The sequence below is a fragment of the Pinus tabuliformis genome, chromosome 6, assembly GCF_031772625.1.
Source record: "Pinus tabuliformis cultivar Carrire ecotype Pingquan chromosome 6, CPIR1, whole genome shotgun sequence".
In the NCBI taxonomy this organism is placed as follows: domain Eukaryota; kingdom Viridiplantae; phylum Streptophyta; class Pinopsida; order Pinales; family Pinaceae; genus Pinus; species Pinus tabuliformis.
Window position 1 is genome coordinate 1,659,223,696 of NC_142292.1, and position 72,089 is coordinate 1,659,295,784.

Here is a 72,089-nt window from a genome sequence, read left to right on the forward strand (position 1 = left end):
AGACGATTACAACACCTTACGATTTTGAAACGAATACTTGTTCTCGACACTAGAAAATTACAAATTTAGACCAAAAGCAATAGTAACAGGATAATCGACCATCAACAGCAATCAAACTCTTTCCTAGGATTGAAAACGACACTTGCGACAGTTTCAAATGAAAGGGCGATAGTACAATTATGCTCTTTTGCAAAGGAGAACTGTAAATGACTCAAAAAACACACAAAAACATCTACAGTTCTTTTGTACAAAGGAGGTAGAATAACAGTAAGGAAAATGGATTTCAAGCAGACATATACCGATCACAAGCAGCAAAATTCAAGAATAGAACTGGAAAGAATGAATGACGGAAGCCACAACTGCACAGAGCTAGTTTGATCAGCACACATGTAACATAGAGAATCTGAAATGCAGCGTAGGTTGCCCACTCGGGAAGTGCGCTGAAATTCAAAATCTCTGAACAATACCTGCGCTGGGCCAGAAACGAGACTCCGTTAGGGTTCCGGGTCACAGTTTTCAGTTCAGTTCTTGGGTTTTGGCCGAGTAAAAGGCAATCAGTAATGCAAAAATCAGGGGTAGATCTAAGGAGGATCTAAGAGCTATCACAAGGGCAATTAGATAGTTTGTGAATCAGTTGGTTAAATCATAAACATATCCAGTAGATGGATTGAAGTAGCAGTTGTCTACTTTGCATTTGTTATGGCAAATGCAGTTCAAATGCTACTCGTAAGTTTATGAAACAAACAACAAAGAATGATAAACAAACAAACTAATTAGGTCCCCAGCAGAGTCGCCATTTTGTTACAGGGAAAAGTGTCTATTTAGAACTGCTCTATCCCACTAAGGTGTGACAGCTGCCTTAGAAACAAATAGAGAAAAACTACTTTTGTTTTTCCTTTATGAATTATAGCTAGAGAGGAACAGAAAGACCAACCTCTGTCTTGCGCTAATCCTTCGATTCGACCACTCTCTTCTTTGATAGTCCTCAGCTACCTGCTCCCTTGCACGCCCAGCTTCACAAAGTACCTGTAAGATCACAGAAGCATAACACTATACAAAGACATGGATCTATATTCATAAACAATCTAGGATCAGATGTAAATTGACCATACAAATGCAACAAGCATCAATGATGCAAAAGCATGGAGGAAAACTCAAATAGCTTTTATTGATAAACAAGAAAAGAGCCAGGAGGAGTTACAACCAGTTGTTCCGATCCAGCATCAACCTCCCAGCAAAGAAGCCCCTCTTCACCTCAAACAAAGCTTAGATCACCCAACAATCTGATGTTTGTCTCAAGAAACCAACAACAATTCCTTACAATATGAAAAATTCCAGCCTCTGCATCTCTGGGATGAGGGATCCATATATAGATATTTGTAAGGGGGATGAGTCAGCTTGTGATTTGATTAGTGTCTTCTCTCTGATAATTCTTGCTTCCACTTGGAGACTGAGGGCCTCTTACTCATCCTTGGTCGAATTCAGTGAGGCAAGTGTCACAGGAGAAGATTCTGGAAGCTTCCATTGCCTCTCCACCTTGCGGAATGACACTGCCATTTGTCATTTCTCGCCCATCGCACCCCACAGAAGGGACTTTTGAAATGAAATGCACCCTCAAAGTGTATTTGGGTGAGATGCAACGCACCTAGCCAGTGGAGCAGCTGCAATGATCCTGTTTTGACCAATACTGAGCAGTTTCTCATGGAGAACTTCTGGGAGAAGCTGTAATTTGTTGACCTTTTTCCTTTAGGGGTTAGAACAACACTTTTAGGGACTTAGGAGCCCTTGGTTTATGGACATTTCATGCTTGGGGTTGTAGGGCCCAAAAATGTCTATAACAGTAGGGCATGATGAGCGTAATTGTCAGAGTTATGAATTGATCATGGATAGAACTCTCACCTATCGGATTCAAGTAGAAACGTGGCCCCTTGACCAGAGCACAGGGATGGCAAAAATAGGATTTTAGGGGCACGGACGAGGTTGAGGCAGAGGAGGACCTGGCAGAGGTCAAGGACAGTTGATCTGCTACAATTGCGGAGGACCAGGACACTATGCTTGCAATTGCACTAACCCAACCCGTCCGTCATGAAAGTATTACACGCAGTTTGACCATGAAATGGAAGATTTCCCTACACTGATAGCAGGGATACATGACAGAGGGGCATTACCACCTCCATCGACTAAGAATGTGTAGATGATGATGGCTGAGCTACGCGAAGAGGATCCAAACGTGAATATAGTGCTTCGGAGTGGAATCACAATAGGAGATGACAAAGGGAAATAGCCTTAAGATAGTACATGGGTTCGCAAGGCTCTGGCGAAGGAGTTTGAGTTCGATTTAAGGTGCGCACATGAAACATTCATGGAAGCCAAGAAGAGCTTCACTAAGGCCTCCACCTCAGGAAGTAGGGATAAGCCTGATTAGGAGATGGACCCTTCTATGCTCACAACCTTCTTGGAGACCTGCATGAAGTTACTGCGTAATAATAAGGCTCTGAAGGGGTTACAAGAGCTCATAAATAGATGCAACAAAAACACTCTAGGTGAGCCACGCATAGTACAAAAGATTGGCAAGCATAAAACAAGAACAGGACGGGAGATGAGACTGACCACGTAGATAGGAGAATATGAAATGGATTAGGTTATTTTGGACTTGGGGTTAGATGAAAACGTCCTATCGAAGCAGACTTTGGAACGAATGGGGAGACTCGTGTTGCAATGGTCTCTGATTCAACTAAGGATGGCAAATCAGCAAAGGATCATCCCCATGGGGTGGCTGCAGAGGGTGACTGTGGATATTGAAGGTGTGAGCGCGTTGGCTGACTTTGAAGTAATAGAAATTGTGATTGACAGAAACCCCTATCCTGTCCTCTTGGGAACTGACTAGGCTACTGATATGAATGGGTTAATCAACCTAAAGAAGTGAAAGATGATATTTAAGAAGAAATTTCTATGCGTAATTGTACCTCTAGATCCTGCTGAAGGATTGTGCTATACTGAACCAGTCCGTGATTATGAGAGTGATGACGATCTGGACTATATCTATAAGATAACAGTGCAAGACCAAGATTGGGTGGATCCCACCATGGATAGATGAATTACATGGGATCATGAGATTTCCTGCACCTCGAACTCTGATGAAGAGTTAGAACACTAGTAGAATTGGTTACATGAAGTGACTATGCTGAACTGCAACATGATGACCTGGTCATTGTGTTGTGTGTCCTCAGGGGTAAGAAATATGCCTACTTATGATGGCCTGAATGATGTAGATATATTTTTGGATGCATTTGAAAGGGAGGTACCAGAAAAGAAGCGCTTTAAGGCATTGGACTGGGCACTTCATGCTACACCCTCAAGATGGTGGGGTATACATAAGGCAAGCTTTGATAATTGGCGCGAATGTAGGAGGATGATGAGAACACGATTTGGGAAGCAAAATATGCAAATTACAAACAAGTATGATGGGTAGGATTACCCACACACGCATCTGGCCAATTGGGCCCAGGCTTATGGAGAGAATCCCCAACCTAAATGGGTGTACTTGTTCTGTCATACCTTGGATGCTGTCCTGATGAATTGGTACGTAGAAACAGAACTTCGCCATGGTACAGGTGAATGGGATATTCTATGCAAAGGATTCATAATGACATTTAGTTTTGAAGATAGGTTTGACTATATTGATGAGGCACTACAAGAAGTGAAAGCAACAATCTTTAGGATATCGCAGGATCGTTTAGACCTAGTTCAGCCTGCATGGGCTACTTAAATGAGTCACGCATTGGAATGCTATAATGTAACCATTGAAGAAGAGGATGAGAAGCCACGAAGGATTAATATTCCTGAAACAAAAGGTCACCACGAGGTTGAAGGACCATAGATTGAGAACCCTAATATGACCGCACTGTTGAAATGAAACAAGTCAACATTGGTACTCAGGTAGAACCCAAATTCATGAAGATTGGAGACTACTGGGATGATGCGATGATGGATAAGGTCGTTGAATTACTCTGTGAGTACCAGGATTTATTCCCTACCAATTTTATGGATTTAAAATGGATAATCGAAGACCTAGGAGCTATGAATATCACGTTGAAACCTAATGTGAAGTCGGTTAAGAAAAGACCTTACCATCTCAATTCGTAGTATAAGGAGAAGGTCTGCTTAGAGATAGACAAGATGCTCACGGCAGGCATCATTGAGCCTGTGGAAGAATCTGAATGGGTAAGCCCGATGGTGGTGTAGGAGAAGAAGAAAAAGGATGAAATAAGGATATGCTTGGATCTCAGAAAGTTGAATAATGCTTGTGTACATGATCCTTTCCTGACTTCGTTCACTGATGAAGTGTTGGAAAATGTAGGTGGCTAAGAAGCATACTCCTTCACTGATTGGTTCTCTGGGTACCACCAGATCAAAATTGCGTAGGAGGATAGGAGCAAGACAACCTTCGTGACTGAGTGGGGTTGTTTTCAATACACTGTAATGCCATTTGGATTGAAAAATGTGCCTAAGATCTTCTCGTGCATAGTCATTGTTGCATTTAAGGAATTTATTCATAATTTATTGGAGGTATACTTTTATGACTAGATTGTGTTTGGTTTGGTAAAATGCCATGTAGCAAGCTTGCGCCTGATGCTAGATACCTGTTGAAGATACCAGATCACGCTTAATCTAAAGAAGTGTTTGTTTTGTCTTCCTTTTGGAACCCTGTTGGGTCACGTGGTTTGCACACATGGATTGATGGTAGATCCCACAAATATCACGGTGATACTGAACTTGGAAGAACACGGGATATTACAAAAAGTTTATCAAATGATATGCCCAGATCACCATGCCTATGGAGAAATTGTTGAAGAAAGACATTACATTCTACTGGAACAATGATTGTAAGAAGATCATGGATGTATGGAAGGAAAATATGGTCACTGAGCCAATTCTAGTCTTCCCAGATCGGAGGGAGTTTCATGTACATATTGTTGTGCCATATATAACGCTAGGAGCAGTGATGACACAGGCTAGTAGAGGAGACTTGGACCATCCTATTGCATTTGCAAGCAAAAGGTTATCCAAGGCAAAGAATAACTATTCCACCATCGAGTGCCAAGGGTTAGCCATGGTGAATGAGCTCCAGAAGTTTAGGCACTACTTGTTGGGTAACCATTTTAAAATGTATACAGATCACTCCACAATGAAATATCTAGTTAATAAGTCTATGTTGGGGGGGATAATATACAGGTGGCTCTTATTGTTACAGGAGTATGATTTTGAAGTTATTGTGAAGCCTGGATGACTGAACACAGGACCAGACCATCTGTTGTGCATTGAAACAGGGGAAGAGCCTAATAATTTGGATGAAGGATTACTTGACGTGCAACTATTTCTAGTGCGCATTGTGGATGGTCATTTTGAAGATATAATACACTTCCTAACGACAGGAACTACCCCGGAAGGATACACTGTCCAGCAAAAGAAGGAACTAGTGGTGCGCATGGTAGGTTTCTCTATCATAGCTAGGCATCTGTACAAAATGGGGTCTGATGAGATATTGCGACGATATGTACCTGAGTTTGAAAGAAGTAGCATCCTCACAGATGCTCATTGGGGCACCGCGAGAGGACATTATGCAGGAAGAGAAACTGCGCAAAAGATTCTACATGCAGGGTTGTGGTGGCCCACCCTCCATCAGGACTCAAAAGCATATTGCAAGGTGTGCAATGTGTGTCAAAGGATTGGAAGGCCATCATGAAGGGATGAGACGCCTTTGAATCCACAGATGGTGTTGCAACCCTTTAAGAAATGGGCAATAGATTTTGTGGGACCCATTCAGCCCCAAAGAAAGATAGGGGTGAGGTACATTATCACCACGACAAAGTATTTGGCTAGTTGGGTGGAGGCTCAGCCTGTGAAGGATTGCACAGGTGCCCTACCGTAAAGTTCCTCTTTGATTATGTACTAATGTGATTTGGATGTCCAAGGGTCTTGATGAGTGATTGCGGTATGCAATTTTTGAATGAGATGATTAGCGCGCTAACGAAGTAATTTCAGGTATATCACCAGAAGAGCACACCATATCACCTGCAGGCTAACGAGATGATGGAAGTGTTCAGTAAAGTGCTCAAAAATGTGCTGACCAAGGTTTACAATAATTAGTGAAGTGATTGGGACCTATGCATACTTGCAGTACTATGGGCTTATCGAACGACATGCAAGAAGATGACTAGACAAACCCCCTTTAGGCTTGTCTATAGTGTTGAAGCGGTAATGCCTATGGAATATATTGTGCCTAGTCTATGCATAGCACCGCTCACAAGTATGACGGATCATGGAGCCCTGAAGGAAAGTCTCACACAGTTGGATGAACTTGAGGAAGAGACATTTCTAGCTGGATTTCACTAGCAGGTCCAAAAGCAGCGCAAAAAGGCATGGCATGATTGACATGCTAAGTTGCGCACCTTTAAGGTAAATCACCTATTTTTGTTACATGACAGTAAGTTTGAAAAATTTCCAGGGAAATTCATAATGCATTGGTTAGGGCCCTATGTCATTAAGGAAATTACCGACAGAGGAGTGGTACAGCTGGTCAAATTTAATGGAGAGCCCTCCCCAGGAAAGGTGAATGGCATTCACTTGAAGCCATACAACGGCAGTCCGACCATGTGACTAGATGAAGGTAGCATAGTCTTAGTGCTCCAGGAAACTGAAAGGAGGTGCGGGGCTATAAACTACATTGTCCGGGTTGGGGAGTTGCATGATTGGAGGATGGTGCTAAGCAAGGAAGTGTCACAGGGTCTATGACAACACAGGGAGAGTTGCGCTACCCAGGGAGAAATCACACAGATTGGCTAGAAAGTGACTGTTAAAGTCATTATTCATGATTTGACGGTTGAAATGCAGCCAATGGAGTGGGCGGTCGACATTTAAGACGAAATTTCTAGCTCAAATCCTTGAAATATTTTGCTAATATAGAATTAATGAACTGATTTGGGGGGAATGGTCGGATTTGAATTCAAAAGGCCCTATAAATTACCAGTGGCTATCTAGTGAAAAGCACTTTCCATTTTTAAAATTGAGTTGTTGGGCTCTTAGGCACCCATGAAACAAGAATTCTTCGAGGCTTTCAAAGAGACTCCCGCATTTGCAAACTTGCTAGAGACATCGTGAGCACCGTTAGAAAGCGTTATGTCGGCACCTACATAAATTATAAATACCGAAGAAGTAGTAGAGGAGTCGGCACAAGAAATGGAAATAGAGGCAAAACTAACTGCTCCAGAGGTCGTCAAGGTGCTCGTTAAAGTCCCTAAATCATCAATAACTCTGAGCTCAAAGCCAACCCCAACTAAAGAGACCACGAAGGATAAAAAGGACAAGCAACCTTCCATACTGGTGCATGCATCGCCAAGGAGAAACCCATGAAAACCCACCGCACAAGAGAAAGGCAAGGCCATAAACTTAGAACCAGAGGAGGAAGAAATTGAAGATGTCTTGTTGAGCTCTTATGCTTCGCGACAATTCACCAGGAACACTCCACGAGGGTAGTCTGACTAGTTGAACTAGACTCCTTCAGTTCACTGTGCTGCTAGCACGATGATAGGTGTCGGCACCTCATCAGGGCAACACTTCCTCATCACCTTCCCCGCTAAGATCTATGTGGCTACCTTCACAGTGGGGTCGTAGATGTTGGATATAGAATATTCGCGTGGATTATTCACCAGCTTAAATTTTTCTTTCATCGATTCTACTAGAGCCTAATCACCACCCTTTTTGCCAAAGATCATCGCCAGATTCTCTCCTATATACGGAAGTCGCATTATCCGGTGAATTAACCTATCTGTGATGGGTATTGGATCCTCCAGCCACAGACACCCATCATGCACCAAGCACAGCAGCTGCTTGATGACCAAAACTGTTACCGGGGTGCGGTTGTAGTGTGGCACCTAGAGCAGGTTCAGCAACCTTGCCTTTTCTACTCCCTTGAGCCACCTCTACGGCTCCAATGCGGTCATTCCCGTATTCATATCAATGATGCGGCACATTAGTTACTCAGTTGCTAGGTGTGGTAACTTCTCATGGTTTTCCAAGTCCCAGTCTTCATGTTTCAGCAACAGCACTCATGCCAAGTGTGGACCGTCGAAAACAATTTCGTTTGGCAGTAGAGGTGTTTATAGGGGAGTCTTGCTCTCATCAATGTCCTTTGGTATCCTGGTCTTATGCTTGCATGGAGGGACATACTCTGGCAACCAAGTAATAGTGTATACACCCTGGGTTTCAACCTCCTCCACTTCAGCTCCCACATCCTCATCATCCATCGAGATGTCTTCAATGTCTTCCTCCTCTGGTTCTAAGTTTATGGCCTTGCCTTTCTCCTATTCAGTGGGTTTCTCCTTGGTGATGCATGCACCAGTATGGAAGGCTGCTTGCCCTTTTTATCCTTCATGGTCTCTTTATTTGGGGTCGGCTTTTGTCTCGACATTCTCAATTATTTAGGGACTTTAGCGAGCACCTTGGCAACATCTGGAGCAGCTAGTTCTACCTCTATTTCCATTTCCTGTACTGACTCCTCTACTATTTCTTCGGTATTTATAATTTCTATAGGTGCTGACATAATGATTTCTAACAGTGCTTGCGATGTCTTTGGCAAGTTTGTAAATGCGGGAGTCTCTTTGAAAGCCTCAAAGAATTCTCGGTTTATGGGTGCCTGAGAGCTCAACAACTCAATTCTCAAAATGCCAAGTGTTTTTCGCTAGATAACCACTTGTAATTTATAGGGCATTTGAATTAAAATCTAATTGTTTCCCCCAAATTCAGTTCATTAATGCCAAATTAGCAGCATATTTTCAATGATTTGAGCCATAAATCACATCTTATATGTCAGTCGCTTGCTCCATTTGGCCACATTTCAACCGTCAAATCGTGATCAGTGACTTTAACGGTCACTTTCCGGCTGGCCTGCGCGATTTATCCCTGGGTAGTACAGCTCCCTCCATGCTCTTGTGGACCTTGTGACACTTCCTTGCTTCATACCATCCTCCACTTGTGCAGCTCCCCAACCCGGGCAGTGTAGTTTATAGTTGGTGGGTTTCTCCTTAGCGATGCGCACACCAATATGGTAGACTGCTTGCCCTTTTTATCCTTCACAATCTCTTTAGTTGGGGTCGGCTTTGGTCTCAGCATTCTCAGTGATTTAGGGACTTAAACGAGCACCTCGGCGACCTCTGGAGTAGCTAGTTCTTCCTCTACTTCCATTTCCTGTGCTGACTCCTCTACTATTTCTTTGGTATTTATAATTTCTTCGGTATGGAAGGTTTCTTGCCCTTTTTATTCTTCATAGTCTCTTTAGTTGGGGTCAGCTTCGGTCTTGGCATTCTTGGTGATTTAGGGACTTCAGTGAGCACCTCAGCGACCTCTGAAGCATCTAGTTCTGCCTCTATTTACATTTCCTGTGCCGACTCCTCTACTACCTCCCTATAGCAGTGAAGTATGCTTTGCTATGGGTGACCAAGGATGCTAAGCGAGTCAGGGACAATAAGATCTTTTGGATCTTGATGGATATGAACATCCATATGGTCATCAATCACAAACTACGATTGTCACCAATGGTGTACGCCAACCTGCAGGATTACGCCGAATTCAAAGCCGACTTCCATCAAGTATCCATAAGGGTGCAAAAGGACCCTGCACAGAAATGGTACGAATTTCCTTATTTGGAAACGGATGACGGCATCGATGCGATTCTTGATTAATGGTTGGCAGAGTGGCACACTACCACAAACATGGCAGTGGGCCAGAGCAAGTCCGCCACGAAGAAGAAAAAGGAGGAGGCCAAGCTTAAGATGGCATAGCTGGTCGAAAAGAGAAAAAAGGAGGCTGCTGATAAGGCCTAGGTAGAGCATGAGGTCATGCAGTAGATAGGGAAGTAGATAGGTGGGACAGAGTGGGGCTCTGACAAATGTGTGAGGTCACCTTCACCTTAGACAGAAGAGGAGATTGAATAGCATGGCACAAACCCTCAAGAGACATATGCTTCCATCAAGCATTGAAGAGAGCTGGAGAAGGGAGGATTCAGGAAGAAATCAAAGGCGACCAAGACCTCACTGGACCCCATCACATTAACAGATGGTGACTTGCATGATATCAGTGACAGAGTAAGGGATGTCACTGCGGAGGCCCTGCAACAATTTTAGCAGCAACAAAAAATCATCCTGGGGGCTATCCAGATAGGGTTGCAAGAGATGCAGACCAATGCATCGCAGCCTGGCACGATTTCTACCAAATTGGCTATCAGAACTTCAAAGGCTGCTGACACACTACGCACGAAGGCTTCCAGTGCAATACTGCTGCCAAATGGAGTAGTGGCCACATAGGATGAGGCTGCAGGCCCACTTTTAGTGCCCTAATGGGAGTAAGGTTGAACTTGGAAGTGCTCCTGCATGAAGCACTCCAGCTCTTGCAGGATGGAGTAATTGCAAAACCGAGGGTTCGTGAGCACCACTCCCTCCAGGTGATCAGTGAACAGTGGATCAACAACGAGCATATGGCCCTATAGAGAAATTATTCCATCACCATTGAGAACGAGGTGACCAATGAGAGTAAGCGTATTATGGAGGTCATTGAGGAGGCATGTTGAATGGTCCAGAGTTGGCCGTTCCAAAGGAGGAGCCAGTCGAGGTCTACATCTGTAAGTCAGCCACAAAGGTATGTGACACTCACACTGAGATGGCGTGGGTTCAGTTACAGTAGAACCTGCAAATTACGGAGTTACAGTTGAAGGCCCAGCTTTCAACCCCACCAGAAGTGAAGGAACATTAGGCAACCACTGTCACAGAATAAGTCGTGGCAGTGGATAGTGCAATAGCAGACTACACGAGATTGTTTGAATAGTCATTTGAGGTCCTGACCAGCTTGCAGGATGACCCCAATGTACAGTGGCTAGAGATGGAAGTGTGTAAGCTATAGCAGCGCTACGATGAGGTTAAGGGCACAGCGCGATCCGTCGCACTGACACAAAGACAAGCCAAGCTACAAGAGGCCAAGTAGCTGAAGGAATAGGAGGATGCAGCACTGCACAAGGAAGTAGTGTTGAAGGCAAGATGAAAGCCCTGTCTAGATGAGGCTTACACAGTGACAGGATCTATTGAAGGCAAGCTTGTGATTCTGTAAGTGACACAAAAAAATCTTCATGCCGACAGCGTAGGAACAGTGACTGAGCAGACAGTGGAAGACACGAAGCAGGCAGCCGCATAGTGCACAACTGAAGTTGCGGTCAAATTATTTGAGCTGGAAGGGCTTCACACAAATATCTTTACGCCTATTGAGTGACTTGAGGGCGAGTCACGATATTTTTGTTGGGGGGCCTGTTGGGAAGGGGATCCCTAAGGACAGTTTTGGGGCTAAAAGCCCATGTTTTGGTAAAATTTTGTAACAACTTGTGAAGACTCTGCATTTTTTGGTTACTGAGTGTGAAGGTGTCATGAGTCATAAAGGGTTGTCCTCCCTTAGTTTTGTAAAGTAAAGTTAGCTATAAGAGATCTGCCCATGGTCCGCGGACCATGGGATTGTATAAAAAGAGCTAAGCTCTAAGTAGTTTTAGAGACACAAAAGATAAGAGAGTCATAGCTCTGAAGTAAGAAGTCTGAGTTTCGGGTCATAACATAGGTAGAGGCTCTACAGCTGAGTGCTCAAACCCCTATAGCTGTGTGCGCAGGGTGGATAGAGTCTGTAATTACTTGGAAATATCAATAAAGAAGAATATTCTACAATTCTATGTCTTTGTTTCTGATTAATGTATCTTGTCATTTTATGTATGAATTCCCTTTTTTAATGCTTATATGATGCGCAAATTAATGCAATTACATTGGATAACTTAATGCAATTAAGGATATCTGTTTACATGACACTAACTGTGATTATCTAATGAGATAAGTAAAACACTTAGACTAGTTTAGGAATCTGCACGATACGTTGCCATAGCAGTGTGAAAGTACCTAAGCCGCATGTTATGGTTGTACAAAGAGCAATCATGCTCTTTCGTGGAGGTATTGAAGGGTGGAATAGAGGGTTCATCTGGCAAGCCCTAGAGCAAAGTGACCTATATGAAGGCATAAATATAGGGAATAAACCGACATCACAACCATGTTAGGGTGCAGAGACTTGGTTCTAGCATCCCCCAATACTGCTTTGGGTGATACTTTGGTCCACACTCTTTGGGTTGATACAAAAAGGGCAAGTGGTGTAGGGATTTGATTAGCTAATTAACGTTAAACCTAGGTCAGACCCCCTCAATCCAATAGAAGCCACAGGGATGTTGTGTGGAAGGGATCCCAGAGCAATAGTACTGTTGGAAGGAGCACTAACAACAGAGACTAGACCCACTATCAGAACACTCAAGAGAGTTGGACTCAACCTGGCCACGCTTCCAAATTAGGCGCTTTAACTTTTGCAGGACGGCGTGATTGTAGAACTTCGGGCCCATGAACAGTGTGTGTTATAGGTGATCAGTGAAAAAAATCTCAACAACACCTAGCTAAATGTGCAGAGAGACTCCACCATGAACCTTGTCAAAGACATTACAGATAAGAACCAACACATTACCACTATCATAACTGAAGCGTGTAGGACTGTCCCAGAGTTGGGCATTCTCGCGGCCGAGCCAATTGATGTGAGGGTTTGGAAGCTCGTTACTGGAGTGTGAGATGCATGAACTGAATTGGTGAAGGTTCAGCTGGAGTTTAACCTCAAAATTGAAAAATTGCAGTTGAAGGCCCAACCTTCAACTCTGCCAGAGATCAAAGAGCAGCGCGAGACAACTGTGAAAGATGTGGTAGCAGGGATGGAGAGCGTAGTAAAGTATTGTACCAGGCTCTTCGAGGAGTCACTTGAGGTTTTCACCTACCTGCAAGAAGATCCTATGGTACAGTGGCTAGAAACAGAAGCACGAGAGTTGCAGCAGTGCTACGAAGAAGTCAAAGCAACAACGTGTACTGTCGCCATCACGCAGAGGTTAGCTAAGCTGTAGGAGGCCAAGTCGTTGAAAGAGCAGGTAGATGTAACTTAGCACAAGGAAGTCATGTTGGACGAGGCCTACTTGATCATGACCACTCTTGAAGGCAAGCTGGCCAGTCTACAAGAGACTCAACAAAAGATTAAGTTCGATAACATAGGGCCAACGATGGAGCAGTTGGTCGAGGAGATGAAGCAAGTGGCAACACAGTGTGCCACTGAGGTAGTAGCTACCCAAGTCAAGCTGGGAGGTCTTCCCGACAAGATCCTTGTGCCAGCTAAGTGACTCAAGGGAGAGTCACCATGTTTGTGTTGGGGGCCTGTTGGGAACTGGTCCCCTGGGGGTCATTTTTGGGGTTAAAAACCAAAGTTTGTGGTTAGAAGGCTGAAATTTGTATAGAGAAATGTAAATTATCCACATTTTGTGGTCACAGAGCATGAAGATATCTAAATTCAAAAACAATTTTCCACCCTCAGTCTAGATAGGTTATGTCAGTTTTGGAGATCCGCCCTTAGTCCGTAGACCATGGGATTGTATAAAAGGGAGGTCTTAAGAGGAGTTTAAGTCAGTACTAGGGGAAAAGGGAAGGGAAGGAGGAGTACTAGATGAGTCTGTAAAGAGCTAAGAGCAAGAGCCTTAGCATAGGAAGAGGCTCTGCAGTTGAGTGCACAAAGGCCTAGGGTAGAAGTCCGCAACTGAGTGCATGAACCTCTGCAGCTGTGTGCGAAGGGTAGATAGAGTCTGTATCAAGAATCTGAATCATCAATAAAGAGAAGTATTCTAAAATTACTGTGTACTTTCCATCTATGTGTGTGTGTTATTTTACTCATATTATGAATGTTGCAATTATGCCATATACTGAGGTTACAAATTAATGCTATATTGATGTGTGAATCTATGTATTTCACTTTGCCATATGAACGCAAGTAAGAATATATGTTTACACGAAGATAACAGTAATGCATGTTAATTTTAACCAATACTTAAGCTAATTTGGGTAGACACAGAAGTAAGACTAATTACAAGAGCACGTAAGCACCTGATATATCTATTTAGTGTTTGCAAAGGAAGATTGGAGACTTTCGCAGAGGCCCCAAGGGAAAACAAGAGGAGTACATTGATAAGCCCTATAAGGCTTATCAATTTGTGTGAAGGCAGAGTGAAAATCTAAGAACCGATATCACAACCATCTCAGAGTGCGGAAACTTGGTTCCTGCCCCCCCCCCATATTGCTTCAGGTGAGACTTCAATCCACACTCCGCGGATTGATGCCGAAAGGGCCAGTAGTGTAGGTATTTTCCTGGCTACCTAACATTGAACCTGGGTTAGGGACCTTCAAGCCAACAGATTGTGTAATGCGTAATTCCGGCTGGGAAGGACTACTGGCTGAGGGATAGATTTGCGCAATTTCTTGGGCCAAGTAGCCACTGTACTCCAGAAATGCGCAAAATAGTCCTAGAGTCAACATGCGTGTGGGTGAGGAAGTTTTCCGATTAGGCATGCAAAATTAGTTTCATGCATGCGACAGTAGTGAGATAGAAACAGAAACTAAAACAAAGATAGGACAAGCTAATATATATGTAAATGACAGTAATTGTTCAAAGTGATCAAGCAAATAGTACTCCCACAAGCGAAAACACAAAAAGTGACAGAAATGTAGCACAAGGCATGGGAAGAGGTCTTACCCCAAAACATTTGAGTTGAATGTGCTGACTACTCCTAGATGGGATGTGGGATGTGAGAGCTGCAATTTGAATGTGAGGAATGATCTTTGCAATGACTGGTTGATATTTTTTTTTAACATTGAGGTTGTGATGCGCATGCCACAAATCTAGGGGAAGCGACACTTGGTGGGAGGTTTCGGAATTGCTCCTTCCATGTAACCTCCAACTGCTAAACATAGATTCCTGAAAAAAGGGATGCCTTTGCATGTTGCCTTGGGAAAAATAGCCTATGCATGCAAGAATATTTTTCTCAGTCTCGGAGGGAACCAGTCAACTCGGTTGTACATGCAAGAGACTGCTTAACTACTGGAGAAAAATGTTCCTTTCTGGTTGGGAGCTAGGCTGGATTCCCAGGAGATTTGCACAATTTCTGTGCAGACCAACTATCCTAGGTTGAATAGCTTGCTGCTAGGAAAATTTTCACAAATATTGGTGGGAGGATTGGCTGGCAGGATTGCGCAATCCTGGAGCCCAACAGGCTGTCAAAGAGGATTGCGCAATTTCTCGAGAGAAGGTTGCTTTCCCTCCAAAAATGTGCAATTTTCAAGGGGAAACTACTCAACCTGTAGCTATACCAAGTTCGGGAGAGCAGCCTCTGAGGGGGATGCATCAACTGTGATCAACAGGCTACCTTTGTGTGAGGAAAACACTTGAAGCTTGAGTACTTGACGAAGCAAGACAAAGTGTTGTGTAAGGTTGGTAGGGAGGCTCCAAAACAGGCTAAGGAAATTTTTTGGAGGGTGGTTGTAGGCACTACAACACTTGGTGACACACTGGTAGAAATCCAGCTCTCTGAATGGACCTTGTTCATGAAAAGTAAGTCTAGCACATCTGGAAGTATTGTTCATTTCTCAGCTCCTCTTGGCTACACACTAGCTTGATTGTAAGATGTAGCATCCACCAAAATCTTGGTCAATTGATACACATTCTAAGCCTAAGAAACACAGTTGTTTTGATTGGGGTTGAGGAGTATATAGGTGCACAAGCAGTATAGTCATCAAAGTCTTAGTGTCATCTTTGATGGTGCTCCACTGCCAACAGGCCTAGACAGTACCTTGGTGGAGTCACATAGGAACACAAGAATGCCTCTGCTACGAGAGAGCCTGGTCAGTATCTCGGTGGATTTACTTGCATCACCTCCCTATGCAGGAAGCCTTTCTCTTCTTTCACTTTATTCATTTTTCATTTTTCATTGTGCATAACACTTATTCATTTCAAAGGCGGAAGAGGGATCCTGACTTATTGAGAGCAGAAGAGGTTGTTCGAGAAGAGAAGTAGTTAATTGTATCTCTGACGTGCCTATTAAGGTTTTCCCCCTTACCTTACTCTACTTGACTGAGCTGGCAAGGGTTAACCCAAAACAAATCGACTAGAGAAGGTGACACTAGTTGGTGCGCAAGCATTGTGTTTACACTAAGGTTCACTTCGAACATTACATATTTTCCTTCAACATATCATGGACTAAAAGTAACAAGCTCATCATACATAGGTAGGACGACAAATAACCAAGTAGTGATAGTTGTACAAGCCCTCTTTTACTTTACCCAGCTCACTTCAAGAGTCATACATGGTTTCATGCAAAACTAACCTATGAATGAAACAAGTGAATGATTTAACAAGCAACAAAGCAAAGCAAAAGTAGAAGAAAAAATGAAAGTGAAGCAAGTAAACAAACAAGCAAGCAAAAAAAACACGTAATCAAAAAAGCATTCAAACAAACAACTAAAATAAAACACTACTCTTACTCCTACACTACTGGTACATGGGCCTAATCACATCAAGTGATACTTCCAATGCAGCCATCGGTGCATTGGTAGACCCATGTTGGTGAAGTCTTGGTCGAAGAGCAACCCAGATGTGTGAACCACCAAGCAAGAAAGATATAACAATGAAGATAACCACACTTCGTGATTCAAAGTACCCACGGGACATAAGTGAGTGCATGTGCATGATGGGTAGTCCATGGACTTATCATGGTGTTGTGTGACACTACGTGCAACTCTGAAGCATAAGCACACTCTTGACTGTGACATGCAAGAAAATGAAAGAAATAAAGATAATTTGTGTCATGCATGAGTGCTTGCAATGTAAGACTCCTCTAATGCATGAGTAATGGGATCGTGTAGTTTGAGCGGAGGAAGTAAAATCTAGGTGTTGGATTGATCTTGAGTGCATACAGATGAGTGATTACGAGCCTTGAGTGTTTGAACAATTTCCTGATTAGAAGCGAAACCAACCTAAACATAGCGAGGGCCTGACATAACCACCAGCTCGAGCTGAAGTGCCTCGACGGTCTATGGGATTTCGACTTTGTAGATAGATGGATCTTCGTAGACCAGTGGCTTAGACGGATTAACAATGAGTGAATCAAAATCATGATTGGATGATGAGTTGAAGAGATCACGACAACCAAGATCAAAAAATTCAAGATGTTGGTCGGCATCCTCATGGTTGGATGAATCACACGAAGGGGTAGATGAAAAGCAAACAAACTCATCCTTTATGTTTCATGTTATACAACAAATTGACCTCCTCATCAACTCAGAGGTGAAAGACATGATGACTGAAGCAAAGACCACAATTACAGGCCTTGATTCCACACTAACACTGGTTGCACACTGAAAACCTGCTTTATAAAGCTTGTTACCAAGCCTAAGGGTGTGTTAGTGACCCTGCTAACTCAAGTTGTTAGGCAGGGGACAATGTTAGTGAAACTAGATGCAGTTCCAAGGGTCAAAGGAACAAATTGACTCACAAATATCTAGATATTTGTTCCTAAAATTACTCAAGAAAAGCAAGGAAACATCCAAAATCAACCTATTTGGAGAAATTCTAATCTGAACGAAGGAGGCAAATGGGAAAGAGCTGAAAAGTAGGGAAAGTTCATTGCTTTTTCCCTAGTGAACTCTATGAGGAACTTGGAAACCCTAACTCAATTTCTACATAAGCAAAGTTAGGTTCATTGTGAAAGGGGTCAGAGCATTTGAAAGGATAGCCTACTTAACTGTTGAGAACTGTCTCATATCTGAAGAAGTTGGCAAGAAGGGAGAGAGAGAGAGAAGCTGAAGGGGAAAAGGAATACTGATGCAATAGATGGTTGTAATCACTCTGTTATCACTGAAAATTCTGTTGCCAAAAATTTTTAGCCTAGCTTAAAGACAGGGTGTTTTCGCAGCGCATGAATTCTTTTTTAGCAGTTTCGCAGCGCTACCTGTTTAGGTGATTTCGTAGCGTGCTACGAAATTGGGGATTTGTTCGAGTTTTCAGTGGAGGCCCAAATCCTATCATGCCTATTGTACACGGGCTACAACTGCTGTGGATGAGGTTGATCTGCTTAAAGGTCTAATGTTAGATCTTTCAGATAAGATTGAAGATATCAAGGTTTACATGGTTGTGGGATCGTGTACGTGTCAGTGATGAGCTTTTGAAATGTTAAAGATTGGGTAAACGGTACTAGCTGTTCGTGTATTAGTTCTTCCATTGACAGAGAACATAGACACCTGGTTGACATTTGTTTTTCTTTGGCGGAAAATGGGGTCGTATTAGTCAAGATCATTCCACCAGCACAATGATGCAAACGGTATTGTGATTGTATCTGCTAGAGGCAAAGCAACGGATACGTAAGCAGTTTTATTCTTGTATGTTATACCCCATGCCATCCTCAACTAATTCAGAACTCCGAGCCTCTGTCATGCCATATACATATCCCGAAAGTGGCTCTGAACAAAATGATTCAATGGGTCCAAATGAATGTCACTTTGATTCTTCTTGTTACTATGTCCCTTACTGACCTGAGCATTCTGTTTCATCTTCTCATGTAAATACTTCTGCAAGTTGAGAGTGCATAACCGTTGCCCCACTTGCAGACATGAACTGGGGAATATAAGATGTTTGGCTCTTGAAAAGGTTGCAGAATCTCTGGAACTTCCTTGCAGACATCAAAAGCTTGGTTGTCACGACATATTCCCATATTATAGCAAGCTCAAGCATGAACAACAATGCATGTTCAGGCCTTACAGTTGCCCTTACGCAGGTTCTGAATGCTCAGTTACTGGGGACATTCCAGCGCTTGTGACTCACTTGAGAAATGATCACAAGGTGGACATGCACAATGGCTGCACCTTCAATCGTCGATATGTAAAACCTAATCCTCAGGAGGTGGAGAATGCAACATGGATGCTGACGGTATTCAACTGTTTTGGTCAACAATTCTGTCTTCACTTTGAAACATTCCAGCTTGGAATGGCCCCTGTGTATATGGCCTTTTTGCGCTTTATGGGTGATGATAATGAAGCAAAAAATTTTGGCGTGGGGGCAAATGGACGAAAGCTGTCTTGGCAAGGAATACCAAGAAGCATTCGCGACAGCCATAAGAAAGTCCGGGACAGTCATGATGGTTTGATTATTCAGAGGAATATGACCTTTTTTTTCTCTGGTGGTGACAGGCAAGAGCTGAAACTGAGGGTCACAGGCCGTATATGGAAAGAACAGAGATGATGCTATGGAATTGTCTTATTTGTAAATCCTACTAAATAGTGGGTCCATGACTCATCGTAGTCTAATCTACCTCGAATTTGGAGTAAAATTATTAATGAAGGGTTTGATGTGTTCATCTATATTGAGTCTGCAGGTGATGGAAGCATTTGGTGTTCGCATGCTCAAGTCTGATGCAAAAATGTAGTGTTGTGGAACATACGCATTTCAATGTGTGTACCTTTTAATACTTTGTTCTGCCTTGTCTGAAGTGCCATGTACAAGGATTTAGAGGACAAGGGGAATGGTGCTTTTTATGTCATATGTCTTAAGAAAATCTGTGACCATATCACTGTTGTGGAGATCATGACATTTGTTTCTTAACTTTTGCTATCATGGTAACTGAAGGCTCTGATATCTTGTCCCACAACATCTATACATACAGAGAGTCCTCTTGACATTTCACAAGTTCAAATGTCATTTCTTCTTCCACTTGATGAGAAGAGTCTTCCTGGCGTTTACCTCTGTGGTTATAATTCCGATAAATCGTATGGTGCAACTTCATATTTTATTGTGCATCCAAAGAGAAACATTCTCGTTCACAGATATTGACATGGAGTTAAATTGGAGCACCTTGCCAAATAGTGGTGACTGGAATGTACTCTTTGAACGGTTTCCTTTCTGCTCTAGTTATGATTTTTTCATTCAAATCCATGTTACAGCTTCAGATGAAGATGATTTTCGGAGTTGGAGAGGGTGGTTTGAATCACGTTTCCATCATCTTCTCTTGAAGTTTGAAAAGCTTCCAGCATACTGTGATCCAAATCCATACCCATATTTTGACAAGAATCTAAAGGAAGCCACCAACAGGGTAGTTTTTTCCATAATGACCAATAGCAACAGCTGCAACCAGTGGGTTTGTCTACGATGGCAGTATCCTTCAAATGGTGAAACGTGAAGCCTAGCAAACAGCAGCTATTCAATTTTGTGAGGAGTTTAGAGGAAGACTGTGTTTTTTAAATCACACAGCAGTTTCGTAGCGCGCTACGAAACTGCTGTAGGTGGTGTTTTTAACATAAACAGGCAGTTTGGTATACAAGTGGGAATTTTAAAAAGAGAGACACCTGTCCATCAATACAGCCTACAGCACATCCAGGATGTGGCAGCCCGCTCTTTTTGTTAAAGGATAAAAGCATACTCCTTTGGATTCGAATATGTTGAGGCAAATCAAAGACCGACAAACAGGGGCCTATGTTTCAAGGTAATAGAAAGATATGTCATTAAAGACAAACATGGAGCATTAAAGGTTCATCACAGCCACCGCCAGAAAGAGAACAGATGTCAAAGAATGAAGTTCATTGTAATTAAAGCCATCAAAGCTACCGCTATAGTAGTCCACTTGGCAGAGAGTGAATCTTGGTTGTAATAAATGCTTTTTCCAGCATGATGTAGAATTAGAGTTTTAATTGTTTTAGGAGTCTAGAGCTGTCAATTAGTAGGAAAGTGGCTTTTATTAGTTAGTTAAAGGTGAATAGGTGTCATTAGGAAAGGACTTCGAATTCCCCTCAGATGAATCGGAGTCAAGTAGAAGAACTCTATAAATAGATGAAACAGAAATAAACAAAGGGTTGGAGATTTATGAAAAAACAGAGTTTTTATATCAGCTTATGTAAAAGACTTTTGACAGTAATATAAAGATTACTTTTTCTTCCCAAGATTCATCATGTGTTCAAGTGCTCAGAATATATGTGGCTTTGTTTTTATCCTTTTATGTTTTACAGCTCACTAAATATGCAATCACTCTGAATTCACCTAGTGCTCAGACTTCCTGTGTATATTTATGAGTTGAGGTTCCTTTTGAGAAATGTTCTGAGTGTTTAACATTATATGCCTTGGCTTCCATGATTGAGTAGTTAATAGTTTACTGCAGAAGTGTTTGACTCCATGAGCCCAATGGAAGAAGTGTTATTTTGTTGTTCCAACCAGCTTATTTTCATGTACTGTTTGAAGAGTTAGCCATCTGTTTTTGTTATTAATTCCTATCAAAAATCTGTGAGAGAGCCCTCTCTGACTAAGGAGGCTAAGCCTTAGTCTAAAGCCTGGTTGAAATAGTTGCATGAGATCTTGCTAAGTAGCAGCCCTTAGTACACGATTTTGTGATAACATTTTGGTGCGTCTGCCGGGAGCCTGAAGCTTATTCTCTCCCGTAATTTTAAGATTGAATTTCTGAAGGTAACAGGAGTTCAAAGAGGTTTTTCGAGGCTGCAAATCTACCTTGGCGACTCCATTGTTGAAGAATTGAAAGTTCATACATTCATGGTGATTCCACTGGAGTTATGAAGGACCCAGAAGCTGCCATTCTTAGTTCAAGGTATGCATGCATAGATTTCTCAGGAATTCATGGTTTCCCAAATCATTTTCCCAAGGATGCATATTTTCTAAGGAATGGTCCCAAATTTAACGGAAAAGATTTGAGTTTAACTCTGAAGCATATCTCAGATTTCTGTCATTTTGCTGAGCTTCTTAGAGTTAAACATGAGGATGTTTGCATAAGGTTATTCTATGATTCACTTCAAGGGAAATGCAAACAATGGGTTGAAAGCTTTCCTGTCAAATCCATTAAGTCATTTCAAGACTTTTGGCTCATGTTTTTGGAGGAATGGATAGATAGGTCAGAGTTGGTGGCAGACTCTCCCTCAGTTGCAGATTTTAAGCAATGGAATAATGATTATAGCAAAGAAGAAACAAATGAAGATTTTTCTTTGTCCTTGTCCTCATATCTAAAATCCTTTGACTACAAGGCAGAGGATAAGATGAAATTTTTTGATGAATTTGTCAAAGACATTGAGAAAGATATTGAAGGTTTAGAAGGTCAAATTCAGGCATATAATTTTCATGATCATGATCATTATTTTCAGAAGTTTTCTATGGCAGAACGCAAGGAGAGAATGCTGGTCCCTTTCTCTTTCACGATTGAGGAACTGAACACTGTTGTTGAAGATCAGTTTGCACAGCCGGAAGGTTACAAGAAAAATGTAGCTGATCAGATGTTCTGGGATCCTATAGCTGATTACATGGAAGAGTTTTACTCTCCAGTGTTTCAGTTTACTTATAAAGATCAGAGACAATTTCAGTGGCAGCGGTCATCACACCATCATATTGGCTCTGAATTCCGATGCAGTCAAAGAAATCAAGTATCAGATAAAACAGAGGATTGGCTACATTGGAAATTTCATATTGATTGAGCAGAAGGAAGTTGAAATTGTTAGGGTAGGTAGGTATAGGTAAATGCAAATAAGCTCAAGGTCAACTGAGCATTTTTCAGTAGAAGTAGCTTTCTTTCTCCTACAGTCATGCTTGTCAAGCAAATTTCTGTTTGTCATAAACGGATAAGGCACTGGACCTGCGAGTTCTTAGTGTACCACAAGGGCACACTATCCCAAGTGGAGCCACTGTTATCACTGAAAATTCTGTTGCCAAATTTTTTTAGCCTAGCTTAAAGACAGGGTCTTTTCGCAGCGCATGAATTCTTTTTTAGCAGTTTCGCAGCGCTACCTGTTTAGGTGATTTCGTAGCGTGCTACGAAATTGGGGATTTGTTCGAGTTTTCAGTGGAGGCCCAAATCCTATCATGCCTATTGTACACGGGCTACAACTGCTGTGGATGAGGTTGATCTGCTTAAAGGTCTAATGTCAGATCTTTCAGATAAGATTGAAGATATCAAGGTTTACATGGTTGTGGGATCGTGTACGTGTCAGTGATGAGCTTTTGAAATGTTAAAGATTGGGTAAACGGTACTAGCTGTTCGTGTATTAGTTCTTCCATCGACAGAGAACATAGACACCTGGTTGACATTTGTTTTTCTTTGGCGGAAAATGGGGTCGTATTAGTCAAGATCATTCCACCAGCACAATGATGCAAACGGTATTGTGATTGTATCTGCTAGAGGCAAAGCAACGGATACGTAAGCAGCTTTTATTCTTGTATGTTATACCCCATGCCATCCTCAACTAATTCAGAACTCCGAGCCTCTGTCCTGCCATATACATATCCCGAAAGTGGCTCTGAACAAAACGATTCAATGGGTCCAAATGAATGTCACTTTGATTCTTCTTGTTACTATGTCCCTTACTGACCTGAGCATTCTGTTTCATCTTCTCATGTAAATACTTCTGCAAGTTGAGAGTGCATAACCGTTGCCCCACTTGCAGACATGAACTGGGGAATATAAGATGTTTGGCTCTTGAAAAGGTTGCAGAATCTCTGGAACTTCCTTGCAGACATCAAAAGCTTGGTTGTCACGACATATTCCCATATTATAGCAAGCTCAAGCATGAACAACAATGCATGTTCAGGCCTTACAGTTTCCCTTACGTAGGTTCTGAATGCTCAGTTACTGGGGACATTCCAGCGCTTGTGACTCACTTGAGAAATGATCACAAGGTGGACATGCACAATGGCTGCACCTTCAATCGTCGATATGTAAAACCTAATCCTCAGGAGGTGGAGAATGCAACATGGATGCTGACGGTATTCAACTGTTTTGGTCAACAATTCTGTCTTCACTTTGAAACATTCCAGCTTGGAATGGCCCCTGTGTATATGGCCTTTTTGCGCTTTATGGGTGATGATAATGAAGCAAAAAATTTTGGCGTGGGGGCAAATGGACGAAAGCTGTGTTGGCAAGGAATACCAAGAAGCATTCGCGACAACCATAAGAAAGTCCGGGACAGTCATGATGGTTTGATTATTCAGAGGAATATGACCTTTTTTTTCTCTGGTGGTGACAGGCAAGAGCTGAAACTGAGGGTCACAGGCCGTATATGGAAAGAACAGAGATGATGCTATGGAATTGTCTTATTTGTAAATCCTACTAGATAGTGGGTCCATGACTCATCGTAGTCTAATCTACCTCGAATTTGGAGTAAAATTATTAATGAAGGGTTTGATGTGTTCATCTATATTGAGTCTGCAGGTGATGGAAGCATTTGGTGTTCGCATGCTCAAGTCTGATGCAAAAATGTAGTGTTGTGGAACATACGCATTTCAATGTGTGTACCTTTTAATACTTTGTTCTGCCTTGTCTGAAGTGCCATGTACAAGGATTTAGAGGACAAGGGGAATGGTGCTGTTTATGTCATATGTCTTAAGAAAATCTGTGACCATATCACTGTTGTGGAGATCATGACATTTGTTTCTTAACTTTTGCTATCATGGTAAGTGAAGGCTCTGATATCTTGTCCCACAGCATCTATACATACAGAGAGTCCTCTTGACATTTCACAAGTTCAAATGTCATTTCTTCTTCCACTTGATGAGAAGAGTCTTCCTGGCGTTTACCTCTGTGGTTATAATTCCGATAAATCGTATGGTGCAACATCATATTTTATTGTGCATCCAAAGAGAAACATTCTCGTTGACAGATATTGACATGGAGTTAAATTGGAGCACCTTGCCAAATAGTGGTGACTGGAATGTAATCTTTGAACGGTTTCCTTTCTGCTCTAGTTATGATTTTTTCATTCAAATCCATGTTACAGCTTCAGATGAAGATGATTTTCGGAGTTGGAGAGGGTGGTTTGAATCACGTTTCCGTCATCTTCTCTTGAAGTTTGAAAAGCTTCCAGCATACTGTGATCCAAATCCATACGCATATTTTGACAAGAATCTAAAGGAAGCCACCAACAGGGTAGTTTTTTCCATAATGACCAATAGCAACAGCTGCAACCAGTGGGTTTGTCTACGATGGCAGTATCCTTCAAATGGTGAAACATGAAGCCTAGCAAACAGCAGCTATTCAATTTTGTGAGGAGTTTAGAGGAAGACTGTGTTTTTTAAATCACACAGCAGTTTCGTAGTGCGCTACGAAACTGCTGTAGGTGGTGTTTTTAACATAAACAGGCAGTTTGGTATACAAGTGGGAATTTTAAAAAGAGAGACACCTGTCCATCAATACAGCCTACAGCACATCCAGGATGTGGCAGCCCGCTCTTTTTGTTAAAGGATAAAAGCATACTCCTTTGGATTCGAATATGTTGAGGCAAATCAAAGACCGACAAACAGGGGCCTATGTTTCAGGGTAACAGAAAGATATGTCATTAAAGACAAACATGGAGCATTAAAGGTTCATCACAGCCACCGCCAGAAAGAGAACAGATGTCAAAGAATGAAGTTCATTGTAATTAAAGCCATCAAAGCTACCGCTATAGTAGTCCACTTGGCAGAGAGTGAATCTTGGTTGTAATAAATGCTTTTTCCAGCATGATGTAGAATTAGAGTTTTAATTGTTTTAGGAGTCTAGAGCTGTCAATTAGTAGGAAAGTGGCTTTTATTAGTTAGTTAAAGGTGAATAGGTGTCATTAGGAAAGGACTTCGAATTCCCCTCAGATGAATCGGAGTCAAGTAGAAGAACTCTATAAATAGCTGAAACAGAAATAAACAAAGGGTTGGAGATTTATGAAAAAACAGAGTTTTTATATCAGCTTATGTAAAAGACTTTTGACAGTAATATAAAGATTACTTTTTCTTCCCAAGATTCATCATGTGTTCAAGTGCTCAGAATATATGTGGCTTTGTTTTTATCCTTTTATGTTTTACAGCTCACTAAATATGCAATCACTCTGAATTCACCTAGTGCTCAGACTTCCTGTGTATATTTATGAGTTGAGGTTCCTTTTGAGAAATGTTCTGAGTGTTTAACATTATATGCCTTGGCTTCCATGATTGAGTAGTTAATAGTTTACTGCAGAAGTGTTTGTCTCCATGAGCCCAATGGAAAAAGTGTTATTTTGTTGTTCCAACCAGCTTATTTTCATGTACTGTTTGAAGAGTTAGCCATCTGTTTTTTGTTATTAATTCCTATCAAAAATCTGTGAGAGAGCCCTCTCTGACTAAGGAGGCTAAGCCTTAGTCTAAATCCTGGTTGAAATAGTTGCATGAGATCTTGCTAAGTAGCAGCCCTTAGTACACGATTTTGTGATAACACACTCTTCCATTATTAATACAGAACTGCAGTTTTGCTGCCTAATCTACGGTGTCGATACTATCATTCATTAAGTTTTTTATTCAATACCTATTTGCATGAGTAGCTTAGCTGTATGCAATTATATGTTCTTCATGTATTCATATATTATTTTTCAAGGTTGTATGTGGTGATTGCACTTGCCTCTTCTTTGTTCAGGAATTGATTTGGAGCCGGCTTGGAGGGAGTTCCACTTGGCTGCATTGTGATCTGCAAACAAATCTACACGGAGGCTGGAGGTAATCCCCTTTCCATACTTTGATAGTTGATAATTGTTTATGAACATGTGTATAACTCTGTGACATCTGCAAATAATCTTACAGTCTGTCGAAGGTCTCGGGAAAACCTTTGAGGGTATTTTCATTCTCCATGCACCGTGCATTTTACCCCATAGCAGAATTGGCGACTCCATTGGGTACTATACATCTAGTTCCTAGTTTACCAAGATTCTTCTTTGTTTTTTCCTCCTTCTAAGAGCTCACTATACTTCTGCATTCCTTTACAGACGCACCAAAAATCTTGCTGCATCTCGCCTACAAGTATTCATCTCTGAATTTGATCTTGAAAGCCCTTTGTTTGACTGATTTCTCACACTAACGCAGGTTAGTAGGCTATATAGATCTTTATAAAGCACTATGCCTATTCACAGGGAGCGTTAGTGGACCTATTAACTCTCTGTAGCCACTATTACAGAGCGTTAGTCTCCCAATACCTTGATTTTCAGCTATGTTTGGAAGCCGAAAGGGATAGGAAGCCTTCTCATGGACTGAAAGAAGATCTATAACTGCATTTTGCTAGCAAAATAGGTGTTTTTAGAAAAAAAAATTGTTTTCTTTCTTAAAAGAATTTTTTACGAAAGAAAGACTCACATTTTTTGTTCATCCTTCTATTTAGTTGGTTAAAAGCTGTTCTATTTTGGTTTCAAGTAGTTGTTAAGAAACATTGAAAATAAGTCTTTTGGTTATGCATGTGTTAAATGACTAAGATTCATGGAATGAATATGAATATGTAGAATATAGCTTGTTTTCATCGAATTGAAAATTTTTCGAAGCATTGTTTTGTGCATGATTTATCGAGTCAAAGTCTCATCACATTTCATATGTCAACTCCCCTACCGAAGACAATAATCAAGTACATATAAAATTGACCTAAAATCAATCAGTAATTCTTTATTGAGCAAACAAACATTAGTGCAGGCTAGGATCTTGGGCTAAGCAGTGTGAGTAAACTGCCCAAGGTCGAAAACCAAACTAGTGTTATTAAAAGAGAGAAAAAATCATTATGCACTCAGATTACCAGGACCACTCCAGTAAAAGTGGAGCAAAATACGAGACAACATCGGACTGTAAAAAAAAGTGAAGGTAGCCCGCCTTCTCTTACAACTCCTTTGGGTATTATGTGTATTGGGGATCCCTTCGGGGATTTCAGAACTGAGTCAGGGACTCAGGTATCCTGCCCACACAGCGTGTTGTCTACAACTATGTCCCCCCCGGTGGTGTCTATGATCTGAGGTATCTTTAGTGGCCAAAATTTTAGGGACTTACATAAGGTGACTGGGACGAGCTGTCCTAGTACCTAACACGGATGGATCTACTCTATCTTCAGTATTTGGGATGGTGCTCGTATTCACGAGAGTACTTGGCCCCTCAATTTGAGGTTCAAGCGAAGCTCTAGAGTAACCGTAACCGTACATCTAGCCATCCTTCTCTATTATTCATTGAGATACTAAGTTTTGTTGGAAATAATACTGAGAGGGGGGGGGTGAATCAGTATTATCAGATCAATCAAACTTTTCAATTTCATACTCAGAAACATATACGCTACTTCAATTAAGTGAACCCGCGTGTACACGCTACTGTATCTAATGAAACTCGCGTATATCCAGAGATCTTATAATTCAGTTAGCTTAATCTTCAGTAAATGCATCAGATCATTATTAAGCATATTAACAGTAAACAGGTGCAGAATAACAGAACAGAACATCACACAAGAGCCACACACATGAACACAAAGATATAAGGTGGAAACCCAATGTGGGTGAAAACCACCTGCTGCAAGTCATCTCAATCTTCTTCTTAATAAGAAAATCCTTTTACAATATTTGTACTGGTGCAGTCTTATACCAGTACGGGAGCTACAACCCCCTTTGCTCTTGTACTAGCCGATCCATTTACTAGTACGCAGGCTGCTACCTGCTACAATGCTCCAAAGATCTCCTTTAGCTTTTGTACTAGCTTAGATACTAGTACGTAGGTGCTTGCCTACAATCTTCTCACCTCCAGGTACCACGTTTCATCAATTTTCAGACTGGATACACTGAAGCACAACACATAATCTGCAAGGCCACTTTTCATCCAATTTTCATACTGGACCCATAACTATCATTGAAGCTCAAAACAATCATCAAACTCTGAATCACTGAAATCCTGTTAACAACAGTCACCAGAACACAGAGCAGACACAGAACTCTATAATAACCATCAGATCCATCTGCAACTTCAAATATCAAGCTTTACAATGTATACGCTACTTCGATGAATCAAACCCGCGTGTATACGCGCTTTTACCAAAGACAACCCGCGTATAGAAAAAATAATTTCTCATAACTTGCAGCTGTACCAGACATCAGTCATACTCATAACACTTATAGAACTATACATGCGTCAGTATGTAGATCTAGAATAAGCATCATAAAGATAGTTCATTTCAAACCATTTGATCCCGATCTCTCCTTAGATCTAGTTCTCCATCAACCGGTGAGATCTCTCCTTAGCTCAGATCAAGCAATGCATCATCAACCCATAACCCTGCATACTGGATCTAATGCTTCATCAGATATTCAAGACATTTCAGATACACTTGCCTAATGGTTTCCTTCTCCTTATATAGCCTTAGGCCTTGTTCAATACCAAGGGCCAAAACCATAGAGATTCAATACCATCAACTTCAAAACTAGGGATCAACACGTCCGCCGAGACGCCAAGGTCCAAAACCATAGGCACAACTTCCAAGGAATAACCGCCATGGACCAAAGGTACTTTTCCACATACACGCGCTTTTGATGAAGCCAACCAGCGTGTACACGCGACTTGGGCTTAACGAACCTGCGTGTATGAACTTTCTCTTCTTCTTATAGTCTGATCATCAATTCCTTGCTGCTGACCTTCTGTACTATGATTTGTCATCAGTGAGGTTTGCCATCAAGGACAACACTTATCTCATAATGCCAACAATCTCCCCCTTTGGACTTGATGGCAAAGCTAACTTGTCACACTTAGAACTATCATCTGATTCCTTTGAGCTGTCCTCCATCAGTCACATCTGATATCTCTTCTGAAGATTCATCATCTGATTCCTTTGAGCTGTCCTCCATCAGTCACATCTGATATCTCTTCTGAAGATTCACCCAGTTATACATAAGTGAGATATTCTTCTATGAGAGGGTTGCCATCAAGTACAACACATGCATCATAATGCCAACAATCTCCCCCTTTGGACTTGATGGCAACAACACCAAGTCACTCTCCCCCTTTGACATCAAGGGCAAAGGGTGGACCAAGATATTCTCTTCCTTTGTTGAATCATACCACTGTCCATACTCCCCCTGAGTACCTGCTGAAATCTCTGAATAGTCTCCCCCTTTGTATATGCCAAGGTGTACCAATCTGTTCATACTCCCCCTGAGTACATGCTGAATCTTTGTACCGCTGAAGTGTGTTGTACATGCTCTTCCTGACTGTAGGCAAGATCTGCAAAAGATGTTCTTCAAGAAGAACATGACTCTATACATCATAAAGGACCTTCCTATCACTTAGGACTCATACATACATCCATCTCTCAACTAAGTGAGGATATACAACAAAATTTTACATATGACAACCAATCACATTACATCAATCATCCCAGGCATAGTGGGGAAACCAAAATAGGTCGTTACATGACCTTGACACCATGAAAGAGATACCACAAAAGAGATATATGACATAGAGACGTAAGAACTAGACCAAGACTTATGAAAGTCACCAGCAGCATCTGATAATCACCATTCAGATCAGCAACCAAGAGATCCTTCTGTTCTCCTTTCGCCTTTGTTTCTCCTGAAATCAACACCAAATGTGAACTAGAACCAAAAGCTTTAAGATAATGCCAACAATGCATCATTGGAAGATTATCTGCTCCCCCTGAACCTGTGCCAGATGATCTCTGTCAGACCTATATCAGACTTTCTGCAACCAACATCTGTCCCTGTTGATTTCCTTCAACTCTCCATATACGCGTCTGTATACACATAAACAGGCGTATATACGCAGATATCCCTTACGTAACACGCGTACACCATATACGTGACTATCCCCTTGTAAAACGGCGTATGCACGCGGATATCCTTTAAACAACACGCGTACACAAATTTCCATATCAGCAACCTGTAAATGTCCTGTAGAGAATAGGTCATCAACCTATAACAAGGTATGTCTGCATCAATTCATCCCTTTGAACAGAATTCAGAGTCATTCACATTGTATCATGTGTGAAACCACCATAGCCATTTCATCAAGCTCTACATGATCCAAGTATCATTACTTGGGAACATCTGCATCAATTAACATATGTAAGGATCAACCTATCATCATATAGATAAGAATTCATCACCATGTCTTCAACAAAGCAATTTTGAGTGGTCATCCATGTATCAGCACTATGTATCTTGAGCTTGACTCTTTTGATATCATCATCAGCAACAATCCTTATCCACATGAGTGCCTGCATCATAACTGTATGATCTTTATGCATATGACAACAGCAGTATATGAGTGACTCATCATCAAGTGAGGAAGATGTGTATTCAAGCTTTGTACTTCTCCTTGTCCTTATGAAGATCACCATGTAAGCACCATATATGCATCATCAAAGAATCAACCATAAATCTGATCTGAACATCTTCTATGTAACTTCAAGAATCATATGAGAGTTTATCATAGACAACTCACAACCACATCATAGCAAGATATATCATTTAGCCATCAAGGATTATAAACCATAATGCCAACAATGAATTACTAAAGGCACATGCTCCCCCTCAACCTGTGCCATCTGTTAGATCTGATCATGCATATATCAGCAGTAAGCATCAAGACATCATCATCATCATCAAGTTAGGATCAAAACACTTCTAGACATCTTACAAGTATCAATACATTTTTCACACATCCTCAACAGACTGTAGCTATTAACCAATAGAGCAAATAATGGACTGAATCATATCAGATCCCTTTTCTGAGCCTGTCCCCACTGCTTTTCTTCAGACTGACATATACGCGACTTTGCAGTGTCGAACTCGCGTATATACGCGACTTCCCTTTAAGGAACTTGCGTATGAGATTCAGGACACTGAAGGTTTACACTTTTAGCTCCCCCTGAGTCTGATATGTCTGTGCTGTGCTGTGTCTCAGTACATTGTGCTGACAGTACTTCCTTCTTCCTCCATATCTTCAAGTGTGATGAGGTTTTCTCCTTTCGGTGTGATGTCCATCCTTCGTTCCTGCATTTCTTTGCTATATGTCCAAGCTTGTTACATGCATAACATCTAACATGTTTCATGTTCCTTCTGTAGCAATCAGCAGCTTTGTGACCATACATATTGCAAGTAAAGCAATATCCATTAAAGTACCTTGATTGAGATGACCTGTCCGCATAATAGTCTTGAACTCTTCTTCTTCTACATCTAGCTGCAACATGTCCAAGATTATGACATACATAACATTCAACATTATTCATAGGAGGAGTAAAAGATTTTCTTTGAGGAATCTTTTTCCTTGGTTGATGATGAGATTGATCTTTCATTTCTTCATTGATCACTTTTGATTTCTCTTTAGAATTCCTTGCCTCACCTTGTGAACTAGATTCACCTTCAACAGATTCATGGAAACCAAGACCGGTCTTGATAGCGGGAGACCTTTGACTACTAAGAATATCATCCAAGGCTTTAGTACTATCTTGAAATCTCAAAAGTTTATCCTTTTCTTCTAATTTACCTTTCAAGATATTTACCTCAACTTAAAGTTGTTCCTCCTTTTCTAGACATTGCTTCTTCATGTCTTCTCCATCTTTTCTTCCTTCTTCCATTTGTTGCCTTAGATCAAGTATCTCCTTTTCTTGCTTTTCATACAGATCCTGCTGAATTTGACGAACTCTGAAGGCACATTCCAACTGTGATTTTAAGCTGATGATTTCGTTGTCTTGTTTTTCAATTGCTTGGTGTAGATCTTCATTCTGCTTCTTGGATTCTTCAAGTTCTTCCTTTAGTGAGAGGATCGTAGCTTCAAGATTTTCATAGTAGCTGGATCTATCTTTGAGTTTCTTGATGGTTGTGCTTCTTTCGTTGACTTCTTTTCTTAATGATGTCACTTCATGCTGCAATTTTTGACCTTGGTCTTCCTTGTCCTTGAGTAGCTTTCTTACCTTGTTTCCTTCTTCTAGTTGGGCCTTTAGTTTGGTAACTTCTTCTTTGAAAGCACATTCCCTTTTGTTCAATAGATCTTGTTGATCTTTAACTTTGTCTGTAAGCCTTCTAAATACTGCCTCTATTTGATACTTTTCTTGCTCACCCATAAAAGCATGTTCAGTAGTTTCACTATCACTTCCATCACTTTCACAAGGAAATATAGCTGGAACATTAGAGGATAACACATTCATACCTGATAATGATTCTGAATCTGACTCTGAATCTGAAGAGCTTCTTATACCTAATCCCCAATCGACTCTCCCACTGTCATAGTCCTTCTGAGATGTCTTCTTCTTCTTATGAGCTTTCTTCTTAAGCTTCTTTCCCATTGTTCCACGGATCTCCTTCAAGCGATCAAGCTTCTACCAAAGGACCTGCTCTGATACCAATTGTTGGAAATAATACTGAGAGGGGGGGGGGGGGTGAATCAGTATTATCAGATCAATCAAACTTTTCAATTTCATACTCAGAAACATATACGCTACTTCAATTAAGTGAACCCGCGTGTACACGCTACTGTATCTAATGAAACTCACGTATATCCAGAGATCTTATAATTCAGTTAGCTTAATCTTCAGTAAATGCATCAGATCATTATTAAGCATATTAACAGTAAACAAGTGCAGAATAACAGAACAGAACATCACACAAGAGCCACACACATGAACACAAAGATATAAGGTGGAAACCCAATGTGGGTGAAAACCACCTGCTGCAAGTCATCTCAATCTTCTTCTTAATAAGAAAATCCTTTTACAATATTTGTACTGGTGCAGTCTTATACCAGTACGGGAGCTACAACCCCCTTTGCTCTTGTACTAGCCGATCCATTTACTAGTACGCAGGCTGCTACCTGCTACAATGCTCCAAAGATCTCCTTTAGCTTTTGTACTAGCTTAGATACTAGTACGTAGGTGCTTGCCTACAATCTTCTCACCTCCAGGTACCACGTTTCATCAATTTTCAGACTGGATACACTGAAGCACAACACATAATCTGCAAGGCCACTTTTCATCCAATTTTCATACTGGACCCATAACTATCATTGAAGCTCAAAACAATCATCAAACTCTGAATCACTGAAATCCTGTTAACAACAGTCACCAGAACACAGAGTAGACACATAACTCTGTAATAACCATCAGATCCATCTGCAACTTCAAATATCAAGCTTTACAATGTATACGCTACTTCGATGAATCAAACCCGCGTGTATACGCGCTTTTACCAAAGACAACCCGCGTATAGAAAAAATAATTTCTCATAACTTGCAGCTGTACCAGACATCAGTCATACTCATAACACTTATAGAACTATACATGCGTCAGTATGTAGATCTAGAATAAGCATCATAAAGATAGTTCATTTCAAACCATTTGATCCCGATCTCTCCTTAGATCTAGTTCTCCATCAACCGGTGAGATCTCTCCTTAGCTCAGATCAAGCAATGCATCATCAACCCATAACCCTGCATACTGGATCTAATGCTTCATCAGATATTCAAGACATTTCAGATACACTTGCCTAATGGTTTCCTTCTCCTTATATAGCCTTAGGCCTTGTTCAATACCAAGGGCCAAAACCATAGAGATTCAATACCATCAACTTCAAAACTAGGGATCAACACGTCCGCCGAGACGCCAAGGTCCAAAACCATAGGCACAACTTCCAAGGAATAACCGCCATGGACCAAAGGTACTTTTCCACATACACGCGCTTTTGATGAAGCCAACCAGCGTGTACACGCGACTTGGGCTTAACGAACCTGCGTGTATGAACTTTCTCTTCTTCTTATAGTCTGATCATCAATTCCTTGCTGCTGACCTTCTGTACTATGATTTGTCATCAGTGAGGTTTGCCATCAAGGACAACACTTATCTCATAATGCCAACAAGTTTCATCCCCCATGATCGGTGCTTATCAGACAAGGAAATTTCCCTCTGTTTTCTAATTGACCCCTTTAGTGTATTTTTTATATTTTTAGGTACCTGAGTGCTATCATTTGAGACTTTAACAAATATCACGATAAAATTTATTGATCAAAATTAACAGTCACCATGGATACATCCAGCCCTCATCGTCAATCTAGACAATTGCTAGGACTTCCTGCACTCATTGTGGAAGATCCGCCAAGCTCCAGTGAATCAGATTCCCCATCTTCAGGGAATCAGTCTTCCAGATCTCACTCAGGATCTGTTTGGACAACTAACGATTCAAGTTTTCCAGAGGATATATTTACCGAAGGATTCCTTCCCCCCTTTAACCCTCTGCTCATGAATCTGTTGGAACCTGTCTTGGCTCCCGTGGTACCTATACTTCCTACTTCAGTAGTTGGAACATTTCCATCTATCCCGTCAATGACTAACGGGTCGTGGAACTTTGTGGACGCTTTCGGTCCTCCACCACTTCCCCAGTCGACAATCATCACAACACTATCGATGACAAACCCCGCTATCCCATTTGTCCCAGGTACAACCAGTCACATGACACCCTCTATGAGTGGGACCCAGTCGATGCCGGGTTTCACTCCTTTCGTGTCAAACTGCATACCTTTGACAAGTGCCACATACAACGCTCCCTATAATGTTCAATATGGCACTATGGGCGCGGTTCCTGTCTAGCAATGACATGTTCAGCCGTTGTTGTACATTTAAAACCCCCAGATCCATATACCTAGGGGCATTCCCACTATGCACATGCCAGTAGGGAATGTAACAACTCCCCCTCCATTCTCAGGCATGCATGGTGAGTCGCTAATTGACATGAGAATTCCCTCTGTCAATCAAGCACAAATGGTTAGTTCTGTGTCGGGTGGGTGTTAGGTCCCTATAATACTAGTTATTACCCCATTACTATTGTGGTTGTATCCCTTATTAATATTGTTGTGCCCCTATTGCCCCCATATTGTTATTGCTGTGCCCCATAAAATCCCTCTATTGTTATTTTTGTGCCTTTATATTATTATTGTTAGGTCGGTTGGGTTATATTGTGACTCCTTAGACTCCTATATATAGAAAGGAGGTTTTTTCATTTGAATCATCAAGGAATCATTCATTTGTGTAATGTAAAGGAGGTTTCCCCCTCGAAGAGGCTGAATTCTAAGGCGTTGATCTATCTTTTCTATCTTTTTGTGAGCTAGTTTCATATCAGCGGGAATCCTCAAGGGTTTCCTAACCAATCCATGGGGGCACCATACTCACATATTCAAATGAGTCAAGGGGGCACCGCTTATCCTGGGGGAAATTCTATACCCCAATATCAAAATCCTCATGGAAATCCACTCTACAACACCATACCTCAAAGCAACTACTACACCACGCAACCCATATATAATATTGGGAACCAAACGATGGGAGGAGCACAAAGCTCCTCAAGTCATCCATCATCACCATGGTCTGAGTCAAGGACACCAAACTCTCTACCTTTATTAGCAACACTGGATATACCCGACTTATACAAGTTGAAGAACGACCCCATCTATCACAACTTATAATGGTTGCCGATCCTGCATAAGATACAAATGAACATCCCAAAGTTCGATGGAAATCAAGAGGAGGATCCGGGCACCCATATCACCACCTACCATCTTTGGTGTGTTTCAAACTCTATGGTTGATGATAGTGTCTGGTTACATATTTTTCCCCGCACCCTCACTGGAAACACAACGAAATGGTATATTGAGTTACCATGCACGTCAGTAAATGCCTTCGACTCTTTAACGATGGAATTCCTAAATCACTTCTAGCTACCCATTCGCTATGAGACTGGGATAGAGATCCTCACTTCATTTCATCAGGATACTGCCACCCACATCTCCGATCATATACATGAATGGAGATGTAGGCAGAGGTTAGTCAAAGCTCCCCTCCCAAACTTTCTCTTAATGGATTGGTTATGTAGGTCCTTACCCCCGCAAATCACTAGAGATGTCGCTTTAGGTGGTGTGGTCACAGAAGACCAATCCATACGTCGTGCCCAACACTTAGATTTTATATATTCGTAGTCTGGCACTCTTTACGACATAATCCACAATGCCCCTGGCAACCCCAATGATTCCACTACTACCAAATCAAATGCTCTTCCTACCACTGCGATAAACTCTCTACAGTCTACACAAAATCTTGGTGGTAAGAAAAATAAGAATAAGAAAAAGACTACTCCTTCTAAAGAGTAGTCAATAAAGCAGCAAAACCAAAAACAGGAGGCCCTTGTGCCTCCTAACGGGGGAAAGGATAAACCCGCCATATTTCCTTGCAAAATCTGTGCTGAAGACCACATGACCTATCGCTATCCACGTCTTCAGGAGTGCATAGAATACATTGCTCAAAAGGATACTGGTAGGGCCACTGCTATCCTGAATAATCCTTTCCCTACTCAACAACAACAAAATATTATTGCAAACCAATTGCAACCCCCACAAGGGGGCAATGATGGTTCACAACATCCTTCATCTGGTGAAGGATATTCTACCATTTACACATTTGAAACGGTAGAACTCGCCACAAGAGCCAAATCTTATGGAGCTCCTGTCGCTCATGCAGCGAAACCTTCCTCAAGTCCAAACCCACCGCCGCCCAATGATTTGCATATCGAAATGCCGGTTACAGTCCGTGTAATTCAACCCCCAAAAGGGGCACTTTGACGCACAATGCACAATACATTTGCACGTGCCACCCAAAACTACAACATTGTAGAAGATTTGGCACAAGCGCCATCGACTATGTCATGCTTGAAGTATTACAAACATGCCCAACACAATGGAAAGCTTTTCTTTTAGCTATTGGTGGTATCGACCCAAAGGATTCCATGCTTTCTATTTTCGACATGGATAAGTGTAAACCTCCCCTTTCTCACCAGCTTTCATTTCAGGTGCACATAACTTCAAAAGGTAAAGGTATACACAGAATTGTCATTGACAAAGGTGCTTCTACCTGCGTCATGTCGGCTTCATGTTGGCTCGCTCTGGGTTCTCCGACCCTAACCCCACCGTCGAATTCCCTTAAAGCTTTTGATGGCCACACTTTCACCCCAAAAGGTTACCTAGCTAGCTATCCCATCACCTTGAGTGGGAAAATGGTAATGGTAGATATTGAAGTCATGGATCATAAACTCGACTATAATCTACTTTTGGGCCGCACTTGGACTTATGCCATGAAGGCCATCGTGTCTTCAGTATTTCATATCATCCTCTTTCCCTTCGATGGAAAGATAGTCATAGTAGACCAACTATCCTTTTTCACCCTAGATTACTCTCTATTACCCAGCAGCTCTGTACCCTTAGTGGGTGGTGTACCTGACTCTTACGTCAGTATCGGTACCAATCTACTGAAGGCTTCTTCCCTCATGGGTTGTTTCGCTCTTCAGCCACCGAAGGTTTCACAGATGGTCAATATACTTTCATCTATTCCTCACGAACATACTGATCCATGGATCCTACCAGCTCCTTCAGACATTGACACTTATGGAGAGAAAATGCCACTATCACTAGCTAAATTGTCCTACGAAGCCATTCAAATTGCATCCGAATCTCTGGTCACTTTGGTTTTGGCCATTGGTACCACTACCCCTCCCATAACCACTCCTTTTGATCCACTCAATCAAGTCCTACCTATGGAAGAAGCTATTATAGAGATCACGAGTTTATAAGAGAAACCTTGGGAGGACTCGCATCATCGTGTTTCGATATCTTATTCAGAAACGATGCCTCTTCAAATCCTGTCACCTGACACACATGAAATCATTTCCTCACCATACACGACTATCCAACCTTTGGACTTGGAAGGAAATAGGGGAAATATTTCAAAAACATTGCTCATCGATACTTTTGTTATGACAGGCATCGTGGAAAACATTCTAATTGGAGCCAATCACAATCCTAAGGAAATTGTGAGCTTCACCTGCCCTTTTAAGGACTTTCACGATGTTTTCCCTTGGTCTTATGAGGAAATTCATGGAAAAGACCCTTCTATTGTCAAGCATGAGATCAAGGAAGATCAAGCATTCTTTTTATGGTATTTTTCTTGCTTGTTAATCTGAAAAATCCTCGAGTCTCCTTCTTTAGCCTCATTAAACTACCATGAAAAAGATTGAGTGTTCTTTTATGATATTTTTCTTGCTCGTTAATCTGAAAAACCTCGAGTCCCCTTCTTTAGGCTCATTAAACTACTACAAAGAAGATTAGAGCACTTTTTGGTATATTTTATTGGTCTTTAAAAATAGAAACATCTCCAAGCTTTTCATCGTTGGGCTTGTTAAACATATACGATGATGGTCTGAGCAACTCTTTTTGATCTTTTTCTAGCTCATTAAATTGAAAAAGACCAATTGAGCATTCTTTTTAGGTGATTTTTCTCGCTTGTTAAACTAAAAAAATCCTGAGTTTTGTCTTTAGGCTCATTAAAAATTTATAAATATGACCTAAGCATACTCTTAGGTACTTTTCTTGCTCGTTAAATTGAAAATCCTGAGTTTTTGTCACCAATCTCATTAAAAATATATGGCAACAATCAGAGCACTTTCTTTTTTGGGACTATTTCATACTCTTAAATTGAAAAATCCCCAAGTTTTTCTCTCCTTCGGGTTCGTTAAATCATCGAAGGAGGAATGAGTAGTTATTTTACCTCTTTTTTCTCGCTCACTAAACTGAAAAAGATACCTTGAGTTTCCTTCATTTGACTCGTTAAAAATTGATGAAGGTATTGAGTTTTTCGTCGCATGAATCATTAAAAATTCATGGTGAAATACAAGTTTAGTCCGTCTCCTTGTACTCATAACAAAATTAGGTCGACATCTATTGAACATAGGTTTCTCTTTATCCGGATTCAATAATTAACTTACAGAAAAGTAACCGATCTGGGTATACTATTAACGTTTTGTCGCACTCGGTTAACTATGATAAAGGGACCACCATGGAGTTGCTCTTTACGATCTTTTCATACTCTCAAAATATGAAAAGACCACCGAGTTGTCTAGTTTGGACTATTTAAATTACACAGACAAGATATAGAGTCACTCTTTCTACAATACTTTTTAGACCCTTAAAACATGAAAAAATCGACAATTTTGCCTGTCTGGACTCATTAAACTAATCATATAGGGCAGAGAGTCACTCTTTTTGTGGTCCTTTTCATATTCTTTAAATATGAAAAGATCGATGAGTTTACCCGTCTGGACTCATTAAACTAATCAGATGGGGAAAGTGGACAATACAATTGTATTTCGTATTAGAAAGCATGGTTTGGCAGTAGTCTTTCCCTTGAACATGGCACTCCATCATATAAACCTTCCTTGTGACGGCCTCTCAAATATGAATCCTACCATCCTATGAGTTTAGCCTAAATACCCTGATATAATTGCATCTCTGTATCCTAACATTCTGTAGTGTTCATGAGTCTAGTGCTGCATGGTTAAAACCGTTGTCGTGCCTTCTATTGTTCAAGGGTTAACCTTTTGTTTCCTCCATCAACCCATCAAGCATATTCTTTCATCATGCCCTTTGTTGTTTAGACCCAAATGCTCAAAATATTCCTCAAAAAACAAATCATTCTTGTCCCATTTCATGTCGACTGATGTAGGACACATTATTTCCTACCTTTCAACAGGTTTTTTCTTATCAACTTCATCACTATATCTAGGAAGATAACCTAGAAACACATTCAGTGCCTTGGTACTTGCAGAAATTAGTGGCAGGTTACCTTGTGTTTGATCAGGGGTTCTCATTATTGGCTCCTGGTTAAGTGATTCTATGAGTGTTCGGCAATAAAGACATCTTTCACACTCACTAGTTTGTACTGTGCATCTTGGAGACCATCACCATTATCAATGGCCTTCCTCGCATTTGTTAACGGTCTCCATTATTGACTAGTAATCAGATGATTCGGTACATGTTCGATGTCACCACATATATTCACATGTATCGATCTATGATGTTCGGTGAAGTGGAAATCAAGACCTTGGGTAGAGGTTTGTATCATTCATCCTTGTTTCCTCTCCCAAGCTGTGGATATTGTTGTTTGGAGATAACTTATCAGGATGATTCTATTATGTCACCAGTTCCAAGTTGTGCTTATCGGCGGCCAATATTGTCATATCTCTTTGGAGAAAATCACTCTGACATAGCTACTGAGCATGGGAATACCCGACTCGAGACATGATTTTAACAGTTATATCTATATATCTATATATATATATATATATATATATATATATATATATATATATATATATATATATATATATATATATATATATATATCTGTGTGTGTGTGTGTGTTGTATCAGGTTTCCATTGCTGCCCAAAGCTTTGATCCTCTCTCTCTTTTTGAAAGGGAAAATTACAGTTAAAGTAAAGTATTTCGACCATTGTCGTAGCCTCTGATCTCATACTTTAGGGGGCATCTGTTATACAACTAATTTACCTCCTCATCAACTCAGAGGGGAAAGACATGATGACTAAAGAAAAGACCACAATCACAGGCCTTGATTCCACACTAATTCTAGTTGCACACTGAAAACCTGCTTCATAAATCTTGTTACCAAGCCTAAGGGTGTGTTAGTGACCCTGCTAACTCAAGTTGTTAGGCAGGGGACAACGCTAGTGAAACTAGATGTAGTTCAAAGGGTCAAAGGAACAAATTAACTCACAAATATCCATATATTTGTTCCTAAAATTAGTTAAGAAAAGTAAGGAAACATCCAAAATCGACCTATTTGGAGAAATTATAATCTGAATGAAGGAGGCAAATGGGAAAGAGCTGAAAATTAGGGCAAGTTCATTGCTTTTTCCCTAGTGAACTCTATGAGGAACTTGGCAACCCTAACTCGATTGCTACATAAGCAAAGTGAGGGTCATTGTGAAAGGGGTCAGAGCATTTGAAAGGATAGCCTACTTAACTATTGAGAACTGTCTCATATCTGAAGAAGTTGGAAAGAAGGGGGAGAGAGAGAGAGAAGCTGAAGGGGCAAAGGAAGACTGATGCAACAGATGGTTGTAATCACTCTTCCATTATTAATACAGAACTGCAGTTGTGTTGCCTACTCTATGGTGTCGATACTATTGTTCATTAAGTTGTTTATTCGATACTTGTTTGCATGAGTAGCTTAGTTGTATGCAATTATATGTTCTTCATGTATTCATATATTAGTTTTCAAGGTTGTATGTGGTGATTACACTTGCCTCTTCTTTGTGCAGGAATTGATTTGGAGCCGACTTTGAGGGAGTTCCACTTGGCTGCATTGTGATCTCCAAACAAATATACACAGAGGCTCGAGGTAATCCCCTTTCCATAATTTGATATTTGATAATTGTTTATGAACATGTGTATAACTCTGTGACATCTACAGATAATATTACAGTCTGTCGAAGGTCCTAGGATGACCTTTGAGGGTATTTTCATTCTCCATACACCGTGCATTTTACCCCATAGCATTTTCAGAAAATACAAATGAAGGATCAAGTGGATTTTCAACTATTAACTTATCCTCTCTATTGTCAAATGATGGAATAACATTCGGTGAGTCTTGTGATTGATCGATAATGGGTGCATTCGTGGATGAAGATACACATGAAAAATCACAGATGGCAGGTTCACCAACAATGTTAGGAAAGAACAAAGGGGGCTCGGATGGAAGGGAGTCATCTTGTGTCAAGTGTTGATGCTCAAGCTACCACTCATACTCTTCATGAATGACAGTCCATGTTTGTTGTGCAACACCAACTCCATCAGTGGGTTGTTCCTTGTTCACAAGAAGTGAAGAGTCTAGAATGGATGAACACAAGATAACATCATCCAGAGGAACACTCGGGTTTGAAGATGGAGGTCACAGAAAAGAATTCATATGGGAACTCAAATGACTCACGACCACATTTGCACGAAAATTGAGTGAAGTGATGTTGGGATAGTGTGAAGGATGAACAGGTGTGTGAGCATGCTCTTCAACATCACTTGGAAGTGGTGAAGCTATTGAATGAGAGGAAGGTGGACAGTCATTTGAGATAGTGTCCGCATCCACATGAGATTGCGAAGCTCCATCAATGAAGAATGTTGAACGAGGCTTGATTTCCAGCTTTCTCTTAGGATGGGAAGATTTCTTAAGGAAATACTCGAATCGGTCCCAAAGATAAGAAAATTTCATTTGGTTCCTCGGAGCTTGAAACTGCAAGTCACGAAAGTGCTGCCAAAAATCAATAACAGATTCATGCGAAGCCCTTTGTTACTATAACAGTTTCTAGTCAAGATAATCTAGATGAAAATGATAGAATGTGTCTTCAATGAGATCACATAAGTGCTCAAATGAGTTCACGGTGTCAAACAGTAGGCTGAGCACCCAATGAAATGGAAATTCGTGAAGTGTGTTTCAAGCAACAAACCATCTTGTTTGTCAAAAAACTCATCTTCCTCATAGATCATGGAAAGAAATTTATATAAGTGTTCAAGCGAGGCCACTTCGCCTTCACCATCATATGTGTGATTGGACAAGAGATCAAAAAGCTTCCCTAAGATGGAGACATCTTCATGATTTGAAAAAACACCTCGAGGGAAGAAGAGTGGAAGATTCCATGAAAGATATGCAAATGTTCAAAACTAGATGAGAGGACTCTTCTTGTCATTAGGCCCTACTTCTAGCACCAGAAATCTTGAAGGTGTTAGACCCGCCAACATGTCAAGGGGATCTCCCCGATAGGAAGTCCTAATTAGACCTCAGACCGTTTGGTGTAGGAGTCCTAGCAGTGGGTCGTAAGGTAATTCCTTGACCACGGTGTCACACAGAGGCAATATAATAACTCTGTTAGCAGCAAGGGTGTGACTGATGTATTGAATCAAGGAAGGTGTATGAGAGGTTCCAACAGTTCAAAAGGGGAAGGAGGTGAAGGTGGGTTCCAGGTTGAAAGGGATCATTCCCAGCTTGGATAGGAACACACAACACAAAGGACATGCATAGCTTCTAGTAGAGCAGTCCACTCAAATGCGGTAGTCAAAGCATACAAGGTAAGATAACACATACAACACTCATGGATCAGTCCGAGATGAGTGTGAAATTTGTTATAGTAGGGTTCAAGTGAAAGGTATATCTGATGTCTGGTAGAGCAGTTGACACAGACAGTGACAACATTAAAAACATATTCAACACATTAATAACAAGATTCATATAATTTCATGTGAATTAGTTCATACACAAGTACATAAGTTAAACAACACATATCATTAAAGCAACGAAGAAGTCCAACTACAATAACAACATATGCATGAAAATGTGCTAGCTCTTATTATATAAAGAAGTGTAAGTCACAATCATACAATACATCCACGTAAACCTTCTAGCCCCAATAGTGGAACATTACAGCCACATCTGACTACTCCTCCAAAGAGATGTACTAGCTCCGTGTAGTGGAGAAGCCAAGGTGCATTACAATACTGTCCAAGCCTTCTTCAAAATAGTCTTAGTAGAAGCTTGGCTGACCAAATCCCATATAATGAGTTATGAGGAACTATTTATAGCAAAGGCTGGGGTAACCCTTGACATTCCCCTTTGTGACAGTTCAACTACCCTCATGACTCTTCACCTACTCTACGACTATTACATCCAACTGTTGACGCTTGACTTACACTTGACATGACTCAACATTACAATGCACATGTACTCATGTGAAACAACATGGCTTGAGAAAGCCTTGCAAGACATCACTAACACTCGGTCCGTTGTGGTGAGACCAACTCTTTGACATTCTTGTGTTGGTGAAGTTGGTGAGTTGATGCCAACCTTGGTCATCCATGATGGTGTGTATGCACCTCATGGTGAAATCTTGCTGAAGCGGACTCTTGCCTTTGTTGCAACCGGTGCATTGGTTCGGCCCCTTCATCCAACTTGTCTGCTAACATGTGCATGGTCTTCTTGGGTGCGGTTGAACCGACAACACACTAATGCATAGTGTCTTTACTGATCTTAAAGTGTCTGTTGGTGGTAATGTGCATCAACTCACCGAAGTACATGTTCAGCTCCAGTTTGACTTGCTTCTATCTCTGCCTTGGTGAGTTTGTTGAATGGGTTGGATTGCATGCATGTGCACAATAACATGCACAGTGCTCCATGTTAGCTGTTGGGATGGATCTTTAACTTGTATAGGCACAGTTTCATCCATGAGTGCATGATGTGCTGACTTCTGTTCCTAATCCTACTGCAACTCATTCATCTATCTATGTAGCTTCTATTTCTTCCTTGAATTGTTGCTTTAGCACATGCAACTCCCTTGTTCCATTCTTTGTCTTCACATGATCTTCATGTCGTGATGTCACCTCATAGCCATAGTATCCAAAGTTGCTTTCATCATCAATAGATCTACTTGAGCTTGCAACCTTGTTCTGCCTCTATGTGTCAACAACCCTCCTCTTGCATTCGTTGTATTTGGTATGATGTCCTTAGCTGCTATTCATGATGTTGCTTGTTGTGATATTGCTTTTGTCATATCTTTATCTCCTCATATACGAACAACTTGATGTCTTCTTAGGTAGGCGAGTCCATAGACACTTGGTCGACTGCATCCCCAAGTGTGCTCTGAACAATGTCTTTGTCTTTTCTCTCTTGGAAACCATTGTACCTATACAGCAGAGTGGAAGATGAACACCTACAATACTTGGGGACATGGAAACACTCATGGAAAGAAATCTGTTAGTCGAAAACAAAAATGAACATGAGAACTAACCTGCAACATACCTAGGTGAATGATCATGAAGGTTGCACAATTTCAGTCAGGAGGTCAAAAGACCGACTGCCAAGACTGTACAAGGCACAGTCTGGGCTGCTGGGAGACTGACTAAATTTTGGAACTACAAAATGCATAGTTCAGTCTGGTTGCTGACTGTTGGAATTATGCAATGCGCAATTCTAGCTCAGAAGGACTGCTAGCCTAGGGACAAATTTGCACAATTTCTTGGGCCAAGTAGCCACTATCCTCCAAAAATGCACAAAACAGTCCTAGAGGCTAGTGCTGGGTGGGAATGTGCAAATCTGGAGAGGAAGGTGAGACTTCCTTCCCCATATTGCACAATGTAGCCTTGGTGAAAGTAGAGTCCAGGCTAAGGTTGGCCCAACTCACCGATGGGAAACTGAAAGCAAGTAAGTCAGTGAATGCATGGTGACACTAAGTGATAGCAGAAGTGATTAACATCACATGCAAAACATGAATGAAAGATTCAACAAACAGATCAACATGCATGTGGGTGAGGTAGTTCACTGGTTGGGCAAATGTCCCTCCAAAATCAGTTTCATGCAAGCGACAGTAGTGAGATAGCAACAAAAACTAAAACAGAGCTAAGAAAAGCTAATATATATGTAAACATCAGCAAGCATTCAAAGAAATCAAGAAAAAAGTACTCCCACCAGAAAAAATACAAAAATCAACAAAAATGCAGCACAAGGCATGGGAAGTGGGCTTACCCCAAAACAGCTAAGTTGAATGTGTCGACTACTCCTAGATGTGATGTGGGATGTCACAGTTGTATGGTTGATGTGATGAATGAACTTTGTAGCATCTGGTTGATGAGTTTTGATAACATTGAGGTTTTGACACACATGCCATGAATCTAGGGGAAGTGACACTTGGTGGGAGGTTTCAGAATTTCTCCTTGCATGTAACCTCCAAATGCTAAACATAGATCCCTGAAACAAGGGATGCCTTTGCATGGTTCCTTGGGAAATATAGCCCATGCATGCAAGACTATTTTTCTCAATCCCAGAGGGAACCAGTCAACTCAGCTACAAATGCAAGAGACTGCTTGACTGCTGGAGAAAAATGCACCTTTTTGGCTAGGAGTTGGGCTGGCTGCCCAGGCGATTTGTGCAATTTTTGGGAAGAGTAGCTGACTGTTGCCTAGATTTGTGCAAATCATGGGTTGAACAACCTACTGCTGGGAAAATTAGTGCAAATTTTACTGGGAGGGTGTTACAGGGAAAAGTGTCTATATAGAACTGCTCTATCCCACTAAGGTGTGACAACTGCCTTAGAAACAAATAGAGAAAAGCTACTTTCGTTTTTCCTTTATGAATTCTAGATAGAGAGGAACAGAAAGACCAACCTCTGTCTTGCGCTAATCTCCTGATTTGATCCCTCTCTTATTTGATAGTCCTCAACTACCTGCTCCCTTGCACGTCCAGCTTCACAAAGTACCTGTAAGATCACAGAAGCATAGCACTATACAAAGACATGGATCTATAATCATAAACAATCTAGGATCAGATGTAAATTGACCATACAAATGTAGCAAGCATCAATGACACAAAAGCATGGAGGAAAACTCAAATAGCTTTTATTGATAAACAAGAAAAGAGCCAAGAGGAGTTACAACCAGTTGTTCTGACCCAACATCAACCTCCCAGCAAAGAAGCCCCTCTTCACCTCAAAAAATGCTTAGATCACCCAATAATCTGATGTTTGTCTCAAGAAACCAACAACAATTCCTTACAATATGCAAAATTCCAACCTCTAACCTCTTGATCTCTGGGATGAGAGATCTATATATAGATATTTGCAGAGGTGTGAGTTAGCTCTAGGTTTTTGATTAATGTCTTCTATCTGATAGTTCTTGATGCCACTTGGAGATCTCATTGATATCTTACTCATCCTTGGGCGATTTTGAGAGGCAAGTGTCCCAGGAGAAGTTTCTGGAAGATTCCATGATCATCCACCTCGCAAAATGTCTCTGCCACTTGTCTTTTCCCGTCCATCGCACCCCATAGAAGGGCTTTTTGAAATTCAACGCACTTCCCGTGTGTACAAGGTGCGATGCATCGCACCCTGGCCATGGAGCAAGTGAAATGATCCAGTTTTGACTAGTTCTGAGTAGTTTTTCATGGAGAACTTCTGGGAGAAGCTGTAATCAGTTGACCTTGTTTCTTTAGGGGTTAGAACAACACTTTTAGGGACCTAGGAGCCCTTGGTTTATGGACATTTCATGCTTGGGGTTGTATTGCCCAAAAATGTCTATAACAGTTGCCCTCTAAAGCATGAGGTCATTAATATTTTTGATGTTGAGTGAAATGCTTTATTATGAGGATCCGAAGTTCTTTCAATGCTGAGAGGAGACCTGTAATAAGATACAATACAATACATTATCTTCATAATATTTTCATGATCTAGCTGAGGCGGGCATTCCCATGCTCAGCTTTATAAATTCATTTTCATGTACATAGGACAGACAATCGTCTGAGTGTAGACTGATGATTCTGATAGAGTCATCATCCTTTTGATTGGATGATCATCTGTGTAGCAATGATGTACATTTGATGTTTTTATTTTCCCTGAATATATATCACAGCCCGGATGGATGAAACTAGATCCGGGGTCTTCAATCTCGTTCAATCTTCACTCGGGGTACAAGTCGATCCATGTGAGAAATGTTCTGAAGTCGAACATGGAAAGACATCGCTTGATTACCATTCAATGATGTAAACTGTTAAAAAGCGCGAGAGGGATCACCGATAATGATAATGACCCTCAAGGTACTGTAGTGCAATTCACATGGTGTGAATAGAGGACTTGGCGTCGAACATCACGCAAAATCTTTCGGTCGAAGGCCATTGATGTAAACCTGTCGCTGGAAGTGAGAAACTTGCCATTGAGGCATGCAAGCTTCAAAGTACTGAATGGGGTGTTCCTAGATCAACTTCTTGGATAATGAGCTGATGTAGACAAGAAGTGATCCATCACAGGAGGGCCTTAATGAATCCCACATCAATGACACGGAACGGAGCAAATGATTTTAATGGAGGTGAAAACGATCTGGTGATATAAGGTTCAGGGTGGCGGTCATGAAAGAATGGAGCATAAATGTATGGTAGTGGGTGAGACACAGGTGTATTCTCTGAATGACTTCTCTTGAACATATCAGCGACACTGATGTGATGGATTGGTAGCATTAACCCCAAATGTGGATGGTATGGCGTGACCATGGTGATGTGACCGGTGAATGAAACAACCCAACCCGACTCAGACACGGAGTGGAAGTGTCATGTTCAAGAGCGACTTGCTACCAACAAAGTTTCTTCAAGTTTTCTTCCCAATTTTCCCCAGTCATTACTGACCAGTACCTCTTTATTTTTGTCAAGCTTGAGGAGGATAACATATGCTTGTTCTATAATTTTCCCTTCGGGCAAACCCATCGCTATGTTTTAACGAGCCTAGCGATAGTGAAACTCGTTCTCGTCTATAGACAAGTTTGTCGCTATTATACTTTTAATGAGTTTAACGACAAAGACAACTCGGTCCTTTTCAATTTTAGAGAGTCTGAAGAGGAACGTAAAGGTAACTCCAAAATTCCTTTTTTGTCATCTAATCCTTTAAGTCCGAAAAAGTATAAAACAATACAGAAGGGATGAATTTTCGATACTTTTAACGAGCCAAACAAAACAAGCGCTCGATCTTTTTGTGTAATAATCCCTCAGGTCCAAAAAGATTAAAATCTAGAGGAGGAATAGCACTTCCTGTCCCTTTAACGAGCTGGAGAGGCCAATGGCTCGGCAATATTTTCATATTTTACGAGTCAGTTGAAAAGAGCTTAAAGGAGACTCGTCTTTTGAGGAACGAGTGATAAAATGGGTAGCAGTTGATTCCACGTAAGGTTTGGAATTTTCCAATCACGACAGTGTCATAAGGATGGCTAGTGAAATCACTCTTCGCAGCTATTCCTCAAAATGGGTAAACAATCAAATGGGGGTGAATGATCGGCCAATGAAAAAGTGGAGGTGACGGTGGAAACATGACCAAGGCTTTAATGGCTGATGTAATACATTCGTGATGGTTATTTACCGGAGAATAGTTCATTTTTTAATGAGCTTAAACGCGGGGGGAAACATTTGCTCATGGCTTATGTTTATTTTTTAACGAGCTTGAACTATGTGCTAAAACTGCTCAATGCGGGTTTATTTTTTAACGAGCTTGAACCCTGCAGTAACACTGCTCGTGATAAGTTTGCATGCCCCCAGCATAATAACGCAAATCGAGGTGCATTCCCCCCAAGCTTCATTGCATTCATCTCTGTGGTTGGAATGAAGGTTTTCATTCAAGATCTTCGAAAGACTCGACTTGGATTTTACGAGATTGTAATCAAAGACTCGATTTGGAAAGGGAGTTGTTTCATTTTTTAATGAGGTTGACATAGTAAAAGAACTATCCTCAAAATCCACCGTATTTACAGTATTTGACAGAAAATAAAAAACTGAAGGATGATTAAGGTCATTGGAATAATCTTCGTTGTAATCTCGGAGATGTGAACGATGGTGGTGATCTTCCCATGGTGCCTCTCCTAACATCATTGACTGATTGATTCCTTTGTCTGTAGAATGTACATGCGACCAAGGATATGAAGAAGTACCATATTCCTTAGACCTATCTATCCAAACACTTGATGAGCATTGATTTGGGTTTGACCCCCAAGCCAAGAAAATTGATTGCTACAATATTTCTAAAATGGCGATGATCCATGCTGACAAAATGTTTAGGAATCTTCTGAATCCATTAGATATAGAAGATTTCATATTGTAGGTTTCCACTATGGCCACTTCCGCTAGATTACTTTGAGGTGGTAGGGCAAAAGTACCCATTAAGGCAGGGTCTTTTAGGAGGCCTACTCCATATTTTGAAGCGAGTGATTGCTTCCATGGATCATTGGAATGCTTCCCGTAACTTGTGGAATGTTGGGGAGAAATGTTTGTTGTTCGACGATTGTAATTCCTCCTTGAAAGGGAAATGAAATCTTCCTGAAGTAGGTCGACACAACTGCGACCATGGCATATATCCAGGGCCTTCCTAGTAGAATGTTGTAATCGAGGTTTCCGTCGATTACTTCAACATCTATTTCTAATGTTTTTCCCCCCAGTTCAACTTGCAAGTTACTTAAAATCCTGTATGGAGTGTATGATCATCCATCAAATGCTTTTAACGTCGTTGACGATCTCGATAAGGGTGGTGAGCCTAAATTTTTCCAACAACTCATCGACATAATACATGTAGATGCCCCCTCATCAATAATTGTTCGATGAACAATTTTGTTGAGGGCTTTCACTTGAATAAGGAAAGCTAGTTGAGCTGGTAACTGAGGGTCATAGCCTTTATGATCAAAGGCCACAAGATCGGAATCCATTGGGTCAATCCCACCTATTGCTGATAATAAAGCTTGCTTTTGGGAGGGGCACTTTAGCAATCAATGTAGCAATCAATGTTCCTACCATGGGAGGCAAACCCAAATGGTACCTCAAGTGTCGACATAGCAGACGGCGATTGGGCCAAGTCCTCTATTATATTATAATTCTGTGCTACTTTTGCACTAGGATTAAATGTTGATTTGTGTACTACTCCCTTTGGCGACTTTATCATTGGTTCAGGAATGATGGGTGACACAACTTTGGTCAAAGTTGTTGTCGAACTACTAGGTTGTTCATTAGCCTTGTTATTCGACAGCTGTGGATTCCCGTAATCTTTATTCCTTGTCAAAGCATCATCTTGCTGCTTTGAGATAGACAACATAAGCACTTGGGATTGAGAAGCATTTTGATTAGAAACCAGTTTGGTTCCCGGGTTTGGAAACGGATTAGTCAATACTGCTGAGGTTTTTGAACTCTTAAAGAGTTTCTTAACTTCAACTTTATGTGGACAATCTCTTGTCCGATGATCCTCATCGTATATAAAGCATGGATTTTTTGGTTTCCTACCTCCAGGAGGGTTTGCGGAAGATTTTTCAGGTGATGATTCTTCCTGTTTCTTCTTCTTCCCTTTGCCTTTCTTCTTGCCCCCTGGTTGTTTGGTTTCTTTGCCTTTATCTGTCGATACGGAATTTACTTCCGAGGCAAGACGTTCATCTTTTGCATTTTGACCTGAAATCTTACGGGCCTTTTTGGATGTAGCCTTTGTCGATTTCGTGTTTGTTGTGCCAATCACGCCATCGCCGGCATGAGAGTCATTGTTTGATTTAGGAGGAGGAGGAATTGAGAATTCCGGTCTAGGGGTGTCAGGTATTTTATCGTAGAGCGTGCCGGACTGAGTGTAAATCAAGTCCAAATATTGCGCATGAGCGATAACTTGCTCTTCTGTTACGACTCCCCCCTTTGCCACATCTTCCGTGATGGAAGGTAGTAATGACTTGATAAACGATTCAGCTAAGAGCTGATCGGGAACATACGTTTTTACCATTCTACGACGACGTCGCCACTCATGTATATGATCAGATATGTGAGTGGTCGTTGTCTGTTTGAAGTTGGTAAGCAGTTCTGTTCTAGTTTTGTACCTTATTGGTAACTGAAAATGGGTTAAAAAGGTTGTGGCTAAGGTACTGAAGTTGTCGAATGAAGCTCTAGGCAATTCGATGTACCATTTTGCCGCTGGACCTGTTAACGTCCTCTGAAAGAGGCGAAGTCTTATCGAATCATCAGTTAGGGTGTTCGATGAACACCATAGATGAAAGGTCATCACATGATTTGATGGATCTTCACCCGGATTTCCATTAAATTTAGGAATATCTGATGGAAGCTTATGCGGAATCGCTGGCCACCAAGGGGCGTAAGCGATTGGATCGTTTTTTAACCGATTTAAATCACGTAACTCTAAAATTGCCACAAAGGGTAACTGCTGATTCAGGTTAGGTGAAGCATACCCAGGATAAGATGGGATTGCCTGAGCAGTTGGTCTTTGCATACCGGCATAATGCATTTGATGCTGGTAACTTTGGTAAGGTTGGTGGGCATGACCATTGTAAAATGGTTGATTTTGACCGTTTTGAATATACGGCTTTCCACTATTTGCAAAGATTTGTTGCTCAGAACCTTGGTATACTTGTTGGAATTGCGGTTGTTGGTATTGTACTAGCCATGGTTGTGAAGCCATGTGCTATTGCCCAATACTAATAGTTTGACCAAGATGAGGGGTAATTGTACCCGTCTGAACCTGTGTCATTCCACCAGTCGGCGATTGTGGTTGAGTCACAGGGTCAAGGGGTTGTTGCATTACAACCTGAGAAACCTGAGGTTGGCATACAAGAGGTAGCGCTTGAACTTGCGACACCGTCAAAATATCTGGTGTAGTCGGTATATTTGACATAGGTAAGCATTGTTGCATCGAGTATACAACTCTTGCTTGTTGAGGTAGTATTGGTACCCAACCACTTGAGGTAATTCCAGTATAACCCGAATGTTGTTGTGAACTCCCGTATGGATATCCTCCTGGAGGGGATAATGAAAGGGTATACTACCCCCCATACAGTGGTAATCCAGAACTCAAGGGAATGGTTTGCCCTTGGGGGCCGGACTGCCCAAATTGACCTCCAAATGGATCAATTTGTTGAGACTCAGCATAAGAGTTTCCGGATATTATACCGGATGAACAAACAGGAACAGACCATACTGTCGAAATGGCCCCTGAGTGGGCTCCTTCTAGCGGTTGAGAGCTAGTCGGGACAGATGGTATACCGACGAACATTGTTGGAGGATATCTGGGACTTTTTCCGTCGCTGTGTCAGACGGCACAGTCCTAGATGTTGACGGTTGTTCAGACATTTCTAGTCTATCCAAAATATTACCTAGCGATTCTATAGGAGCTTCTGCTGGTGGTAGACTAACTTCTGATGAAGAAGGATATAGAGTGATCCCGACTCCAAATTGCAATGGAGTACTCGTTGGAGGATCTTCCACAATTTCTTCTATGGTAATCAGACCAGGTGGAAGGGGAAGACCGTCAGGTCCGTAGAATATTTCTGGTGCCGAAGAAGGTATGGAATCGGCAGCGACAGATGTTTGAAGAGCAAGACTCTCCGAACCGGTTGAAAATGGAACTGGTTCGGTAACACAAGTGTTTACTCTCAGACTTGGATCAATATCACTGTCCTTCTGTGGTTGCTGAATTTCTTCTATAGAGGCAAGGGTTCCAGAAATGTTTGGAGTAACCGGAGTCTCTGAGGTTGTTAGAACACTTGTTCTAACTTTAACAGGAGATTTGGAACCGGTTAAACGGGTTCGCTTTGTTCGTACTAGCTTCGATTCCGGAGACAAAGACGGCTGACTCGTAAGCCTCCGCGAATGACGGGGTTTCAATTGACTTTCTTCCATGATTGAGGATTACTCGATCAACTAAAATAAAGGGGAAGTATGTTTCCGAATTAAATGAATTTTAGATGCTTTGAGACAACTTGTTTTTTCAATTTTTAAGAGTCGAGAAAAAACAAAAGATGACTCTAGTCTCCTTCGATTTTTAATGAGCCTGAAGTGACAAGTGCTCAGATGGACCTTTTCTGTTAAGGAGTCTAAAAAGGAACGAAAGGGACTGCTCTGGAAATCTAGGTAGAGGGATTACCAAACCAATCGCAAAACTGCAGAATACTTTTTACGGTACGGCAGTCAATCTTCCCGAATGCTGTGTTCAGTGCATTGCGATCGATAGGGTGGTAGACACGGATTCCTATGGATAAAAGATTAAGCCTATTGGGGTCTCCCAAAATATACTCGACGGTACGTGGGAGCACAAGTCCGTATTGGCACTTATCGTCTCAAAGTGGAGGAATCACCCAACCATCAGTGAGAACAACAATTACCAGGCTTTACGACGCCGAAATACATCTCTAGCCTAGACTTCTAAATGTAGATGTAGATGTAATTCCTAAAATGCAATCTAAGATGATAAACAAACTTTTTATCTCCTTTATGCAATGAAAATCCTAGCTACTAGGGAAAAGAAAGACAAAATCTTTTCACAAAGAGCAAAGAGCACACTCTAAATGCACTTTCCTAAATCAAGCCAATCAGGCTGTCTATATGCAAATTCACATGCATGTATTTGTTTTCGACTTTCTTAGTATATGAATGCTAAAAAGAAAGTTGATGCACAAATCTAAATTTCTTTTCAAGCGACAAATATCAACAAGTTTCTTTTCGAAATCAAAAAATGGAGACGATCACAACACTTTACGATTTTGAACTGAATACTTGTTTTCGACACTAGAAAGTTGCAAATTCAGACCAAAAGCAATAGTAACAGGATAATCGACCATCAACAGCAATCAAACTCTTTCCTATGATTGAAATCAATACTTGTGACATTTTCAAATCAAAGGACGACAGTACGATTACGTTACTTTTGCAAAGGAGAACTGTAAATGACTCAACAAACACACAAAAACATCTACAGTTCTTTTGTACAGAGGAGGCAGAATAACAACAAGGAAAAGGGGTTTCAAACAGACATATACTGGTCACAGGCAGCAAAATTCAAGAATAGAACTGGAAAGAATGAACCACAGAAGCCACAACTGCACAGAGCTAGTCTGATCAGCGCACCTGTAACACAGAGAATCTGAAATGCAGCGCAGGTTGTCCACTCGGGAAGTGCGTTGAAATTCATAATCTCTGAACAGTACGTGCGCTGGGCCAGAAACGAGACTCTGTTCAGGTTCCGGGTCACAGTTTGTAGTTCAGTTCTTGGGTTTTGGCCGAGCAAAAAGCAATCAGTAATGCAACAATCAGGGGTAGATCTAAGAAGGATCTAAGAGCTATCACAAGGGAAATCAGATAGTTTGTGAATTAGTTGTTTAAATCATAAATAGATCTAGTAGATGGATTGAAATAACGGTTATCTACTTTGCATTTGTTATGGCAAATGCAGTTCGAATGCTACTTGTAAGTTTATGAAACAAACAACAAAGAATGATAAACAAACAAACTAATTAGCTCCCAAATGGAGTCACCATTTTGTTACAGGGAAAAGTGTCTATATAGAACTGCTCTATCCCACTAAGGTGTGACAACTGCCTTAGAAACAAACAGAGAAAAGCTACTTTCATTTTTCCTTTATGAATTATAGATAGAGAGGAACAGAAGGACCAACCTCTGTCTTGTGCTAATCTCCTGATTTGATCCCTCTCTTCTTTGATAGTCCTCAGCTACCTGCTCCCTTGCACACCCAGGTTCACAAAGTACCTGTAAGATCACAGAAGCATAGCACTATACAAAGACATGGATCTATAATCATAAACAATCTAGGATCAGATTTAAATTGACCATACAAATGTAGCAAGCATCAATGACACAAAAGCATGGAGGAAAACTCAAATAGCTTTTATTGATAAACAAGAAAAGAGCCAAGAGGAGTTACAACCAGTTGTTCTGACCCAGCATCAACCCCCCAGCAAAGAAGCCCCTCTTCACCTCAAACAAAGCTTAGATCACCCAATAATCTGATGTTTGTCTTAAGAAACCAACAACAATTCCTTACAATATGCAAAATTCCAGCCTCTAACCTCTAAATCTCTGGGATGAGAGATCTATATATAGATATTTGCAGAGGTGTGAGTCAGCTCTGGGTTTTTGATTAGTGTCTTCTCTCTGATAGTTCTTAATGCCACTTGGAGATCTCATTGATCTCTTACTCATCCTTGGGTTATTTTGAGAGGCAAGTGTCCCAGGAGAAGTTTCTAGAAGATTCCATGATCATCCACCTCGCAAACTGTCTCCGCCACTTGTCTTTTCTCGTCCATCGCACCCCATAGAAGGGATTTTTGAAATGCAATGCACTTCTCGTGTGTACAAGGCCCGATGCATCGCACCCTGGCCATGGAGCAAGTGAAATGATCCAGTTTTGACCAGTTCTGAGTAGTTTTTCATGGAGAACTTCTGGGAGAAGATGTAATCAGTTGACCTTGTTCCTTTAGGGGTTAGAACAACACTTTTAGGGACTTAGGAGCCCTTGGTTTATGGACATTTCATGCTTGGGGTTGTAGTTCCCAAAAATGTCTATAACAGAGGGTTGGCTAGTAGGATTGCACAATCCTAGAGCCCAACAGGCTGTCAAAGATGATTGCGCAATTTCTGGAGGGAAAGCTAGTTTCCCTCCAGAAATGTGTAATTTTCAAGGGGAAGCTACTCAGCATGCAGCTAGACCAAGTCCGAGTGAGAAACTTGTGAGGGGGATGGATCAACTGTGATTGACAAGCTACCTTTGTGTGAGGAAAACACTTGAAGCTTGAGTACTTGATGAAGCAAGACAAATTGTTGTGTAAGGTTGGTAGGGAGGCTCCAAACAGGCTAAGGAAAAATTTTGGAGGGTGGTTGTAGACGCTACAACTAAATGACACATCATGCTATGCTACAGTCATAAGTTTCCTATGATGAAATCTCAAATGATACTTATATTTCTTGAGCCACATAGTTGTTATTTAGATCAGATTTATGGATGATTTTGGATGACCCTTTTTGATGATGCATACAGTACATATGGTAAGTTGCATACATGGTGATCTTCATAAGGACATGGAGAAGAAAATAGCTTGAGTACACAACTTCATTATTTGATAAGTGTCATTTCTTTTATGTTGCTTTCATCATGCCTTCAAAGATGCATAATATGGTGTAGTTATTGATGAGCACTCATATAGTTCTTGGCTCTTATGTGGTTGAGGATTGTTGTTGTTGATGATATCAAGAAAGCTTGACAAATGACTATGAGCTCATGGTTTGCTAGATACATATTGCTATCCCCTTGATGTATACACATTATGCTAGATACATGGATGGTTACTTAAAGTTTCATATTGATAAATATTATTGGCTGGCCAAGAGAATGGTGATATTGCAAGTTTCATGAATACATATCTATTTGGAGACATTACTTAGACACATAATGATAATGAATTCTTACTTTGATACTCACATATGTTGATTATCATGGTTGATGCTTATCAGATTTGGGATGTTTCCTAGTGATGATACATGGTTGATATATTAAGGGTTCTTGTTGAAAGAGCATGTAGTTCTTGATGATGATGTTATGATCATAGATGATGACTATGGTATTTTCACATACATATGATATGATGTGAATAATTTTGTGTTACTTCTTGGAGATATGACATATGCTTAGTTGATTCATGGAAGGTTATGATAAGGCTCTTTCTGCTATGGAAACGGAGCAAGTTGATCTTGATGAGATCAAGAGGATGAGTTGATATCTATATGCGGCATTCTTTGTCATAAGTTGATGATATTAGCATTTTCATATCTTGGGAATTGATAATGGGCATATACAGGTTGTTGGTCTGGATGTTGCTAACAGATGCTTATGGTTCAAATCATATATGGTGTATGATAGTTGCTGATGACTATCATGGTCTTGTTTAGATCTTTGGTCTTTGTTATAAATGTCATGTGTATCATTTGATGCAAAGGTCATGTAAATTCCCATGATGTAATAATATGTATCTATCTGTCATAGTCTTTTAATGAGTCCTTTTTGGTCATATGATGTAATTCGTACCCCCACTATGCATGGGAAGGATGATGTAATAATTGTTATATTTCAGTCATGTATAAACAATTGGTATATTCCCACTTGGTTGGGTGGATGAATCAAATTTGGTATATACCCACTTGGTTGGGAGATTGATGTATGTATGAGTCAATGGTGATATAAAGGTCATACTCACATAGTTGATTTATAGAGTCATGTTATTCTTTTGAAAAATATTTCTGCAGAATTTGCATATGCTCAGGGGGGGCATGGATAGTATAGTGCATCTCAACATGTACTAAGGGGGAGTTTGATCAAGAGAATTCAGCATATGCCTAGGGGGAGCATGATCAGTGTTCATATTTAGTAGTTTAGATATGGAAATCTTCATTTTTGTCATCCATTTTCCCTTGATCTCAAAAGGGGAGAATATCTTGGTTTCCCTTTTCCCTTGATGTCAAAGGGGGAGGGTATCTTAGTGTTTCTTGATATTGCTTGACATATCTAATAGGTTCTACATCTTGAAGTAATCAACACCAATATAGTTTCCATCAAGTCCAAAGGGGGACATTGTTGGCATTATGATTCATATGTTGTACTTGATGGCAACCCACTTGTAGCAAAACATCTCACTTGTATATGGTAACTAGATGAATCTACGTAACTAGATGAATCTACGTAACTAGATGAATGTATAGGAAAGAAATCAGATGTGACAGAATGCATGGAATTTGTGTTTACGGATGTGACAAATTGCAGATCAGTTCAAAGGAATCAGTTCAGAAATAATTTACAATGGAAAATCACATTATAACATGTCTATTCAGAGGGAACAATGTAATGGTAGAAAAGAATAGGATGGAGAACAAAGGACTACATATCAAAATCAAGAAGTTGAATAAATAGGACATTTTCAGGTATGTTAAGTTGTATACGCGGGTTCTCTATACAAAAAGAGCGTATACACACGGGTTTACTGTACAAAAAGAGCGTATATGTATGCATGCACTTTCACAAGAGGAAAAGCGCCTATGGGTTGGAAAATAAATGAAATTAAGGTGAAAGAATACCAAGGTCAATACCATGGTATTAGCCCACAATATTGAATGGAGTAATGATTATTTGATCCCATCTAAGAATACCACAAGTTCTAAGTGTTGTTTTGGTCTGAGGTATTGAGAAAGGCTACAACTATATAAGGAGGAGAAGATCAAAGGGATAAGTGCACATGTAATCAATATCTTATGAAGTGTGAGATCAAGAGCAAATATTCATGTTATGGGTTTCTGATGCTTTGCTTGATCTAGACTAAGTATGCACCTGATTGTTTGATGATGGTTAGGATCTAATGATGGATCAAGATCATAATGACTTATCATTATGTGATCTGATAATGGATAGGCTAGATCTAAGTGCTAACAAATGTTTTGTCATTTATATGTTATGATCTGGGTATATCTGAAGTCTGGAGTAGCAGCAAAGTTGTAAGTTTGTATTTATGAATCTATATGCTGGTTTGCCTTGGTGAAGGAGCGTATACATGCTAGTTCGAAGCTTCCAAGTAGCATATACAAAAGAAAATCCTATTATTCAGAAATGACTAATCTATCTTATCAATGTGGCTGGTATTGTTGTCAGTCAATGATGTCTTCTTAGATATAAAAGTAGATTTAAATGAATAAGGAGATTGAGTCTGATTGATTGATTGATTAATAGAGAAGGGTGATCTTTACTGCTGTCTATTTAGATATCTATAATTTGATAGTAGATCTTTAGATTGTTATTGGTTGGTAAATTTTTGATTTAGAGGTTTTTATGATTCAGTAATTTTGGAGGTATGCATAGGTTGGGTTAAAGGAAGTAGTGTATGCACACAGGATGGCTTCATTGAAGTAGCGTATATATTCTGACACATGATTTTTGAGGTTGCAATTGGTTCTAGTTGTTGAAGCAGTGTTCTAGGTTCAGATCTGTGTACTAGTTACAATGATCTGTCTGTTCCAGTTCATTGGTTGAATTTGACTAAGTTTGAATGAATGGTTGATTCAGTTGTGTCATAGGTTCATTGATTGTTTGATTTAGTATGTCATAGGTTTTAGTGATTGTCCGATTCAGTATGTCATAGGTTTCAGTAATTGAGTGATCCAGTTATGGTTGATTCAGAGATTGATGATTGGGTTTCAGTGATTGGTTGATGCAGATATATTTGTTGGGTGTATTGCAATAGTGATTGATTTTAAGCTTCAATGTTACTAATGGGTCCAGTATGAAAATTGGATGAAATGTGGCCTACATACTTTGTTTTTGTGTACCAAGAGTATCTAGTATGAAAATTTATGAAACGTGATCCTTGGAGGATACTGAGGGTTGGAGCCTTCAGTAAGGAAGTCGAAGCTTCCTGCCAGTAGTGGCTGGTGATTTGATTAAGGGGTTGGAGCTCCCTTTTAGTAGTAGTTGGAGAACTAGTGAAGTTTGTAGCCTATTGTAGGCTGACACCTACATACCAGTAAACATATCGACTAGTACAAGAGCTAGGGGGTGTAGCTCCCTTCCAGTAGAAGCTGGAGAACGAGAGAAGGTTGTAGTATTCTGTAGGTGGGTGCCTCAGTATTGGTTTCAGTCTACACCAGTACAAGATTGTAAACATATTATTCTTTGTATTAAAAGAAGAAAGAGACAACAACAGGTGGCTTTTCTCCCGTATTGGGTTTCCACCTTAAATCTTGGTGTTCATGTGTGTTGCTTATGTGTAATGGTTTATTCAGTTATTACTACACATGGCTATTGTTTAATGTTTAATAAAGTATTGATGCGCTAATTAAAGATCAACAGATGATGAATTAATTGAATCATAAGTTCATTGGATATACGTTGGTTTCATTAAGAACAGTTGCGTGCACACGTGAGTTCCTTGTTGGCTTGTTGGGGCCTAACCTAGGTTCAGAGGTGATTTATCCAAACAAATCCCGGTACTACTGGCCCTTTTAGCAAGAGTCCACAGAACATGGACTGAGGTATCACCCGAAGTAGTATGGAAGGGTGTTAGAAATAGGTTTCCATACCCTGGAGATGTCTGATGAGTTCAAGTGATCCGTGGCTTGACCTTGCACGCACGTTGCTACGCGCACTTACCTGTACCTCGCAGCCTGAGATGTTGCCTTTGTGCAGCCCACTTAAGGGCCGAATAGTGTTCCCAAGTCCTTACTAGTAACATAATATTATTCTATTAACTTAGCTTATCGGGGTCCTGTACCTCGCAGCCTCACTCTATTTATACAATCCCATGGTTCGCAGATCATGGGTAGGCCAACATTACATTTAAAACAAAGGCGGACAGCTCTATGACTCTAACATACATTTCGCGCTCGCAATTTGCAAAGCTTTACAACAATATCAACTCAAAACTTGGTCTTTGAGCCCCAAAACATGTCGTGGGGGGATTACATTCCCAACAAGCCCCCAACACAAACATCGTGACTCACCCTTGAGTCACTCTATTGGCGTGACGATCTTGGCATGGAGTCCCTCCAACTATTCTCGAATGGTACTGATGTCCACAACGCACTAAGCTACTGCTTGCTAAACCTGCTACATTGGTTCTTCTGAGACCTCTATTTCCGGTGTGCTTCCCTACATCTATGCATGCATCTCGTGTATGTGCACGAGATTTCCTTCGATATTCATCGTGATCATGAAGGCCTCGTCAATCCATGGCTGAACGCATGCTTTGAGAACTGCTTCCTTATGGCGTGCCACGTTGTTATAGACATTTTTGGGCACTGCAACCCCAATCATAAATGTCCATAAACCAAAGGCTCTTAAGTCCTTAAAAGTGTTGTTCCAACCTCTAAAAGAACAAGGTCAACTGATTACATCTTCTCCCAAAAGTTCTCCATGAAACATTGCTCAGAACTGGACCATCTCACCTGCTCCATGGTCAAAGTGCGTTGCATCCCACCTAAATACACACGGGAGGTGTGATGCATCTTGAAAAGCTCTTCTATGGGGTGTGATTGGCGAGAGTGGACAAATGGCAGGGTCAATCTGCAAGGTGGAGGATCATGTAATCTTCTAGAAACTTCTCCTGTGACACTTGCCTCTCTGCATTCGCCCAGGGATGAGTAAGAGATCATCAATCTCCAAGTGGAATCAAGAACTATCAGAGAGGACACTAATCAAATCTCAAAAGCTGACACACCCCCTTGTAGACATTTATATATGGATCCTTCATCCCAGAGATCCAGAGGTTGGAATTTTGTATCTTGTAAGGAAGTGATGTTGGTTTCTTGGTGCAACATCATAGTGTTGGGTGATCTAAGCTTTTCATGAGGTGAAGAAGGGATTTCTTACTGAGAGGATGATGTTGGGTCAGAACAATTGGTTGATCCTCTTTGCTATTCTTGATTATCAATACAGCTATCCAAGTTTTCCTCCACATTCTTGTATGGTTGATGATATATGCATTTTTGTGGTCAATATATATCTGGTCCTATATTGTTTATGATAATAGATCTATGTTCTTGGATAGTGTTATGCTGCTTTGATTCTACAGGTGCACTTTGAAGCTCGGTAGACAAGGAAGCTAGTGGCAAAGATCTATCAGAAGGGAGAGGAATCAAGTAAGGAACCAAGCGCAAGACAGAGGTTGGTCTCCTTTATTCCCCTCTTATCTATTTCTCATAAAGGAAAACGAAAGTGGTTTTAGTTTGTTTGTTTTTAAGGTAGCTACCAGCCTTAGTGGGACTAGTAGCTCTGCATAGACACTAGATTTCCCGATAAAAAAATGGCGACTCCACTAGGGAGCGAATAGATTGTTTGTTTGTCTACATTTGTTTGCTTTATAAACTTACAGACGGAGCCTGAAGTCAAGCCAGCTAGCCTTCGAACTGCATTTGCTATGCAAGTACAAAGTAGATCAATGTTGCTTCAGTCTATCTCCGGGTTTTTTTTATGAACTGAACAATTGATTTACAAGCTCTCTAATTGCCCTTGTGATGGCTCTAGTAACCTCCTTAGATCTACCCCTGTGATTGATTTACTGATTACCACTTGCACGGCCTAAATCCCTGAACTGAGCTGCAAACTGTGACCCGGAACCCAGTTAAAGTCTCGTCCCTGGTCCATCGCACTATCTCTTCTATGGATTCTGGATGCATCGCACTTCCCGAGTGTAGTAGGTGCACTGCATCTCTTTTTCCCTGTGTTACAAGTGTGCTGATCAGACAAGGCCTTTTCTGCTCTTAGATTTTGGTTTCTGTGTTAACTCTTTTCAGCTCTATTTAGGAGTTTTTCTGCCTGTAGTTAGTACACCTCTGTTGAGACCCCCTTCCTTGCCATTATTCCGCCTCCATTGTGCAAAGAACTGTAATTTTTTTTATGTATTTTGAGCCATTTTCAGTTCTCTTTTACAAATAAGTAGCGTAATTGAACTGTCATTTCTTGATTTGAAAGTGTCGCAAGTGTCGTTTTCAGTCATAGAAGAGAATTTGATTGTTCTTGATAGTCGATTACACTGTTACTCTTTTATTTGATTTGAATTAGTAGATTTCAAGTGACGAAAGCAAGTTTTCAATTCCAAATCGCAAAGTGTCTTCATTGTCTTCATTTTGTCTTGAAAAGAAACTTGTTAGTAATGTTGCTTTGAAAAATAATTCAGATTTGCGCTTGGCTTTCTTTTTATCATTCACACACTAAGAAGGCTGAAAACAAATACATGCATGTGCATTTGCATTTAGACTATTTGTTGGTTTGATTTAGGACAGTGCATATAGTGTGTGCTCTCTACTCTATGTTGAAAGAATATCATCTCTCTTTCTTTAGTAGCTAGGATTTTCATTGCAAAAAGAAGATTAAACGATTGTTTATCATCTTAGATTGCATTTTAGGAATTGTACATCTACATCATGCGGTGAACCTGAAAGGAAAATTTCTTAAGCAAGATCAACTGTAAAATAAATTTAATGAATCTAAAAACGATTTGGAACCTAACGCACAACATTTAGAAGTCTAGGCTAGAGACGTATTCCGGCGTTGTAAAGCCTGGTAACTGTTGTTTTCATTGATGGTTGGGTGATTCGTCCACTTTGAGATGATAAGTGCCAGTACAGACTTGTGCTCCCATGTACCATCGAGTATATATTGGGAGACCAAAATAGGCTTTATCCTTTATCCATAGGAAGCCGTGTCTGCTGCCCTATCGATCGCAATGCACTGAACACAGCATTAGGGAAGATTGACTGCCGTACTGTAAAAATTATTCTGCAGTTTTGCGATTGGTTTGGTAATCCCTCTATATAGATTTCTAGAGCAGTCTCTTTCATTCCTTTTTAGACTCCTTAAAGGAAAAGTTCCATCTGATCACTTGTCACTTTAGGCTCATTAAAAATCGAAGGCAACTAGAGTCATCTTTTGTTTTTTCTCGACTCTTAAAAATTGAAAAAACAAGTTGTGTCAAAGCGTCTAAAATTTATTTTAATCAGAATAAATATCACCTTTCCTATGTTGGTCTTAGGTTGAAAAAAACAGAGTCCACCAACCTAGGAGTTCCCCTTGGGGGAAATCCTAGTCCTTTCTCCTCTTCGGGAGATGTTGGCACACCCCATATGGCCACATTGTCGCTTCCAGGATTGACAATCAGCTTGCCCGTATGGCTCTTCTTAACCTCTGTCATTCAGAACACCGTGATTCCTGAACAATCAAGTCAGCAACTAAATGATACCAGAGTTGCCCCCCAACCCTCTACTTCGTTCAATTCTTCCTCTCCTCCTTCCTCTTCTCTTGATGAAGCTGGTAAAGCCAAAAATCAAGTAACAAAGAAGAAGAAGAAGAAGAAGAAGAAAGAGAAGAAGAAGAAGGATCCAAAGGCGAAAAGGGGCGACCAGGCATCGTCTAGCGAAAATCCACACAATGCACCATCCATGCCTAAATCGCCATGTGTCATTTGCAAAGGATACCACTATCATCGAGATTGTCCTTGCATCCCTCGGATCTTAAGGGACTGGTCTCCTCGTTTTCACAATCCGGTCTCGTCAACCTCTGATGATCATGTTGAAAATACACCGTCAACTAGTGAAAGTGAAGCCCCTAGACAAAAAGGAAGACGTAAATTTCCTTGTAAACTGTGTGAAGGCGATCACGTCGTCCACCGTTGTCTCTTCTTAGACGAGGCTAAAAGAGTTTTGGACGACCATCCGGTTTCACCGTTACGGCTTCCTCCTGGATATAAGAAGCTCTTGTCGAGTCCGTCACTAGTTGAAAATCCAGCTGACACGCACTTGTGGTCGGCCGAAGCATATATCATTGAAGATAAAAGATCTGAATCCACACCAGACGAAAGTCAAAAGGTTGAGGCAGCAATTGACCCGGTCTTGCCTTCAGAGGATCCATCTTCAGATGATACCATCACTGAAGAGAACAAGAACGACACCATTCAAATTCTCTTCGTAAGAACAAACTCCGATGAACATGGGGACAGTCTACCCGTTCCTTCACCGCAGGAAGGAAGTTCGTCAGAGTCATATCCGGCCGTCTATTCGGTCCCACCTCCAAGCAACCTGGTTGTTTCCTTCGATTGGAATCTACTAGGAAGACCCCGTTTACCGGCTAGTGTACCATTTCGAATCATTGCTCAAATATATAGAATGGTCATGGCCGGTACCATCATAGATGAAGGGGCTTTTGTGAGTATCCTTTCCTCAACTGCTTGGAAAGTGCTTGGTTAGCCATCGCTTTTGCCTGAGATGAGAAATCTAACAGGATTTGACAAAGGAACTAGTCGACCGTTAGGATCCTTCCCAATGTGCCGATAACATTGAGAAGGAAAACCGTTCACATGAACATAATGGTAGTCCAAGGACCCCTGGATTCTAATCTACTCCTTTGACGTGACTATATTTATTGCATGGGAGCCATTGTCTCCTCACTCTTTAGCGTAATGTGTTTTCCACATGAAGGAAGAGTGGTCAAGCTCGTAGACCAGCTTTCATTCCCTGGTTAACACATAGCAAATAGTCATATACCATCCTTGAATGGTATTTTCGCGCAAGGAATGTCTCATCAATCCCCAGTCCGTCCTCCTAATGAGCGTGAGTGATTAGGAGGATATGATTGAAACCCAGGGGGCATGCACCCTGGCCTATTTCGACAGGAAAACCTTGGGTATAGGGTAGGTTTCCGCAAAGGATATATGACTGGTTGACACACCCGTCCATTTAGGAAAATGGGGTTATACCAGAATAAGATACCTCTATTAGAAGGTAGGCCTTTCTTGATAGAACAAATGTTTTGTCTGCAAATTGAGGGGTAACCTGGAAAAGGTAGGCCTTTCCCTATAAAACAAATGTTTTGTCTGCAAATTGAGGGATAACTAGGAAAATCTACTTCGCTATACCTGGGGGCATGCAAACCTTTTAGCATGCAAGCGAAGAGCGACCATTTATTTTTTTAAATTTGTAGGTCCTCTAACCCTTTAAACTCATAGGATTGGTCGTTTCCTAACTTGCATAAAGAATGGATGCGGGGCAAAGCTTTGAAAAAATGTCATTTTTATATGAGACATCCTTATTATACGACTGGATCGAGCAGTTTTAACGCGGAATTCAAGCTCGTTAAAAATAAACATAAGCAATGAGCAAATGTTCCCCCAGAGTTCAAGCTCATTAAAAAAATGAACCAATTTCCGATAAATAACCATCGTGAATGTATTATCATCAACCTTTGAAGCCTTGGTCATGTTCTCATCATCACCTCCACTCTGTATTGGCCGATCATTCACCCCCATTTGATTGTTTACCCTTTTTTGAGGAACAGCTGTGAAGAGTGATCCTATTAGTTGTCCTTGTGACACTGCCGTGATTGGAAAATTACAAACCTTAACTGGAATTAGCTGCTACCTGAATTTATCACTCGTTCCTCAAAAAACGAGTCTCCTTTAAGCTCTTTTCAACTGACTCATAAAATATGAAAAGATTGTGAGCCATTGGCCTCTCCAGCTCGTTAAAGGGACCGGAAGTGCTATCCCTCCTTTAGATTTCAATCTTTTTGGACTTGAGGGATCATTACACAAAAAGATCGAGCGCTTGTTTTGTTTGGCTCGTTAAAAGTACCGAAAATTCATCCCTTTTGTATTGTTTTATACTTTTTCGAACTCAAGGGATTATATGACGAAAAAGGATTATTGGAGTTTTCTTTACGTCCCTTTTTTAGACTCTCTAAAATTGAAAAGGACTGAGTTATCCTTGTCGTTAAACTCGTTAAAACGGAATAGCGACAAACTTGTCCATATAGACAAGAACGAGTTTCACTATCGCTAGGCTCGTTAAAACATAGCGATGGGTTTGCCCGAAGGGAAAATTATAGAACAAGCATATGCTATCCTCCTCAAGATTGACAAAAATAAAGAGGTACTGGTCAGCAATGACTGGGGAAAAATTGGGAAGAAAACTTGAAGAAACTTTATTGGTAGCAAGTCACTCTTGAAGATGACACTTTCACTCCGCATCCGAGTCGGGTTGGGTTGTTCCATTCACTGGTCACATCACCATGGTTCCATCACACCATCCATATTTGGGGTTAATGCTACCGATCCATCATGTCAGTGTCGTCGATATGTTCAAGAGAAGTCGCTCAGAGAATTCACCTGTGTCTCATCCACTACAATACATTTATGCTCCATTCTTTCATGACCGCCACCCTGAACCTTATATCACCAGATCGTTTTCACCTCCAATAAAATCATTTGCTATGTTCCATGTCATTGATGTGGGATTCACTAAGGCCCTCCTATGATGAATCGCTTCTTGTCAACATCAGCTCATTATCCAAGAAGTCGATCTAGGAACAACCCTTTCAATACTTTGAAGCTTGCATGCCTCAATGGCAAGTTTCTCAGTTTCGGCGACAGGTTTACATCAATGGCCTTCGACTGAAATATTTTGTGTGGTGTTCGACGCCAAGTCCCTTATTCACACCACGTGAATTGTATTGTAGTACCTTGAGGGTCATCATCATTATCGGTGATTCCTCTCGCGCCTGTTAACAACTTACATCATTGGCTGGTAATCAGGTGATGTCCTTCCATGTTCGACTCTAGAACATCTCTCACATGGATTGACTTGTACTTTGAGTGAAGATCGAATGAGATTGAAGACCCTAGATCTAGTTTAATCCATTCGGACTGTGATATATACTCAGGAAAATAAAGACATCAAATGTACATCATTACGACATAGATAATCATCCAACCTAAGGGATGATGGCTCTACCAGAATCATCAGTGTACACTCAGATGACTGTATGTCTTATGTACATGAAAATGAATTTATAAAGCTAAGCATGGGAATGCTCGCCTCAGCTAGATCATGAAAATATTATGAAGATAATATATTGTATTGTATCTTATTGCAGGTCGCCTTCTAGCTCGAAAAAACTTCAGATCCTCATAATAAAGCATTTCACCCAACATCAAAACAGATTAACGACCTCATGCTTTAGGGGACAACTATTATAGGCATTTTTGGGCACTGCAACCACAATAATAAATGTCCATAAACCAAGGGCTCTTAAGTCCCTAAAAGTATTTTTCCAACCTCTAAAAGAACAAGGTCAACTGATTACATCTTCTCCCAGAAGTTCTCCATGAAAAACTGCTCAAAACTGGTCAAAACTAGACCATCTCACCTGCTCCATGGTCAAAGTGTGTTGCATCCCACCTAAATACACATGGGATGTGCAATGCATATTGAAAATCCCTTCTATGGGCTGTGATGGGCGAGAGTGGACAAATGGCAGGGTCAATTTGCAAGGTGGAGGATCATGGAATCTTCTAGAAACTTCTGCTGTGATACTTGCCTCTCTGCATTCGCCTAGGGATGAGTAAGAGATCATCAATCTCCAAGTGGAATCAAGAACTATCAGAGAGAGGACACTAATCAAATCTTGAAAGCTGACTCACCCCCCTTGCAAACATCTATATATGGATCCCTCATCCTAGAGATCTAGAGGCTGGAATGTTATATCTTGTAAGGAAGTGCTGCTCGTTTCTTGGTGCAACATCATAGTGTTGGGTGATCTAAGCTTTTCATGAGGTGAAGAAGGGCTTTCTTGCTGAGAGGATGATGCTGGGTCAGAACAATTGGTTGTAATCCTCTTTGCTATTCTTGATTATCAATAAAGCTATTCAAGTTTTCCTCCACCTTCTTGTATGATTGATGATATATGCATTTGTGTGGTCAATATATATCTGGTCCTATATTATTTATGATAATAGATCTATGTTCTTGGATAGTGTTATGCTACTTTGATTCTACAGGTGCTTTTTGAAGCTGGGTAGACGAGGAAGCTAGTGGCAAAGATCTATCAGAAGGGAGAGGAATCAAGTAAGGAACCAAGCGCAAGACAGAGGTTGGTCTCCTTTATTCTCCTCTTATCTATTTCTCATAAAGGAAAACGAAAGTGGTTTTAGTTTGTTTGTTTCTAAGGTAGCTACCAACCTTAGTGGGACTAGCAACTCTGCATAGATACTATATTTCCTGATAACACACGTCCACCTACTCCTTTAATGCCTTGGCTTTCTGCATCCTCTCAAGCCACTGAGTGAGGACTATTTTCTGCGCAGTTCCTCTGACACTGTCATATTATTGTTGGAGTTTGCATGCCTTTGTCTCCATGTGTTGGATGCTAGGTCCTCTTGCAAAGTCACCAAGACCTCAAGTGCCTGTTCCAACATGCCGGTACAGTCACGCACTGCACCTCCAATTTCTGCCAACCCTACTGTGATAGTGCTAACACACTATTCTCTTATTTCCAAGGGAGTGGAAGGCTATGCCATCAACCGCAGCTCAACGATCTGAAAATTCAGCTCCAGTTGAACCTTTTTTGTTTCTTCTATGGCCTCGCAGACTCTGGTTACCAAACTGTGGATCCGCACATCTACCGATAGATCTGTTGGGATGGCTAGCTCCGAGACACATCAGTAAGTGCCATCTACCACTTGCACCAAATGTTGATTTTGTGACACCAATTAATCGTGTTGCAAGCTAAGCTGTTCCATGTTTATCTTTTGTTCACTAAGAACTTGGATTGCATGGCTTTCCCTAGTGCATAGCTCTGTCGTTATCCCATCCTATAACTGATACAATGTCTCTCGTGGATGGGCAACCAAATTATGGCCAAGGCCTTTCATCATGTTAATTGAAAATCTATCGGTCACATTCATTGCAATTATGGCTCCTTCCGGCAACACTATCATATTGTCCATCCGTGTACACAACATCTGCTCTGTTGCCGAGGATACTGCTGTGAGTTGGCTAGAAAGGGTGCGGCACCTGTAACTCCTACAGCTGCACCCTGAGGACCCCCAACACAGTCTTGTGCTCCTGCATAAAATCCTAAAGTGCGTCATTGGTGACATCGTGGACTGTCTCTCCAATGTCATGGAGATCACCTTTGGTTAAGGTGATCGGGTCAATGGCCAACTTCAAGGCCTTGACCTTTTTCCTACTCTCTCTACGGTGTGTGGGTGCTTTAACTATGTGGACGTAGCCCCTGGTTCCGCGCTCCCTTCTGTTGTTTCTATTTCCTCTGCCTCCTGCCCTTGCGAGGGTGTTGCTTGGCCCTCGTCTTTCTGTGTTGTTGTTGCCTCTGCTGCCTGTTCTGCTACTTCTACTTTTGTGGCCTTCTTTTGCTCCATGACTTTTTGTGTCACTTCTCGCGCTGCCCTTACCTCAGCTGCTGCTTTTTCCTTCCACCTTTTTTCTGCCAATTGAGTGACACACAGCTTGGCATTGTCCTTTTTATTCTGTGTTGCCATCTTCTCTAGTTCTTCTACATCTGGGTGTGCCATTCAAGAGGCCATGTCTCCAAGATAGTAAAAATCACATCGTTAGTGGCTACAAAAGGTAGCTTCATCCACTACTTCACCGATCCTTTCGCGCCTTGATATAAATGTTGTGCATATCAGCTTTGAAGTCTACAAAACTCTATAGATAGCACGGCTTCTGTGATCCACCTCCGGATGTTCATGTCCATGAGCACCCAGAAGATTTTGGTGTCATGGATCCATTTCATGTCCTTTGTGGCCCAGAGCGAGGTGTTCTTCACGGCCTCCAGTAATTCTTTTTGATGTTCAGGAATTGACTATCCTTTGGCAGTTCTCTCGCTATGAGCAAAATGGATAATAGCAACCATGAATAGTGGAAAGTTTTGCCCTGCTCCTAGGCTTCACGGTAGCTCTTCAAAAATTCTTCACAGAGGAATTCAGACAAATTACACTAGACCCCCTCCATGCACTGCTCATCCAGTGTGATCACCAGTGTTGGTACCTCATCAGTGTGGCACTTCCTCATAACTTTGCTAGCCAAGATTTGGGTGGCTACGGGGACCCCATTTTCCTTGATGTTGGAGATAGTGTAGCCCCTTTTCTTCTTCTCTAGCTTATATTTTGTCTTCATGGCTTCTGCAAGGGAAAAATCGCTGCCCTTTCCTTCAGTTATGGTCGTGGGGTCCTTTCCTTTGCAGGGAAGCTGAGAGATGTGATGAATTAGATCGGCCGTGTTGAGGATAGACTCATCTAGCCATAGGTACCCATCATGCACAAGGCAAAGCAGCGACCTGATGATGAAAATGGTGATTTTTGCATGGTGGAAATGTGTTACCCAAAGTAAGTTCAGTAATTTGGTCTTTTCCACACCGTGCAGCCACTTCTGCAGCTTGAACATTGTCACCACCCCTGCAATGTTTTGCTTCATCATATTCATAGTCTCGAGATGAGGTAACTTCTCGTGGTCAGCAAAGTCCCAGTCTTTGAACTTCATGGTTGGCACATGGCCAAGGTGCATGCCTTCAAACACGATTCCATCTGGGAGGAGCAGGTTCTGGAGAAGACTCTTGGTTTCATCCAGATCCTTTGGCACTTTAGTTTTCGCTTTCCACGGAGGGACATATGTGAGAAATTTTGTTGCAGAGTGTAACGGTTGGATATCCTCCTCCATGACTTCTTCTTCTTATTCTTCTTCTTCTTCTTCTATGGCGATCAGGGCCTGCAAGTCTTCTTCTTTCTCATCTATTTCTATTGTGACTACTTTCCCCTTCTCTATCATGGATAGTTTGTTGTGTCGTGG

The 72,089-nt window shown here is 41.0% G+C and overlaps 1 protein-coding gene and 1 pseudogene across 1 annotated transcript; both read left to right on the top strand.

Annotated features, from left to right (window-relative positions):
• The first annotated feature begins 18,580 nt into the window (after nt 1-18,580).
• Nucleotides 18,581-19,442, top strand: LOC149265327 (E3 ubiquitin-protein ligase SINAT2-like). The gene has a single exon (XM_089429298.1). It carries the CDS (start codon nt 18,724-18,726, stop codon nt 19,216-19,218), a length of 495 nt encoding a protein of 164 aa, XP_089285424.1. The 5' UTR covers nt 18,581-18,723; the 3' UTR covers nt 19,219-19,442.
• Nucleotides 19,443-23,398: 3,956 nt separating this feature from the next.
• Nucleotides 23,399-24,396, top strand: LOC149265328 (E3 ubiquitin-protein ligase SINAT2 pseudogene; annotated as a pseudogene).
• The last annotated feature ends 47,693 nt before the right edge of the window (nt 24,397-72,089 follow it).

Bases quoted from the DNA above. Each gene is read 5' to 3' on its own strand.
- LOC149265327 (XM_089429298.1), top strand. From the start codon at position 18,724: ATGTTCAGGCCTTACAGTTGCCCTTACGCAGGTTCTGAATGCTCAGTT.